This window comes from Coffea arabica, chromosome 6c (genome assembly GCF_036785885.1).
Source record: "Coffea arabica cultivar ET-39 chromosome 6c, Coffea Arabica ET-39 HiFi, whole genome shotgun sequence".
Taxonomy (NCBI): Eukaryota; Viridiplantae; Streptophyta; class Magnoliopsida; order Gentianales; family Rubiaceae; genus Coffea; species Coffea arabica.
This window is the reverse complement of record NC_092320.1, coordinates 48470684-48542772: the sequence shown is the minus strand read 5'-3', so window position 1 is coordinate 48542772 and position 72089 is coordinate 48470684. Positions and strand designations below refer to the sequence as shown.

General features: G+C 32.7%; 1 protein-coding gene and 3 long non-coding RNA genes across 4 annotated transcripts; 2 read left to right on the top strand and 2 right to left on the bottom strand.

Annotated features, from left to right (window-relative positions):
- The first annotated feature begins 11379 nt into the window (after positions 1-11379).
- LOC113692277 (mitochondrial intermembrane space import and assembly protein 40 homolog) lies at positions 11380-13764 on the top strand. Its single transcript, XM_027210665.2, has 4 exons — positions 11380-11581; positions 11715-11749; positions 11879-12004; positions 13340-13764. The coding sequence occupies exons 1-4, from the start codon at positions 11464-11466 to the stop codon at positions 13541-13543; spliced, it is 483 nt and encodes a 160-aa protein (XP_027066466.1). The 5' UTR covers positions 11380-11463; the 3' UTR covers positions 13544-13764.
- A 491-nt stretch (positions 13765-14255) lies between these two features.
- On the bottom strand, positions 14256-15877 carry LOC113691291 (uncharacterized). Its single transcript, XR_003448658.2, has 3 exons — positions 15541-15877; positions 14618-14674; positions 14256-14531 (listed from the first exon to the last, which is right to left on the bottom strand). It is a non-coding gene; the product is annotated as an uncharacterized lncRNA (long non-coding RNA).
- A 13063-nt stretch (positions 15878-28940) lies between these two features.
- On the bottom strand, positions 28941-32596 carry LOC113691290 (uncharacterized). Its single transcript, XR_003448657.2, has 3 exons — positions 32068-32596; positions 29690-29867; positions 28941-29429 (listed from the first exon to the last, which is right to left on the bottom strand). It is a non-coding gene; the product is annotated as an uncharacterized lncRNA (long non-coding RNA).
- Positions 32597-41272: 8676 nt separating this feature from the next.
- On the top strand, positions 41273-43856 carry LOC140008083 (uncharacterized). The gene is made up of 4 exons (XR_011815494.1): positions 41273-41478; positions 42166-42431; positions 42912-43001; positions 43623-43856. It is a non-coding gene; the product is annotated as an uncharacterized lncRNA (long non-coding RNA).
- Positions 43857-72089: the final 28233 nt, after the last annotated feature.

The window sequence follows — 72089 nt, the reverse complement described above, 5'->3', positions numbered from 1 at the left end:
ATTAGCGTATAATTAGGCGATCAAATCATACTTGGGATTAATTTTTGGAGTTAAGTTAGAATTAAGGACTTAAGTGGTCATTAGAAGGAAAAGTGAAAAGACTAAACTACCCTCACAACCTCACAAATCACCATGCAATCCAACACCCTCTGACAACATCATCACTCACCACCCCATTCGGCCAATACAATTTTCTCCACTCCAACACTCAACCTCTCCCTCACCGCAAATCACCTCCACCTTATCTCAGCTTCAACCACAACATTTACATCGCCTTGTTATCATCGACGAAGTGCGAGAGAGGGAGTTGCATTCTGAAATCTGCAATTCGAAAGGAAAGAAAAGGAAGGAAACCGAGAGAAACTAGCCTTATTTGTTCTTGTCTGCCACTAGCCACCGAAAAGAAACAACCTTGTCATTCCTAAGCAATAAGACCCAACCACAAACACCACAGCTGCAACCCCTGAGCCAGACCAGCTACACCAAGTGCGATAGCAGCCAAGAGGAGAGAAAAAAATTGCAGAACCTTATTGCGTGAGCTAAGCTTCAAACCAAGGTAATTTCCGGCTTTAGAGTAGCTGATTTTTGGTAGATGATGCTGTTATAAGCTTGCATGTGATGTTCAAGCTCTTGGATGATGGATTAAAGTATCGGAAATCCTGAATCTTACAAATGGGGAGCTGCCGAGAGTTGAGTGGGAAATTTGCAGCTTTGATTCGATAATCTGGGATAATCTGAGCAGGAATTTGGGATTAACTAAGTAAAAACAAGGAGATTAAAAATTGCATGTCGTGTTTATGTGCGTTGATGAGATTAAGAGCAAGAAAAAAATCTGTTTTGGTGAAAATAGAATGTGCCGTGAGATGATTCAGAATTTCAACTCTAATCTTGTTTAAATTGGAATAATATGAACTTATAGCTATGATTAACTAGTTAATAACTAGGTGTGTAAGTCTGGCATGAGGCTAATCCGTTCGGCTAAAGAAGAAAAATATATATATATATAATAAGAGGAAACAAGAAATCTGTCGCATGCTAGCTTAGCCGAGGAAGAGCTGCACAAATTTCTGGATTTTGGGATGTTTATAACTGTTGTTTGAATTTAATCTTGAACTGGAAATGTTAATTAGCTAGCTAAGTGTTTGCATGTTAAAATGGAATACTTAAAACACTGTTTTAGCCGAGGAAAAATTGGATCCAAGACTAATGAACTGCTGGAAATTTTGTTTAGCCCAGGACAGATTTACTGTGGTGGATCTATTTGCTAAAATTACATGTTATTCGTTTTATTTCACATTGGGAAAATTTTGATGGTGGGCTCTATGAACTCCCACCCTTGAATTGATGGTTGATGAAATGTTTGATGATGGATATAATGCTAGTTTAGTGTTTAAATAGCTAGATTAATGATATCTAGCTAGTCTAGACTTCAAGGGATGCATAGTTCAAAAATGTTCAGTTTTGCCCTGTTTTAATCGCACCCCTTTTTGCAGAATTTGGAGGGGTTCATGACTTGTATATCATGTTTATATGTTGAATATATGGTGTACAAAGTTTCATTGAAAAATATGGAGATTTGGTTGGTCAAATAAAATGATTTCACAAAGTTAGTAAACCTGGAACTGTTTCCGTAATGCTCTGACCAGTTTTCGTATTTCGGCCATAACTCTGTGGTCCGATGTCGAAATCGAGTGCCGTCAGTGGCATTTGAAACTAGACATCCCAACCTTTCCGACAGTATAAAATGCACATTTTGGTTCCATGTGTGTGAGCCGAACCAACCATTTTAAATCGGCTGTCCTGTTTCTCTATTTTACAAGAACAAAATGAAGAGGCTGCAGCTTGTGGCTCAAATTCGAGCTAGTTGTGTGCCGAATTTCGAAGTGATTTCTTCTGTGAAATTATAGCTCTATGAATTTGTTTTCCACCGCCATAAACCATGCCAAATTCCTAGTTAATTTGAGTGATCTATGATCAAAATAGGAAACCTGCTCTGTCCTTGAAAACCCTGATTTTTAGACAGATTTGATGCAAGGCTCGGTGTAGACTTGCAAATTAAATCTTTTGGTGTTAATCACCACAAATGTTGTTCTGGGATGACCCTTAAACCTTTTCTATGCAAATGAACCATGTTTAGAGGATTTTCCTTGGTCAAAAGCTTAGAAAAGGAAATTTTCACATACAAGGCAGCTTTGGCTTAAAAATTTTGGAAACTTGAGTGATTTTGTTAAGTGACTTCCCGTGAATATTTTTCTATGAAATTTGGTAGAGGGACAACCCTTATATGGTAGTATTATACTACTAATTTTGGTGTTATTCTGAGACCATTTCATGGGTCAAATAAATTACCAAAGTTCATGACTCGAGCTTGAAAAACCCATGTTTCATAAGGGAATGTTGGTAACTTTGAGTTGCCATATCTTAATATTCAAAACTCCGTTTCTCGTTCCGTTTGTTTTGTTATACTCTTGGATTGCGACTCTAAAAGAGTACCAAATTTCAAAAGCTAGTTCCAAACAAGTGAATTTTGCTGAACTTCCAAAGTTGGCCAAAAACCAACTTAAATCAGTTTTGGTAATTCAAGTTACCAACTTTGAGTCGAAAATTTGAGTGCCTTTCACTTACACTCGTGGAAAAATGTCTTCTAGGAACTTTTAGTACTCTGGAAGTAGTTTCCAATGGTACCAAGTTTTCCAATTTTGGACCTACTCAGTGCAAGACCTGATTTTTCTAAGTTTGACGTGCAAAGCTGAAATTTGCCTATTTCTTAGAAAATAACATTTTGAAAACCCGTTATTCCTTCTTGATGATAATTGGTCACTTTAAACTTGATTCCATGAAGGAAATTATTTTTTCCTTGTGTTAATAAAACCTCACTTTTGAACCTTTATTTTTAGTGGCTAAGGTTCTTGATTTGAGGTAGTGACAAGTCTAGATGAGTGTAACTCTTTCCTTCATTAATGCGTGATTATGAGTGAAAAATACTTGTCAATTGCTTCAGGTGCTCAAGCTATTCTTGAAGAGAATCCCGGAGAGGACAACTAACGATTCTCTTGCTCAATTACTCTTGAATTGTGAGTGTCAAGTGCATAACTTGTCGTGTTTACTTGGTTTACCTGCTTATATACGTGAATATCGCTTGATGGGACGAGTGTGTATTTTATCGCACTCGCTCTCCTTTACTTGAACTTTATTCGTATTAACTTGGTTTTCAAGTCGATTTGAGTGAATCTCGTCGGCTAAAATATACCCGTTTTCGTGTACGTGTCGTGCTGTCGTGTGTGTTGTGCTTGCTGTGCGTGTCGTGCGTGACGTGTTGGCGAATGGAGTGAAACTCCTCGGCTTATGGGGACGCCCAAATTCTCTTAGCCAATCTTGCAACTCGAGCCGGCATGGGTTTGGTCGAGAAGCTTGATAAGCCAAGGGAATAACAAAACATAACTTGATCTTTTGAGATCTTGTTCGGCATACTCGTGGAGTATCGCCCTTTTCGTGCGTGTTCAAAAATCAAAACTTGATCTCTTGAGGTCTCGTTCGGCATACTCAATGAGTAATGCCCTTTTCGTGCGTGTTTGGTTACGGATCCGAGAGGGTGGAATGTTGGCCGGAGGGAGTAATAAGTGAAGTTTCTACGGATAAATACCCACCCGGATGACGGAGGGTCATCGTGAGGGGGTATCGGATCGAGCCGTGGCGAAGCAAGTGGAAAATAGCTCCTGAGAGCTCCTATATCCTTGAATTGTTTCTGTTTACTTGCCTCGCTTGAATTGTAAATTACTTGAACCTTATTGTTCTACTTGGACAACGTGCGTGCATGTGTGTTTTCTTGGCCTCACGAGCTATTGGCTCACCGTGTATATTTGTTTTCCTTGACAGGTTTTGGAAATTGAGAGGTTTACAATTTACTTAGACTTTCTTATGGATGTAAATGATTACTATGACTTCGCTTTGCGGTTTGTAATGTTTAATGTTACTTATGTCATGTATCGGATTGGAGATACGTTAAGCTAGGTGTACTTAATGCTTTGGATTGCCACTTGAAGTTGGAAAAGTGAAATCCCTGATTCAGATATTCGGCTTGTACGTTCGTACTTGTGTTGTATGAACTTGTATGTTTGGGATGGTATGACTTTAGACTTGGGTTGTAACGCGTAAGGTTCTTAAGAGTCGACGATTGGCTATATTGAAATGCTGTTATCTCTGAAGTTAATGTGGTTTGGTTATTGACCATTTTGGAGGAAAGCGATATTGTAATAGATTAGGTTATTCTTCGAAAGGGTTTCGGCTAGATTTCTTGCGTGAGTCCTGGCGAGAGCTGGGCAGGCGTTCCGCAGATACCCCTTGGTTCGCCTTGGGGAGAAGTGGGGCCGTTACATGGTGGGTTCAATCGGTAGTGATCGATACCCGTCGGTTCGGGCCGATTTTCTTAAATCAAGTATACTAGGTTTTTTTTTTTTAACCTTCTAATCACTAACTTATTATTATCACTTCTAATCATATAATATTTCCTCATCCAAAAGTCACTCTTAGCTACCAAATTCGATCCTCACTCGGTACCGAATAGTTATACTACGGATACGCGCGAAAACCCTAACTTGCTCCAACTTGAAAATGAAAAGTGAAACCCTACTTTCTAGATTCATTTGCATTTATTGTGGAACGATTGGGTTGTAAGGCTATTATAAAATCATAAGTTCCAAATAAAAGGAAGTTTTAAGAGAAACGTAAGGGATTTTACAATTCCAGTGATTAAAATTAGGGTTTCAATTAAAATATGAGAGATTTAAGAAAACCGGTTAGTCACAAGTAAATTAGGGTTTTTGATTAAAAATCTTAGGTTTTTTTTTTTTTGAATTTAGGGTTTAAAGAAGTCGGGGTGTCACAATCTCCCCTCCTTAAAAGAATTTCGTACTCGAAATTCATTCATTTATTCGTAAATTCATATAGTTATTCATAAATAAGTATATGCAAAATAAAATAGCTATAAGGTTCAATAAAAGCATTTTCAAATCATAAAACGAAAATTAATGAAAGGGCGAATAAAAGGGCAGATAATCATATACACAAATATACCAACAAATGTCATGTCATAACGATATTAGGGCAAATCAAAAGAAAAGGCGATATCGTCCCGGTATCAGTTAAATAACACCGTCCGGTCTCTCATGTCACTTACTATCTAAACTAGATGTCCATTGACCTCTTGTGCTCATTCTAGTCAGACAAAGCCTGTTCATGTTTCCAAAATGAAATTTCCAAGTACTTAACGCCGCCTCAACTTTATAGTACTCGGGTACGAGAATCCGAAATAAGATAATTCACATCTCGAGCTGACCAGTCCCAAGAGTAAACTATCTACAATCGAAATTCCTACCTGACGTACCTATCTATGATCCTCAAATACCATGGAAAAGATTAAAGGCCCATAACATTCGCAATTCATAGCTTATGCTCGAACGAGCATTTAGTCCTTCATATTTATTCACCACTTAGTCCAGGCTCACTCCGCGCAGAAACCACGCGAAGCAGCTATGGGTTTTATCTTTTAATCGCTTAACTTTCAAATCAAATCGAATCCCACAGTCTGGCATCCTAAACTTCAAGCCTAGGATACACTACAGGAATCTGAAACCTAAGCTCTGATACCACCTGTGACGGCCCCACCTCCCCCTTAGGCGAACCAGAGGGTTCGACGGGTCGCCTGCCCAACTCTCGCCGGGATATAGTCGTTCCTTAATCAAATCCGGGATACAACCAGAGGAATAACATACAACAATCCAAAATTTAAGTGAAACTTATATATACATTGATATCTCAAAAGGAAATACAACCATCGAATGTCCAAAGGTTCTCACTTCACCATATAACCAGCCCGTGCCAAGCACTAGGGCGAGAACCATTGTTAAAAAAAAAAAACAAAAGAACTAGATTAGGCTAGTCTATGCTCTCATCCTGCTCGCCGTCCCCTGTTAAGGAAAACAAACTAAAGGGGTGAGCTAAAAACTCAGTGAGATTCCGAACACATAATCAAATAATCATTTCAATACATGAAACATGGAGTATCAATAATTCAAGAAACATTTATAATGGAAAGCGATAGTAACACATTCATTAAAAGGATACGGCTCACAAGGAGCAATTTGTTTGTTTGTTCGTTCTCCTGACTTTTTCCCTTATTCCTCCAATCATTTAAAAATGCATTTTTGTAAGTAAAATCCCTCGTTTATTCTTTCGTTCGTTCATTCACCCTTTTCCCGACCGTTGGCCAGGCTCCACCCATCCGGTCGTTGTCCGGACTACAAGGTAATACTCGAGTATACCAAATTCACCCAGGGTCACCATATCGCCCGACCGAGTCCGCTTCTGGCTCGAGTCGATCGATAACGAAGGGCAGGGCCTAATTCAACCAAAAGGCTTACATCATGCACAACTAATGTAGCAATGATTAAATCATTGAAAATTTCACGTTTCCTTTAGGTCGAGCGCGATAAAGTACACACTCGCCTAGAAAACTCATTTTAGAAATCCTTGAAAGCACTTAACACATTATCAAACAACAGCAACAAGTCATGAAGTCAAGGGGAATATAACAAACAAGAAACACTCACCTATGTACGCAAACAACGTGCAAAATATCCTTCCGGATATTATCCTTAGTCACCGAGAAAACCTAAGATTAAACGAGAAAGAATATCACAGCTCATCTAGTAAGCTCATCTAGTACAAACAATTAGGTGAAATCAAAGAAACTCGACAATTAAGTAGAACGCATAAAAGACTTTAAAGTGAAACGAGAACATTTGGACCCGTGGACAAAAATAACAAGGGTTTCATAGACCAAATGTAAAACCAAACTCAAAAGGGTTCTAAAATTTTCAAATGGAAATACTTTAACCAAAGACAAGTCGAAATCCAACTAGATAGGCTGAGAAATACTATTTTCGGGATCGTCTATGTGGTTCAAAATCATCTCATATTCAAGTAGATTTTATAAACTAAAGGTCTTAATGAAATTCATGTAAAAAGGAGAACAAAGTACCCAAGAAAACCCTAAACCACTTCTCTTTATTTGGCAAGAGTAAGCAAACATTTGGAGTTTCCAATTGAAGAAGGACCATGTTTTAAGATGGAAAAATGGTCATAGCATTTGCCAAACGAAAATATACAAGTTCAAATAGAAAATTAGTCCTCGAGCAAAAATTCAGGCAGCACGCCCTTTGTATTTACCTATTTTCCAGCCATTTATGGCTTCATTATTTTTCTCAATCAATCCCACCATTACACACAACATAAAAAGTTACTCAATATGCTCAAGACAATACAAGGACAAAAATTTAAGCTAACAACAAGTGTGGAAACGAAGTTTACAAAAGACAGTTTTGACGGGTTTTGCGGAATGGGCACATCCGAGGCTACGCTTATCAGATTGAGGTGAAATTATACCATTTCGAAGCTAATACAGGGGGATACAAGGTTGAAGAAGGCCACTCAGTCCAGCTTGCCATGTATCTAGGTCAAATTTATGAAAACCACTCCAGATTTTCTAATTCAAAGTTTACTATGGCAGGCCTGACTCATTCAATCATATCCCAGAATATACAACTCCAATTCAAGTAATTCCAAAGCCATTTGAAAGCTAAGATGTAAGGCTATAAGTCTTAAGAAGACATCGACATCCAAATCAGTAGTATTCCTGGTCAAAACAACCAATTACAGAAACTGAGTAGTATGTTCGGATAGAAACAGGGCAGCAGGGGTATTTTGGTCTTTTCATAGGCTGCATTGCTCCGATTGAGTTGAAATTTTGTAGGGTACTATAAAATATCATTCTCTACAACTTTCATGTTTTATTCTAAGCCTAATTCGGCCTCTAACATAGGACAAAGAAACCAGACAGAACCGAAATGAAATTTTCCAGAAATCTGGAATTTTGGGATTCATAGGAAACTTTCTTCATTTCCTGCTTCAATCACTACCAAAGCCCCTTATATAATCTTAGATACAACATATATCTCCATACAACAAGTATAGGCAGCAAATACCTCAAATCCTAACTCATGTAACTCAAGAAAACATACATTATATCCACCCAAAACATGATAATAGCTATCGTCCACCACAAATCTATGGTGCTATGCCAAGTTAAACAAGATTAAGAGTAAGAAATGGGGAAAATAGCATTATTACCTTGCTAAAATGAATACCAAGAGTAGTCCTAGCTTTTCCTTCCAAAATTTCACCAACACACCACTAGCTAAACATTCAAGGAAGGTTTTAATCGGTTTAGTTTTTTGTTTCCTCACTTGGATGATCCAAATTCAAGATGGATTAGGCAGCTCTCCCTTGGGTTTTTCTCTCTCTCTCTCTCTCAGCCAAGATAGCAGAAAAATGAAGAAGAAAGACAGCTCCAAGGTGATAAGAAGGCAAGGAAAAAAAATATCAACTAGGGGACCATAGGGTGGTGACGCTTGTCACCACCAAAGCCATGAATTTTTCTCTTTCTTCTCCTTGTATTTTGGCCACAATTTTCGGTTATAAGGATGAGGATGAGAGAGATATTTTGTACAAATCAAGGGTATGTGGTGGTGAGTAAGTAGTGGTCAAGTGGTGGGTTCAATCGGTAGTGATCGATATCCGTCGGTTCGGGTCGATTTTCTTAAATCGCGTATACTAGGTTTCTTTTTTTTTTTTTACCTTCTAATCACTAACTTATTATTATCACTTCTAATCATATAATATTTCCTCATCCAAAAGTCACTCTTAGCTACCAAATTCGATCCTCACTCGGTACCGAATAGTTATACTACGGATACGCGCGAAAACCCTAACTTGCTCCAACTTAAAAATGGAAAGTGAAACCCTACTTTCTAAGTTCATTTGCATTTATTGTGGAACGATTGGGTTGTAAGGCTATTATAAAATCATAAGTTCCAAATAAAAGGAAGTTTTAAGAGAAACGTGAGGGATTTTACAATTCCAGTGATTAAAATTAGGGTTGCAATTAAAATATGAGAGATTTAAGAAAACCGGTTAGTCACAAGTAAATTAGGGTTTTTGATTAAAAATCTTAGGTTTTTTTTTTTTTTTGAATTTAGGGTTTAAAGAAGTCGGGGTGTCACACCTTTGCTACAGGTATCTTGGATTTGAGGACAAATCCTTTTCTAGAGGGAGGGAATGATGCGGTCATCAAAACTTGTGCTCAATGGATTGAGGAGTATTTTCAAACTTCCATTTATTTAATTCAAATGTAAGGAGGTTCAAACAAGAAACTTGGAAGATGTTAGCTTAGTTCGAGAAAAAAGATTAAGTTATTGCCCACAAAAATATTGTGACCAAAAGATTTGTGTCAGATAAGATGCGGGTATGTTAGAGTAGCTCTTTGCTAATTTGTAGATTATCGTGATTTTTGAGAAACAGAGTTTAAAGTCAATCTTTTAAAGAAATCACTTTATAGCTAAGCGAAACTTTGCCAAGAGTGAAAATGAAAACAAAAATTTTCCTGAGCTAACTGATGTACATATTTTAGACAAGAATTTTTACATATTAAAAAATAGAAAATAATTTACAAACTCTAAAATCTAATTATAATACATTATTACAAAGAATATATTTCAATTTGATCTGAAAGGACTTCAAACAAAAATTATAAACACTAAATTTGAGATTGAAACTTTACCTAGTTTGAAAATTTTAAAAATAAAAATTTAAAACAAAACTAGTTGAACTTGGAAGGTTTCAATTATAATAATATTCTAGAATTCAGAGAATGAATTTAGATACCTTAAGAATGTTTGTTTTTGGGAGCTTTTGTTCAATTTAGTTCAAAATTAGAATTAAAGGTGAAAATGTAGCTAGAAATGAGAATAGGGATGAAATGGTTTATTTTGAATATGTGAAGGGGCAAAAAACACATTGTTAAAGTAAATGTCAAAAAGTATGATACCTTATACATAAAGGATTATAATGAATTATTTTAAAAGTAAGGGACTAAAAAATTACAAAATTCAAGTATGAGGAATCATTGCAGTTTTTCTTATTAAAAAAGAGAAAATACTATTCTAGTTTTGTTTGAAAATCATTGTAGTTAATACAAGTATGGTGAAACCCCTATAAATTAATGCTCGATAAATTAATAACTTCTATTAAATAATAATTTTTCTCGGTAACTTAAGCTAACGAGCTAAATTAATAATTTTACTAATATAATAACATAATAAAAAATCTACATAAATATAAAAATAAAAGATAATAATTTTTTTGAATACTTCACATAACCCTTTGGTCCCGTTGATATCAATACTTCACATAACCCTTTGGTCCCATTCATATTATAAATTAATAATTCACTAAAATTATATATCATATTTTTCAAAAATATTAGTCTAATATTCTTTTCTTTTTCAAACTTCCATTGCTGCAACTATTTTTGAGTGCACAGGGATGTTCTGTACTATACTCACATAATGCTTTACATATTTGATCAGTCATGGTTGATTTATGAACACCTTTTAGATCGAAAGTCATAGTTTAACAATGAGATGTAAGAACATTTTGTGTTTGTTTATTATGAGAAGACTTCCCTATCACTTATATGCATAATATTACTAATCTAATTCATTGTATGCATTTAATAAAATGGGAGTAGGCATCTATCATTTAGTATTCGTAAGATTTTTTTTTTTTATCTCTTGATAATAGAAAAATGATATCAGTTATACATATATTGAAGACATTAATAGAATTAAATTAGGATTAATCTTTTCTACACTGACAGTGTATAGACTATTAGCATTTGATGAATGACAACTATGCAAAATTTGAATTTAAAATTCAATTTTTGCACACATGTCATGAATCAAATGGTGATAGTGTATACACTGTCAGTGTACATAAGATTTACTTATTAAATTATACTTACAAATCAAGTAAATATGCATTGGTATATATTCCTTAAATTTTTAGCCACATTTTATTAATATAATAATTCACATTTTTATAAAATAAAATAAAACTTTAGTTAATTAAATGTGTATTTCTCTAAATTATAAGTACACTTCATAAATTAATAACTTTTTGAATTAATAGAATCTGTATCATCCTAAGTTATTAATGTATAGAGGCTTTACTGTACCAGCACTTTGAGATTTCTTTTAATTGATATTATGAACGTCTCTTCAAATACTTAGCATCAAAATGGCGTAATTGTAAATATAGTCATATAAAAAAAATCCAAAAATTATGCCAAGTTAGAGGTTCAATTCAATGAATTAAATACCAACTTTGATGGCACAATAACGATCAATTGCAAATCACTCCACAACTTTACATGGGTTGCAGTAACACCCCACTCCAACTCCAACTTCAAAATTCAAGTCCAAATGTGTTTGGCTGCTGCTGCTGCTGCTGCCGCTGCCTTTTCCCCTTTTTTTTCTTCATCTCTGTGGCTTCCAATTTTGATGAGATATGGGACAAGTACAGAGCCAACCAGTAGGCCCAGAGGATGAAAAGAACCCTTCTTCAGCTCATCCTACCGGCGCCGCTACCGATGATCAGAATTCATCTCTTGATTCTTTAATTGCTGGTTCAATACTCCTCCATCCTTTCTTTTTTCTGATTATTACTTCTTGTAATTTGACCTAATATTGGACTGAGTAGACGAGCCTTAAACCCGAAACCCTTCTCAAAAGTTACTAACTTTTCTTTTTTTAGTGCAGAAGCTGCAGCATTTGGCGATGAAGATGAGAATTTGGTAGGATGGATTCAGTTTCCAACTATTACTAATTAAAACTACTGATTCAATTTTCTGTTTTGAGTTTTTTTAATATATTGTGGTTCAAACTTGGGACTGACTGAAATTTATGTGGCCTCAAATGTTAAGTCAGTGGAGGAAAAAGCTCAGAGAGCACTGGAATGCCCTTGCATTGCTCATTTGAGGACAGGTCCTTGTGGCTTCCAGTTCTCTAATGCCTTCCTCTGTTTCCTCAAGAGCACTGCTCCAGAGAAGGTAATCACCAAAGCCTACAATCATTTTTTTTTTTCCTTTTTTTCATTTTCTGCCTTCTACTGATTCAGTATGCAATTTGAGTTACTGAAAAACCGCCTGAAATACATTTTTTAAAGTTGGATTAGCACTAGCAAATTGCTGCGCCAAGCATTATCATTCAAGTGTAAGAAGAAATGACTTTTTAAATCGTTTAGGACCAGAAACAAATGTTTGTGCAATGTTCATATGGTTGCGGCTCTTTTAGGTTATACCACCTTTTATATGTCTTTAAATTATCATAGCTTATGTGAAACCAAATCTGATATAGATGGAGATCAAGGGCCGGATAATCGGCCACAATTGCTCAAGAAAATACCCACATTCCCTTCGTCCTCCCCTGTTTTAGGAGGAGATAGATGGATGAAATTAGCTGCAATTGCCTAAGAAATAATCCCTGTTATGTTGTCTGTGTCTGCATAGAGCCCGTCCTTGCACTCTTGTTTTGTGTTTCTCAAGGACTTGTGATGCTTGAATACTGGTGAGAGACTGCAAGTAAACCTAAAGCCAAAATTTTGACCACATTACTTGTGCTTGGGAAATGAAGAACAAACTTGAAAATGAGATGAAATCAATCTTATCAAAACCTCTAAATCATAATATTTACTTGGGTACTCAAAGATTTAATCTTGAGAAAGGAATACCTGATGATCACTGTAAAATTATTTTTTCCAAGAAATCTCGTCTCCTTTGCTTTTCTCATGTTCTAGCTTGCATGGTGCTGATATGAACATTTAAGCTCGCACTCATACAGCACCACATGTTTATACTGGTGCAATTGTCAGTGGCTTGCCTCATCTTATGCTGCCAGCAGATAATATAACCTCTATTGCAAATCAAAATTTACTCGAGTGTTAACTACACCAGGCTAAAATTTTAGCAGGAAATTGGGCCCTGTAATGTAGTCTCTCTGTGTTCTTAACTTTTTGTCCAGTAGTCATTATAGAGCACATTTTTAGCAGTTATTACTTGAAAACCTTCCAACCAGCATTTCCAAGGTTCTAATTGTTTGGGTTGAGAAATGCACTTAGGTTAGATCAGTGTCTGGGAGATATGATCTTCATATTGCCGTCCTTTCTTTTAGTCATTCAACAAGAAGAAAGTATTGTAGTCGACTTCCACACTGTTAATTCTTAATAGGATAAGAAAACACACAATCCCTAATATAGGATATAGTAGTGTAGTCTCTCTCACTGTTTTGCCATTAATATATGTGGGTCATAGGTTTTTTTTTCCCCTTTTGTCTCTATGTCTATCTTGTCTTGAAGCCTCTTAATTTGTTTGCTACTTTCCTTGTAGGGCTCAGACTGTGTTCATCCATTTGTGGCTCTGCAGAATTGTATCAAAGCAAATCCTGATGCATTTTCTAAGGACATTTTAGAAGACGATGAGATCAAGAAAAAGGATGGCGAAATCAAGAAAGAGGAAAAGCCATCCAAAGAATACAAAATTCACCCTCCTCTCTGGTCTGTAGAATCCAAAAAATCCAAACATAAGTCTTAAGACAGGATGTACTTATTCGATTCCATGGAACCTCATTTATTGAATTATTAACTTCCATGGGGTATTTTTCCAGTCTATTATTACCCAAGAGATTCCTTAGACACCACAAGTGTTCTTTCACTAGAATGATTAGAGGCATTTTGTAAACGTTAATAACAATCTGTAGGTTGATCCCGTTATTAGTTTTAACTGAGCAAGAAGGCCCTCGAATGCTTTTTACATTTATGTTTTAGAAGTCTAGAAAAACAAAAGATGCTTTCCACAAGTAAATCAAAACTACTTTACATTTAAGGTTTTCGCCCTGGAAGAAACTAAAAGTGGTAAACATCAATGCTTTGACAGCCTAGAAAAGGAAAAGATGTTTTCAGCTACTTTTAACTTTAATGTTTTCATCTGGAAGAAACTAAAATTGGTAAAATTTATTATAATGCTCTCTCAGTGTTGCCATGAAGCTCTGAGGACAAACTAGACTCGAGAGCTAACAGGATACCAAAAGAACATTTAGACCACCAATGAACTGCCTACTTCAACGTCCTTTAACTCTTTTAGGCCAAGACCTGGAGCACTTTCATGAGTGGCTCTTTTGCTTGGTTTAATTTTGTGGCAAAAGCAGGATACTTCTCATTAGACATAGCCTATAAAAGTATTTCACCAAGGTTGCTCAAATAGCAAAGAAATATGTGATCAAACAGAATAATCTAGAAAACTTTAATTGCAGCTGTCAAACTAGGTAAATAGTAAGCTCGAACCTGTCCAACTATGACTGTACTCAAGACATTATAGTATCCGAGCATTCCTTGATCCTACTGCATTTGCATTATATCCCACCACAATTTTGCCAAAATTTTGCATATTTGGTGAGAATCACGAAGCATTGGATGATTCATCTGGAGAATTTTCAGATTCTGACCAATCAATCATTTTCTCCAGTGAATCCAGATCCCCAGCTTCTGAAACTGTGTGTAACCTGATATTTTCTGCATCCTCACTGAGAGAATTGAAAAGCAAGAAATTGTCAATTGAGTAGAAAGTTTTAAATTAAAATGACTAAGAGGTTCCACCGGAGATTCTTACTCAGCAACTCCAAATATTTCTTTGACAGTTATCGAGCTATCCCTTGAACTCAGGCAGCTGGTAGATAGGTACAAAAAGTTAAATAATGCATTAAAATGTACCGAAATGCATATCGGTGATACAAAAACTGGGTTTAGAACAAGTCCTATCCAAGATTAAGATTACAATTCAACAGGAAAATCTCTCTCCTTCTAGACAAGCTTAGATACCATTGATGAAACTAAAGTATTAGATTGGAGGACTTTTCAAACAAGATGCCAAACAGAAAAGAGATCCATGTGAACTTCAAGACGAGAAGGATGACATTAGTAACTAGGATAGACCTTGAGCAAGACCGATGTGCATAAAATTAGTACATCATAGTTCACACACAGCCACCGAGAATGACATGGACTTCTCTGAAGTTTAATTTAATCACTAGCACGCCAAATATATGGAGTTAAACTCATGTGAAGACCAAATTGTCATCCTACGTTGTGAAACTAGAGCAGGTTTCTGAACAAACCAAATGTTACAATATATTTGTTTATACTTAAGGCTCTGTACGGATTCCCAGTTTTGGGAAAACCTTGAATTTCAAATACAAGTCTACAGTAAGATTAATCCAAAAACAACCCAAGTACACCTTACCTATTATCTATAAATAAATATATAAATCAAAATAAAATATCACCCTCCTTTCTTCCTCCACTACCACCCCTCACCTCTTGCCGCCACCACACCCCACTTCTTACTATAAGAAGAAATCTAGTGGAAAGTTACCATAAAGGAGGGGGGGGGGAGAGTGGGAGGAAGTACAAAATGGTTTGCGAGTTAGTGAATAAGTATACTATGCAAAAACCGTGATTCCAGAATAACACAATAAAAAACTAGTTATGCAAGGTGCACATTGGAGCATTTCAGCAAAAAGCTATCAAAATTACCTTAGAAAGATTTAAAAACCTTCCCAAACAGAGCTTGTACTTCAAGTTTTCTCTTGAAACCCTTCTCCGAATATCCTGACAAATCCATCACAGCAGCACCTGAAAATGCAATCAACCATTGTCAGTCAATAGCAATGCTGCATGAGCATGAAGGCAGATAACATCTATTAACATCCATCCAGCAGAAAGCATATTTGCTTTTTGGAGTTAATTTCTATGCCGGTCATAACTTCATAAGTAAGAGAAGGCAGAAAAAGAAGATCAAATAACAGCTCATTTTTGGCTCCTTTGCCACCAAAAATAGTTACAATGAGCTATATCAGTAAGTGCAATGATTGTCCAGAACATGTGCACACAGACATCTGAACCACAAGACTTTGTCATAAAGGAACATGCTTATGACTTAATATTTCTTGTTAAGCTTTACAAAGCACCAGGTGCAAGAGAGAGGAGCTGAGTTAGTCCTCTTAACAGCTAATTTTAGGTGATGTGGTAGCACAACTCATTAGAGAGGATGACAATCTTAAGTCTGGAATCCTAGATTGCCTGGTTAGTATGAAGAGAACTGAGTGAACTGATTTGGATCCATAGCGAATAGCGATAAATGAGGATGCAGCTTTGACATGGTAATACTGTGAAACCTCAAGCCTTTATCCAACGTCCCCATCGGGTAATTTTTGGAACATTCCAGATAGCACACAATTTAGTATAGCAACTTGGGCTTAAACACTTTTTGTTACTGATTTTGGCTTCAACAAGTCATTAAACTAGTACATAATTAAACTACTTAGCAAATGTCACCATTTTGGAGTTTAATTCATTTCAGGATCTAAGAATTGAGAAAATGTGGAGCGTGTTAGTTTACCTGTACATAAAGGTGACCATGATCTCTAACAACTTGTGCTTTCAGGTGGTAGGCAATGGGGTAATCACACAAGTCATCATAACATAGACTTTCTACACAAAAACTGATTAGGAAGCCACTCAACTAAATGTTTATTCTTCAAAGGACTTGCATTTGAAGAGCAACTAACATAGTTCCATAGAAATCTTAGTCACTCAATTCTAATTTATTGCATGATTGATGAATAGAATGATAATTGTTTTTACTTCAACTGTTTTTGCAAGAAGCTGCTAGAATGCCAGCACACAGTCCCATGATTGACCTCTTATTCTTTTTCAGTCCTGACAAGTGCAAGCTGCTTAAAAATCAAACTTAATTCTGCTTAGTTAAATGTTCATACTGAAACAACACCACAAGTACTATTTTCCTCTCAAGATGAAAAACAAAAAAGCCAAAAAAGTTTCTCCTTTTTTTTTTTTGTTTTTGGGGAAGCGAAAAGAGAGTTTAGTTGACCTTTATTCTGTCAGATGCTATAAGTTGTAACCTCATCTACAATGACAGAGCCAAAGGAGGTTGAGGGGAGCCATGACCCCGCTAAGTTTAGAAAATTTTAATTCATAGTGCGTGAATATATGTATAAAACAAAGTTGACTCCTCCTAATTTTTTATAATTTTAATTTATATTATGAGAGTTTATATATATGTATATATATATATTTATATTTATATACACACCTTTAAATCTTGACTTCGTCACTTCTGATCTACATTAGGGGTAAAAACATAGGTAAGCCTGGTTTGTATGTATGTATTTTTTATTTTCTTGGGTTTGCTAATTCTATCTTTGCACTTAATCGTTGACCATTGGTGTGACATAGCTTGCACTGAATATGAATTGATTTTTCATGTATAGTTTGGTCTAGTGATCTACATTACTCCACCTATACTTGGATACGGTTGCAGCTGCTCATACATAAATGTTTTGTCTTGACATTTGATTGCTCTTACTTGATAATTCATTTTCATCTTGGAAATGCTTTTACTTGGAGCATGTGTGTCCAGCTTTTGTTATTAGTGACTTTCTGAAGCCAATGAGAATTTTTCTGGCATTATGGTTGTTCGGAGTTTTCTGCCACTACTTGCTTTTGTCTTTACTAAGGTTTATTTTAGACCCCGTTTTCTGGTAGGTAAACTAACCAAAGTTAATTGTTCTTTTAAAGTTTTGATTGTCTCCTACTTATTGTACTATTTTATTGCAGATAGTTCATTCGAACTTTTTAGGAGATCAGTAGTTATCACAGGACTAAAGAACATTAGAGACAAAGCTTTGACTGAAGGACGTTGGATAAAGCTGTCTTTTGATGATGCAGTGGTTCGGCAATATTTTTTTGTTTTTTGACTCAGATTTCTTTCGTAAAGCTGCGTACTTAGATATGGAACTTGGAACATCTACTACTTATCAAAATATTTGTAGGGTGATATAAAACTTAAATATGATATTCAAGTACCTAATATGCTATATTGGTTTTTTCTAATGCAGTGACTGCCTTTCCTTGTTAGTTGCCAAGCTTTATTGTTTTTACTGATTTTTAGATAAATAATTTTAGTTATTAAATTGTGTGTTCATTAAACTATATAGTGATAACTAGATCAAATCTTTTCAAATGTTGTCACAGGTCAAGAAACTCCAATGTGACAAGAAAATGTTCACTAACCCCAGTCCAATAGTGACGAGTGATGGCAAGTGTTGTCACTAACTTGTCAACATCAGTGACAATCATTGACAAGTTTCAGTGATGACCTTGATCCAAATAGGATACCTTTATGGTAGGAACCCTCCTATCATAAGCAGCTACTCAGAACATGACACGCGTATTTATAAAATAGGAGTTCACAGACCGTTATGTTGCAATGGTAATGCGCATGGAGATAAACCAAACAAGACATGTCCGGATGCAGTCTTTTTTCCCTTCCAATTCCTCTGTTCACTGTACATTGTTTCCCCACTGTTTATTACATTTTCTGCACCTAATATAAAAAATATTTAATAAAATTAATAACAACATACCAACAATATATACCCATGACATAAATATACTAAGCAATTATAAAAATTATTAGGATTATATAGTTGCTTTAAAAGTTGCTCCCAAACACTGTGCAACTAAATTTTTCATTCAAACTAACGATAGTACAAAAAAAAAACTAATTAATGAAAATACGATCTCGAAAAATTTTTAATTTACAGTCACAATATGTGAATTCGTGATAAATACAAAAAAATATGATACTTTGATCATATAATGAAGGAAAACCATAAAGAGCAGACCATTTACAGGAAAAGTTTTCATTAATAAAAATACCAACTCTTCATGGATTTCTTTTCAGTTCTCCAACGTATGAGCAAAGTGCCAATAATTAAATTAGTAATTTTTTTATTTATACATAATTAAATTTTTTTTTGCATTTTCACAAAAACAAATGAAAATTTTTTATCAAAAAGTCAAAATGATTGGTCTAAAAGGGAAAGGAATAGCAAATATGTACAGTACTTGTATTTTACATTCGAAATGCTACAGTGCTGTTTTTAAAAAACACTCTAAAAAACATCTAATTCAAACGGAACCAATCTTCATTATTTAAAAGAAAAATCGTTCAAAACGTCCATCACATTTTACAAGATGACTTTTTTCGTCCCTCACTTTTAGAAGTATAATTTTACGTCCCTTACAAATTCACATTGATCAAATTTGGTCCCTACCTAGGTTTCCGACTAGTTTTTGCCGGAATCCACCACGTGACTTGCATGTGATTATTTTTTAAGGACAAAATTATCAAATCAAATTTTTACATAATCTGATTCATAGTCCCTCACATTTCACAAAATGAATTTTTTCGTCCCTCATATTTTTTAAAATGAATTTTTCATCCCTCATTGATCATGTATACGAATAGCTTTTTTTTTTCTATAAATCAACGTATATGTCTATTTGATTTTACCTGAACAGTATGAATAACATATAATTTATCTCTATTGGATTTCATCTAAACATACTAATCGTAGTTATACACATGCTATTCAATAGATATATATAGGGGTTTTAAACTAATAATTTTGTTTGAAACCCATGTATATATTTATATGATTTCACCATTTGAACCTATTCAATATTTGTGACATTTATCTTTTGATAATAATTTATTTATTGAATTGTATAATAAGGTCATCTAATTAATGGGTCCTAACTCGAATTCTATAATTGTGTTAACAAATTTCAGTTTAAATCTGAAATTTCTATTCGACACTTTTTAGATCAACAGTTGAATTACTTGCCTTGTGATTGTGTTAAAATTTGAAAGTGCCAATCACTTATTTCTTTTTGTCATACTTTTCTTTTGTTTACTTTTTCTATCCAAATTTAATTCGATATAAACACTCGATAATATTTAGGATTAAATGTTTTCATTATTTTCAAATTTCGAGTAAAAGAAATTGAATATAAGTGAAAAACTAATAATTTTTTTAAACTCATGTCTATATCTATTTGATTTCATTTGAGCAATATGAATAGTGTGCACTATATCTCTATTTGATTTCACATGCTATTTGTATTGTTCAGGTGAAATCAAATAAATATATACATGGATTTAAAAAAAATTATTCACATACATGATCAATAAAAGATGAAAAAATTCATTTTGAAAAATGTGAAGGACGAAAAATTTTATTTTATGAAATGTGAGGGATTATAAATTGAATTATATAAAATTTGATTTGACAAATTTGCCCTTAAAATATGATCATGTGCAAGGCACGAGGTGAATTCCGATCAAAAACTAGTCGGAAACCTAAGTAGAGACCAAATTTGACCAATGTGAATTTGTAAGGGACGTAAAATTACATTTTTAAAAGCGAGGGACGAAAAAAGTTATTTTGCAAAATGTGAGGGAGTTCTGAACAATTTTTCCTTATTTAAAATACCAAATCCGTGAATGTGTTTTAACTGTTATTCATTGGTATTCTAAAGTATCATTTTTCCATCAAATACCAGCTCTTTAACACCCATTTTTTCATAAAATAAATTTATTTATCGGATAAAATAAAAATATATCCGTTTTTCAATAAATAGCTTTTTCCAATAAATAGCTAGTGTTTTGTTGAAAAACGGTTTTATTTTTATTTTATCCGATAAATAAATTTATTTATGAAAAAATGGGTACTATATTCTTATAATAGAGAAAAACCATAAAGAGCTGGCGTTTTATGAGAAAATGGGTACTCTGTTCTTATAATAGAGGAAAGCCATAAAGAGCTGGTGTTTTATTGGAAAACGGATTTATTTTTATTTTATCCGATAAATAAATTTATTTATGGGAAAATGGGTGTTAAAGAGTTGGTATTTGATGAAAAATGATATTTTAGGACACCAATGGATAACAGTTAAAATACATTAACAGATTTGGTATCTTAAATAATGAAGACTGTGATTTAAAATATCAAATCTGTGAATGTGTTTTACCTGTTATCCAATGGTATCCTAAAGTATCATTTTCCCATCAAATACCAGCTCTTTAACACCCATTTTCCCATAAACAAATTTATTTATAGGATAAAATAAAAATATGCTTGTTTTTCAATAAAATATTAGTTCTTTATGACTTTCCTCTATTATAAGAATAGAATACCCATTTTTCCATAAACAAATTTATTTATCGGATAAAATAAAAATAAACCCATTTTTCAATAAAACACCAGCTATTTCTTGGAAATAGCTATTTATTGAAAAACGAGTATATTTTTATTTTATCCGATAAATAAACTTGTTTATGAAAAAATGGATGTTAAAGAGTTGGTATTTGATGGGAAAATGATACTTTAGGATATCAATGGATAACAGTTAAAAAACATTCATAGATTTGGTATTTAAAATAATGAAAATTGGTTCTGTTTGAATTAGATATTTTTGGGGATATTTTTCAAAAACAGCACTGTAACATTTCGAATTTGAAAGACAAGTACTGTACATATCTGCTATTCCTTTCCCTTTTAGACCAATCAATTTGACTTTTGTGCTTTCTGATAAAAAATTTTCATTTGTTTTTGTGAAAATGCAAAAAAAAAAAAATTTAATTATGTATAAATCGAAAAAAATTATTAATTTAATTATTGGCACTTTGCTCATGCGTTGGAGGACTGGTAAGAAAGCCGTGAAGAGTTGGTATTTTTATTAATGAAAACTTTTTTCATAAATGGCCTGCTCTTTATGGCTTTTCTTCATTATATGATCAAAGTACCATACTTTTTTGTATTTATCACGATTCACATATTGTGACTGTGAATTAAAAATTTTTCGAGATCGTATTTTCGTTAATTAGCCTTTTTTTTCGTACTATCGTTAGTTTGAATGAAAATTTTAGTTGCACGGTGTTTGGGAGCAACTTCTAAAGTAACTATATAATCCTAAATATTTTTATAATTGCTTAGTATATTTATGTCATGGGTATATATTGTTGGTATGTTATTATTAATTTTATTAGAAAATTATAGTTCACAATTTTTTAAATGTAATAAAGCAGAGGGAAAACAATGCACAGTGAACGGAGGAATTGGAGGGGAAAAAGGCTGCATCCATATACGTCTTGTTTGGTTTATCTCCACGGGTGTTATCATTGCAACATAACGGTCCGTGAGCTCCTCATTTTACAAATACACGTGTCATGTTCTGAGGGCTGCCTACGATAGGAATGGTCAGAGGCTTCCTACCATAAAGGTTTCCGATCCAAATATCTATGATAAGATGTCAAGTCCCCACTAAAATTGTGTTGTGCTCGTTGTCACTAAACACTACAATTCATTGACAACAAAGTCGTCGCTGTATACTTTTACTAACGGACATTCAATGAGGACTCTAAGATGATACCAAAGTCATCAATAAAAGTCATTTGTGGTAACTTTTTCATTTTCTTTAACAAGAAGTTTTGGTCACTAATGACCAATTTTCTTGTGGTACTAGCAGACATAATATGATTTATACATTAGTTTTGTATTGTTTTTAAAATCATACAGCTAATAGAAAATACACTGGCTTTTTTTTTTTATATTAACTGTACCAGATTGTACCTATCATTATATTCTTTTTTAATTTTCACCCATTTTTGTTGATTTGTTGTAAAATTGATAGTAAAATTAGATTCAACGCCAAAAACTGCATAGAGAATTGAATTTTTGTGAAATTTTGCAACCAAAAGTGGTGGCAATGAACAACACAATACCATCACGACTGCTGCCATATTCTTGACTAGAAAAATAATATGTAGAAAAAAGAAAAGGATGAGCATATTTTCTTTCGATTTTGCACATGATTTTTTTCTTTTCAATAAGAATATGAGTAGAAATGAGTTCAGTGGATTAAAAATGTGCTTTTTTCATTCATGAGAGATGAAAATTCATTATTTCATATATGAGGGACACAAAAGGTACAAAACTAACATGTGAAAGACTTAAAAAGGGGATGAAGAATAATCATTTCATATGTGAAAGACGTAAAAAGAACAAAACTAATATGTGAAGAATTATTTGCATGATTTTCCCAATTCAAAGAATTAATGTGATACAGATTAAGTGCGATTTTACTAACGTGATAAGGTTGGATCAATAAGTGGTCAAGATATACTTTTTACTCTTTTCTTATTTGGACTTATATAATGTATAACAGAGGCTCATATCTCTACTAACACTAGAGGGAAGTCCCACGCGAAGCGTGGGGATTGATACCTGTGGTGTGGTCAAATAACTTAACAGTGTTTGATAACTTGATATCAAGTGAAACACACTTATATATTCCTTAAGCTTTCTATTGTCATAATTAGCATTACATTTTCTGGTGCTTGGCTAGATTCTTTTATTGAGCAATAACGGCACGGTTCCCTATTTTCCTTTTCAATGTCTAATACAAATGGAAACTCATGGTGTTATCATATGTATCATTTTCCTCTAAGTTTAATCTTTCAAACAAAATTAGGTTGTTCAATCAAGAACACTCACCATTGTTTTATTTAGTAGTTTTAACAAAATGAACATGAATTTTTAATGCTTTATGCGTATTTTCTGTTGTTCCAATCGTACTTTATCTTTTTCTTCTACTAATAACAATACATATCTTTTTCTTGCCTTTTGATTCCCAAATTACTTTTTAGCATTAAGTTTTTCAATATTGTTTGTTTGATCCATCCTAAATTTCAACCCACAAGCCCTAAACTTAAACATAGAAAATTTATACATAGCATTTGTTTGTTTGACTACTACAACTAAGAACCATTATCTCGATCATGCATCTACAAATAATTAGAGAGGAAATTAATTTTCCTCATTACAAACACTAACTTGTATCAAACAATTATCAGGTCTATGAAATTCAATACAAAAATAACAAAGCATGTAAAAATAGCTATTTATCTATTCAAATGGCAATTTCTATCCACACACAACAACTCAGTCACTTAACTATTGAACCAATAAATTGCATCAACTACAAGATAATTTTCAAAGTGGAATAATCATTCACACACTTGTTCATTTAAGCACATGATTCAAATGGATCAAGTATAATTGTAATCATATTTAATCAATAAATGACATGCATCAAGTGGGAATGTAGAGTTACCTTGTACCTTCAATAGTAAAGTGCAATCTAAGAGCAAAATCTCTCCACACTTCGTCCGCTTGTAATAGCAAGCACAAAGGCTTATTCAGGACTTTGTAGAATGGAAGCTATGCAACTCATAGACCAGAAAGCAAGAGCAAAATTGAGCATACCTCTACAAACCCAACTTTGGTATTGTGCAAACCTTCTTAATCCACAATTTTGTACCTTAACAATAGCCATTATTGTAACCTACGTTACAAATTGATGAGCAAATGTTGAAGAAAATTGGAGGTCCTACATTACTCTTGTAACATTTATTCCAAATAATTCTTTACCTCTCACACTTTAATGGCCTCATCAATGTGCTACAATTACTAATTCAAATAAGTGCCATTTGTTGCAAGAGTTGAATTAATGGTTCTTGAGCTTGAATGATGAAGAAGACGAAACTTTCTAGCGTTACAATTCAAGCATTCATTTTTAGCCTTACTGCACCAATATTATCTTAAATGCATTTAATTTGCATAATCAATTCAGCTAAATATACTTGAGGGGAGTTAATTTCGCTTTTCTACCCACTTTGCTAAATCAATGGCAAAGTAGCCAAACCATTAGCCACCAAAGGGTACAGTAGGTAAACCATGCAAAATTAGGCAACAGAAACTTGTGCATTTTGCTTAATCAATACTGTTATATTTTTACCATTACCAAAATGCCCCTACAAATGTTAGATGAAAATCACCCAAGAGTCATACAACAACTCTTTTTTATATATATATAGGATATCTATTTATTATATTATTATATAAAAAGTATAATGAGTCTTTAATATGAGTGTAAACAAAAACTTATCTTAGTTTTTGTGATATCAATATTGTCCTTGATACTAATAAAAGGACCCATTACATTGCATTTTCTTACTAATGAATGAGAATTATGCTATCAGTTACAAAGAAATATTTCTTGAATTGTGGTGATTTTGATAAATTAAACCAAAAAAAAAAAAAGAACAACCAATTCAGTACATTTCATCAATAATTAATTTCAATTATTCCAACAATTACAAGAATGAAAAACGTTCCCTTGAGTTATAGTGAATTAAATCAAAAAAAGAAGAACAAATTTTATTTATAAAGTTAAAAAATATGGTGAATCTTAGTGGCTAATAGTGTTACAAAAAATGATAGTATTAGTTTTTATGATGCCAAAATTACACTCCTCTCTAATAAATGGATAAATTACGTTACATTTCATCATTAATAAATAATATCAAACATGCTATTAGTTACACAAATGAAAGAATTCTTACTTTTTATTTACCAAAAGAAAAAATAACAAATTTTACTTACAAAATCCAAGTTTAGAAAGTACTTCGAACATGAAACAAAACATAATGAATTGGTACTATGAGTCTCTTAAAAAGCACCATGAGTCCATTTATTTTTGAGCAAATTATCTGGTTGGCCATTAAACTTTTGTGATCATCGAGTTTTGGTCACTCAACTTTTAAAGATCTGGTTTTGGCCACTAAATTATATAAAGGTAGGAAATGAGACCATTCTGTTACATTTGACCGTTAAGTTCTTTGATCTGTCCGTTAGCGCGATTTTCAAGACAAAAGGCAGGGTCTTTTTAGGAAGTTCAAAATAGCATTCAATGCTTCTCTCAAAAATTGTTGCTCTTCTTCCTCCCCCTCCTCAAATCTTCGTCAGGCCCTTTTCATCCACCGCAGACATCACTCCTCCAACGCCACTAGTAGATTTCCGAGCGTCAAATTCTTCGTTGTACCTGCAAATGCCAAGACTGCCATCCAGGCCGTGGCTATAAGCTCCAGGAGGTCAAGTTCGATGGCTAATTTGAGTACCATAGGAAGTACGGATGCACTAGCTAGGTGCATGGCGAATAAGCAAGCTTCCTCCTCTGCCATTATTTGATTTCCCTTTTTTTTTTGGTTTGTATTCCAACTTCAGCTTCAGAAATCAGAAATGTCCTTGTGGGAGGTTTGTTTGGCTGGATAGGAATCAAAGCTGACGGAAAAGCTTCCGGGACGAATGAAAAGGTGAGATTGGAATATGAACGCACCCGGCAGAGCAGAGGGGACTAGTTTATATAACTTCAAAAATCCGCGGTCTCTGTGTGTGTTTTTGTTTGTTTTTTTTTTTTTACCGGAGAGCTTTTCTTCTCTCAGACCCTTGCTCGATCTCACCATCTGGTGGATGGTAGAAGTCACCATCGGACCCTACCACTGATCGCACACCCACTGCCTTGATCTGGTGTAATCTAATCGCTGCGATTTAGCGTTTTTTAGTGCGAAACCCTAAGCTCGGTTGGAATTAAACACATGATGTAGCCAGGAGGGAACTCTAGGAGGGTGGGGAACGACGAAAGTAGCGGCGAGATCGCTCTGCTACTCTGACTGAACCAAGGACAGCAAGTTCCCGCAGGAAGACGACAAGGAAGACAAGGAGGGGGAAGATATAGAGGGTGACAAGAGACACGGCGAAGACGAAGGAGCAGCGGCGGACGAAATCGAGATGTGAGGAATGAATTCGGGAGCACGGGCGTTGAGCTTACTCAAGGAGGCGGATTTATAGAGGCATGGATCGGAGGGAGATGAGGATAAGGAAGAAGATTTGAAGCGATAGAATGGATAGGCGTGATCGAGGAGAGAGGATGAATAGGACTTGCTTAGGGTTTCGGGAAGATAATCAGATCCAGACATCGTTCACCTTCAATGCTATTTTGAAGGCAGGGTCTTGAATCCAGCTGATGATGACGATGATGTCTTTGATCTAGAGAAGTAGTCCCTATAGCAGATGCGAACGAGTTCATGGGCCTTGAGCCCCAAATGTTATACTGCATTATGTCGATCGCCGGAGTTCCGCTCTCCAAGCTTCCATTTCCTTCTCTCTTGTGGTTTCTCGGGTGAATCTGTCTTGTTTAGGTTTATGCAAGAAGAAGAAGAAGAAGTGTTATTTTGAACTTCCTAAAAAGACCCTGCCTTTTGTTTTGAAAACCGCGCTAATGGACAGATCAAAGAACTTAACGGTTAAATGTAACAGAATGGTTTCATTTCCTACCTTTATATAATTTAGTGGCCAAAACCAGATCTTTAAAAGTTGAGTGACCAAAACTCGATGATCGCAAAAGTTTAATGGCCAACCGGATAATTTGCTCTTTATTTTTTGGATACAAGTAAAATTAAGTCTTAAGAGCACCTTTTTAATATGCTTATATTAGTATTGAGTAAAAAAACTTTAATACAAAATATAATAGGAAATAGAGTACCAAGGTAGGCAAAGAGTTTTATGTTGGGAATTTATTTATTTAAATTGCAATAAAGATTAAATTTAATGAACTTTATCAATCATATTCTTGTAACAAGTAATAGTATTAAACTACAATTAATGAATATTATATTCATCAATGCCAATTATAATAATAATTACAAAGGTGAAACATCCCTTTGAGTTATGGTGAATTAAGCCAAAAAAATATTTTTTTCATAAAATATCAATTTCAAGGAGTACTTCAAAGGTGAATAAAAATATATCCAAGTTCAATTTGACTATTACATAGTAAATAATCTTAATGTCTTATAAATTTTAATCACATAAACTCTATAATCATAAAGCATGTTATCAGTGTGAAATACAGATAAGTTTCATCAAATCAAAACAATTTTCTTGAAAGTTAAGCTATTCAAATTCGAACAATGGAATTTCAATAGATTTAGATACTCTTATAATTACAATAGTATTATAGATAATTTTACAATCCATTGTTAGCAAAAAATAATAATAATTAGAAAATCTCACTAAAACTAATAAACAATTCATAGAATGATTAAAGGGGAGCAATAAATTATTCAAAAAATAAAAAATTTAAACTCAAATGGAATAGAAAAGAACATTTAGGTCATCTAAATTTAACCAAAAAACAAAATACTGTTACAAAATAAAAGTGCTCGTGGAACAAAGAATGATTTATTAGTTTTGCATTTGTATTGATTAGGGCAAACTAAGTTCAGAAAAAATATAAAATTAATATAAATATTAAATATTACATTTTTTTTTGTCTCAATTACATTTATTCCTTCAAAATAATTGATTTTTAAAAAATTTTAAAGGAAAAAAATCTAAAAGCATCATGTTCATGTGCAAAGCATATGCTTCATTACTCGTATTTACTAAAGAGATGTAAGATATGACTTGATAATTATAATTGATTGTAACTTAGGTAATTAATTGATTGATAATCTTATTGGTAAGACTTATCGTTTATACTAGTGTTTTGGCTCACAGTACGCATTCAGATTGGTGCCTAAAATTTGCGTTCTTCAAATAAATCCTCGTGCCAGAAGCAAATAGCGCACTAAAAGAAAAATAAGAGTGAAAACAAAAGGAAAAAAAATAGTGAATTATATTGAAAGCATAATTGCATATTTTCATGTTATTAGGCTTATTCTTTGTGGGTCAAACTATCACATGATGCCATATTCGTCAATGCTCCAAAGTTATAGGAAAACCCTGAAACTCCACAAGTTTGGCCAAAAATACACGTACATATATGAGGTAGGGAAAGTTTGGGGTAAAAAATGAAACAAGAAATAGCAAAAGAGCAGGGTCCTAGCTACACCTAGTCTAGGATGCTGCATGAGCATGAATGCAGATAACATCTATTAACAGCCATCCAGCAGTAAGCATATCTGCCTTTTAGAGTTAATTTCTACGCAATTTTCAAAAAAAAAAAAAAGAGTTAATTTCTACGCAGATCATAAGTAAGAGAAAGTAGAAAAAGCAGATCAAAGAACGCTCATTTTTGGCTCATTTGCCATCAGAAATAGAAACGATGAGCTATGTCAGTAAATGCAATGATTATCCAGCACAATTGCACACAGACATCTGAACCACAAGACTTTTTCATAAAAGAACATGCTTATGACTTAATATTTCTTCTTATGCTTTAAAATGCATCAGGTGCGAGAGATAGAGCTGTGCAGTAGGCCTTTTTCCTTAGCAGACAAAGCACATATTATTGCTTAATACAAGCTCTGTTGCATCAATTTTGTCAAACTTTCTTATTTTACATTCCAACTTTATGCTTCACAAAGACTTAAAGCCCTGCAACGTCTTCCTCTACTGTTCTTTATGGCTAACTACATCAATTTGCAAGGCAAAATTGCTTGCTGATCCAAACTGTTGGCTGCTTCTTCAGCCAGCGTGCACAAAATGATTACTGGAAGAAACAATAAGGGTCCTAGAGACTGTGGAAACCGCATAGATGACACCATTAATTGGACAAAATGAAATTGGTAATCAGCTCTGCTTCCTCCTTTCACTTTCCACTGATTGAGATCCTTTACCAAAACCCAAAACTTTGTGAGAGAACACATGGATCTGCAGAGGAAGCAAAAGTAATGCGATTTCTATCATATTCAAAAAAGCCCACTATGCAATTCATGTGTGGTTGCTAAAAATTCTATTGATTTTACATGTTACAGATAGTTAAACTTTGCCATTAGCAGTTTGAATTTAGTTATCTAAAATGAAGAGATCTTATAATTCAAGACATTCTTCTCCAGTCCTAAGTTCATTTCAAAGATTACAAGCGGATAGGAAAGAATAGAAGTGCAACTACAACAATACTAGTTTCTTACCTTTCTCTTTTACGATCTGTCTTGAGATCTCATTGAGAATTCCAGCTACTTGAGCATCATCCAATCCTAATGCTTTCCTCAGTTGAATCAAATTTGCTACCAAATCTGGGTTGAATGGCATCACATTCAACACATAACGAATATATTTTCACAGAATTTCCTCCATGTCAAAACCTGTCTGGGAAAACATTATTTATGCTGTCACAGAAATATAACTCCCTGACAAGTATGCAGGAAAAAAAAAAAGAAAAAGGAAAGAAACTGAATAAACAGTAAAAAAAAAAAAAGCACATATTGTAGATCATTTTTTAGTAAGATAATCCATCTCATCAAATGCAAAATTTAAGGTTACAAGTGCAAGAAGAGTGAAAATAACAAAGCACAGCCAGAACTTAGGAACAGGATGATACTTATAGAGGTAGAGGTCAAGCACAATGTAGAAAAAGTGTTTTAACTAATCAATACCCATGAGTGCACCTCTGCATTGGAGTTTAGGGTTTAAATTCTTTTCAGACTTTCATAAGTTATTACAACATCTTGGTGTGTGTGTGTGTGTGTCTATAAGAATGATGAGGAAAAACAATGTAATTCAGAAAAACTAGTGGGACGTCCTTGTAATGGTAAAACTGAAGGATCATTAGTGCACTTCTCCAAAAGAAAGTATTAGAGGGGGCTCTTATCCATCTGAATTAGGAAAAATTGGTTGTTTTTCCTTTTCATGCTTTCGGGGGTGAGGTTTGGGTTTTGGGTTTTTTTGCAGTGGGTGCGGCTAAAAGAAAGTAGCCAACTAAGATGTGCCAGTGGTGTTGATGGTCCGCTGCATGTGCTGGTCCAAATTTGAAGGTTTAATTAAATAAAAGAAATAGAAGTAGCAACACATGCTAATATAACCCAAATAATTGGAAGAACTGAGAGAAACACGGTGAAAGGAATGAATCCAATCTGGGCAAAAGGAAGAGAGAAGCCAGTAGGGAAGAGAAGATGCTCAAAAAGGAGAATGGAACAGGCACAATAGAGCAAGAGAAGAAAGTGGAGAGGACTAGGGAATGAGTGAGACATTGAGAATTCCATAGGCATTATCTTTAAAGAAAGGCTTAAACACAAATCACTGAGCATGTAACATGAAACTTTTGTAAATGATACAAGCGTAGATACTAAACATACATGTAAACAGTTATTAGATGGCAGCTAATACTAGTATTCAAGAGGCTTCTTACTTTCCAAGCATTACATGTAAATCAGAGATATAAGAGTCTCTTGGAACATATGCAACTGAGAGAACCTTGCCTTCTGCATCAGACCCTTCAAAGCTTATTGCTCGACTTGATTTTTTCCCTTATCAAATTACTCATTTATTGACTTGCATAGTGCAGCATTTTTATTTACCTGAAAATTTAATTTTAAGGAGGTTAACTATATGAGAAAACACTAATTCAACCCCCCAAGGGTGATCAAATTAAACCACATAGAGGATGGATAACCCTTACATTAGGTTACGCTCTTCAGATAAACCCAATCGCATCAAAATGCATTGTAGTGCAAAAGGAAGGTATAGTCATAAATTTACAAAAGTAATCAAGCATGATACCACTTTTTGAAGACGTGCAAGTATATCAATCAGAAACCACCTAAATGATTGTTCCAGCTGTCGGAAATCATGAGATGACCGATGAGGAACACTGAGAAAGACAAGATAATCTTTTATGGTTGTGAAGTCGAGGACACAGTTAGTCTGCTAATGTTAGAATAACCTATCTTGTACAATAACTGAGTACATGTTTTCATGCTACAATGAGTTAAGCAGGAGATGTACTTTCATCCTCAAACTCCTGTGAGATGTGAATGAACTGGCACCGGCATATGCAAGAATTCCACAATCTCATAGAGATCACAACAGCCACAACTTAATTGTGCTAATATAATGAGCCTCACATGTGGCATGGCTATAATCATGTCGATTCCCGAATCATGACTCTTCATTTACCTACACAAGGATTCCATGCTCCAGATTCCAAACCTAGACAAATAGATATACAAATGTCTCGTGCCATAAGGAAATCAACAAGTTCATTGCTTTTTTACCATTTTAAATTCTTGATCACGTGCTTGCTCAACTACTTTTTGTGCAACAATCATCCCCTATCTAAGGCGCAATGAGGCTATTAGTCTCCTAAAAGGCTGCACAACTGCATTACTCAATCCTATACGTCATAAATACTATACTTCCTTTTCTCGAGCCACATACATATAAATGCTCCAAGAAACATGGAATTTAAATAATTAACATACAATTCCAGGATAAAGGCATCAAGCATACATTTTTAAAACTAAAAAGAACTGAACAAAAAAAAAGCTGCAATGCAGGTAGAAATACTAACCAATTGACGACGTTTTCCTCTGGTGGAATTGAACTTCCAAACAGTTCTAACGAAAGCAAAGACAAAGGTAATCCCCAAATAAGCCAAGGGAACAGCCAAAACCCAGGGCAAGGAGCTCTGCCCACCTCTAGGCCCGGGCAGGGCTTGGGTAACAGAGCCGTGAACTCGACCAAGTCCAATGCCTTCTCCTGTATCCAGGGCAACTCCTCCTCCACTTCCTCCTCCTCCTCTGCTTCCGCTTTCTTCTGCTGCTGCTGCTCTTTTTTAGTACTACTACTAGTACCACCACCGCCCATTGCCATAGCAGATACAAGGCGGCCCCCGCAGCTGCAGCCGGAAGAAGTAGTAGTAGATGAGAAGGAATTGGGAAACGACAAAGACAGGGAAAAGGGGTACCATCTGGCTTTGAGAAGAGGGCTTTGGACAGAGTTGAGGGTTTTGTGGGGATGATCATACTGGGAGCAACGGAAGTAGAAGAGTGGCAATGAGGAGCTGAAGAGGGAGCCATCACCATCACTTCCAACTTTTTAATAAACTCAACAGAGTGTAACACTCATTTTGCTTTCTATCGTTTCGGGGAAAGAAAAAAAAAAAAAAAAAAAAGTGTAACCCTCATTTTGCTATTTGTGGATTTTTTTTTGGCAACACGTTTCTTAACAATTATGCAACTTTTTAGTCAATCTATTGTTTTTCTGTTTCAGTCCCCTGTGACCTTGGGATAATTTCAGAAAGCTCCCCTAAGGTTTCATGAAATATCACCTAGGTTCTTTCAAATTTCAAAATCTCGCTTAGCATCCCTTGAATTGATATTTTGATAACATTATCAACCCTTCTAACCAAAACTAATATTAGAAAATTCAAGTTAGAGAGGAGAGACTATTTTAGTGCCCTTAATACTCTTAGGCTATCAAAAAATTGAACATTTTACAACCCAAGAAAAAAAAGTACTAAATTTGAACCATTTTAAAAGTGAGGGAATGAAAACTGATAAAGACTTATGTTGTAGCCAACAGTCACTTCTATAATAGATAGAAATAGTAAAAGCAAATATTATTATTTAAACCATTTGTACAAAAAAAAACCCTCCATAGTGTTAAAGGCAACTAGCATATAAAACTCATACACTTGAGCAAAAAAACTCAGCAATAGATGAAATTCAACTTCAATATCATATAGTGAATTTACTCGAAATAAACTAACTTTTCGATGGGGAGTAAAAAAATGAAATCTTATTGTAAAAAGAAAAAAATCAGAATTTGAAAAAACACAAGCTTCAGTTACTTCATTTCTCTCATGCTCTACATGGATAGAAATAAATAAATAGATAAATATAGTTGTGAAATACAAAAAAAAAAAGTAAATGGCCAAAAGGTCACTAAATATTTTAAAATTGCACTGATTGCTCACTAATCTTATTTTTTTTAGCCAAAATGATCACTTATCTATTTAAAATGAGCCATATGGATGATTCCGGCAAGATTATTGGCTAATCCAAGTGGAAACACACTAACATGACTTGCAAGTGTAGGGTTTTGGGGATAAAATGGTCCAAAAGATTTGGATTACGTGCTGCAACAGATCAAGCACATTCTAAGTGGAATAGCTTTATCGATTCTCCCAGAACTCGTTCCATCAAAAAACAGTCACCATTTTTTTGGACAAAAATCCTTCAATTTTGTCCTCCCCTTCTCCTTCTCCTTCATCAAGGACATCATCTTGGAACTATAGAAGACCAAAAGCAAGCTTTGAAATCCCCTAAATGGCTTTGTTAGAAGAAGAAGAGAATTAAAGCTACCTCAATTTCATCCAAGCCCTTTTTTTCCGGTGATTGTTTTAATTTTGAAGGAGATGGCGCCATTGCGTAACCATCACCAGTGGTCATAGAAGAGCAATTACTATTGACATCACCGATATTTTGTTGTCGGGAAGCTAGTAGGGGGCCAAAAAGGTGGCAACTCTATGAAGATGGTAGGAGAAGGCCTAAGAAAGGGCAGAAAGGTCTTGGTTGATGCCTGAGGTAGGGGAAGAGGTGGAATTAGGTGAGGGAGATGCAAGGGAGTGGCTGGTTGTTGAGGGTTTATGTCTTGGCCGTCACCGTCGCTATTGCCATCATTAGAGTCAGAATTTCATTTGAAAGAGTCGAGTAGAGAAAATGATGAGAGCCAAGTTGATAGTTTTTTTTCTTGTAGGTACAAATTTCTTTTTAATTATTCACTTAAAAGGAAAAGGAAAATGATGAGAGCCAGAATTTCATTTGAAAGAGTCGAGTAGAGAAAATGATGAGAGCCAAGTTGATAGTTTTTTTTCTTGTAGGTACAAATTTCTTTTTAATTATTCACTTAAAAGGAAAATGGAAAAAAAAAAAAGCAAAATTGGATTGAGGATTGGGTGTTTTGTGGAGAATGGGTAGAATTTGAGTGCAATAATGGAGTGATTTTGACTATAGTTGGTCTTTCTTCCCACTGCAAAAGCTTGGCTTCTGAAGAGTATAGGCAAGGCAGAGATCGATGGGTTTTCATACATTTTTGTAAACACAAAATAAAAGCGCAACAATATCAATTTCTCCAACTCTTTTTTTTTTCCAGTAGAATAATTTTAGGAAGAAAATGGTAAGAGGCAATTTCAATAATTATTTTGCAATGTATTGCTTGATTGGGGATTGATGAATAGCTTGATAGCTTTTCTTCTGGAGAACAATTTATCCAATCATTTATTTCTATTGGTTGGTCATTACCTCCTAGTTGACGAGAAGGGGCTTTGGATTTGACTTCAAATCTAGTTCTCAAATAGAGAACAAACTTTAGGTCAGCTTCATACGGAGAAGGGGCTTCAATTGAAGACATGGTTTGTGAGGAAATTGTATGTGGTAAAACTTTGATATTAGGGTATTATTGACAATTTTTAACCTTTGATATTAGTATATGATCCATTATCACTGCAAGGGTACTAAAGAAATTTTGAAAATTTTAGGGGAGCTAGATGATATTTCATGAAACCTCTGGAGGGGTTTCTAAAATTATCCTATATATATATGTGTGTGTGTGTGTGTGTGTGTGTGTTTCTATTTATTTCTATGTATGTATGTATGTAGTGAGATTATTAAAGTAAAGCAGGAAATTTAATGTGAAGGTGGAACAGACAACAAATTTTTCCAAAAGACTCTATATTCCACTTGAGATTATACTTATCCAGAAAGCACTAGAAAATAAAATTGAAATAACCAAGCCACAAAAAATCATGATAAACTGAAACAACCCCAATTCATGAATTCCCTTTTGGCCTGCATCTCAGTTCTCCCCTGGCTCATCTAGCTCATATTTTCTAGCTAAGGGATCTTCCCTTCTAGCTCATATTCGAAACTGACTTTTTGAGATTCATTATATATCCGTTCTAGTTCCTCTGTAGTAACGGCCTCCATAACTTCTAGTCCCTTTACCTTGAGCATTGCCACATAGCACTCATGAGCCATGCTAACATTTCCATAAACTACAGCTGTCCCAAAAGCTGTTGGAAATTTCAAACATAAATGATATATTGAAATCGCAGCACGTAACACATTGAAAGTTGATCTCCTCAAAATTATGTTATAAGCAACTGGTATATCTACCACTACAAAGGTAATCAGGATTGTTAACTTTGTGGTGCTTGGCCTATCGTCACCTATGTAATTAGTGCTCCCTTAGCTTGGACTGGCTTCCTATTAAACCCTATCAGTGGTATTTGAACTGGGATCAGTTGATTTTTCTGAAATTCGAACTCTTGAAATGCTTTCCCGAAGAGTACATCTACCGAGCTCCCACAGTCTATCAATACCTTATTTACCCTATAGTTATTTGTTAACACATGGATAACCAGGGTTTCATGGCGAGTTGAAAGCACTGGGATCTAATCTTCTGGCCCAAAAATAATTTCTTCATGCATTTTGAGTCTTATCCCTTTGTTAGATTGTTGGGCCATTGTACTACATAATGAGGCTTTCCTAACTAATGCATTATTTCTTCCAGTAGGTCCTCCTGGGATCGTATTTATAACTCCAGCCAAATTAACTTCATTTTTGACCTAGTTAATTTGATTTATTGGTGCCCTTTAAGGTCCTAGGCTGAATCTCTGACCTCCCTGATCTAGTCTTTTCCACCACAATCTGGATCATAATCTCTTTGATTTCATGCATCTCGAGCTTGTTGTACAAATTGTTTGAGGTTTCCTTGTTTGATTTGGTATTCAATCTCCCTATTTAGATCATTATAATCATCGGTAAGGTAGCCTACATCTTTATGAAAAATGCAATACAAACTTTTGTTATACTTTTCCATAAGCCTAGTTAGTTGCTTTGGCCTTCGAAGTAGACCATTGTTTCAACATGAGCTAGTATTTGAGATCGAGTGGTGTTCAAGGGAGTCAAATCGTTGTCCCGCAAAAACTTTTTCCCTTTTCATAACAATTGAACACACTCTTCCTTTTTCCACTCGTTTCTCCTTTTCTTTTTTGTTGGTCCTTTCTTCATTTATCGTCATTTGGCCTCTCTAATTCTTTCTTCAACTTGCTTCCTTCATCTCCTTTAGCAAACTCATGCACCTAGTCCAACATTTCCTTCATGATATTTGGAGGTCTCTTGGCCAACTCTTTATATATTTCTCCTAGCTATAAACCATTGGTAAAGGCAGCAATTATTATCTTTTCATCTCTATCCACAACCTGAATGCTCTTGATGGTGAAGCACTTGAGATAAGCTAGTAGAGTCTCTCCAAGTTTCTACTTCACATTCATAAGTTGAGTAGAGTTCTTGACAAATGACTTTCATGAAATGAAAGTTGTGACAAACTTTTGCACAAGCTCTCTAAAGTTCCTTATGCATCGGACAGCAAGGCCTTGGAACTACAACTTGGCATTTCTCATTAAGGTTATTGGCAAAGCTTTGCACATAATGGCGTCCGAGGAGTTCTGAAGGCTCATTCAAGCTACAAAACTACTCATGCGATCTTCTAGATCCGTAGTTGCATTTTATGTCTCTAAATATGGCAACTTAAAACCAAAAGGGAGGGGGCAATCTTCAATTTTTCTAGTGAATAGATTTTTGTTCAAGCATGATGGACTTCCAGCACTTGCAAGCCCTTCCTCTTCCTGTGGAGCTTGAAGTAGGATGATATCCAACTTTGGTGATTGATTTCGTGCGGTTGAGATGCTTCGCGAAGATCTGCATTTCAGAGCATCAATTTTGGCTTTATATCTTTTCCACAACCTATCCTCAGGAATAGATTCTTCATCTGAGTTTCTTGGGGGTGATTCAACCTATGGCATTTCTTGCACCATAAATCTCTTACCATTCTTCTTATTTCATGGCACCTTTGGTAATTGTTGATGTGATTGTTGTTGTGGTTGTTGTTGTTGTTGCCATACAAACTACTGAATTATTGGAAAATATTGAGTGATGAATTGAGCCATATCTTCTTGTTGAGCAGGCTATTGATTTCTGCCAAATATGTGAGATGGGTCTGCCATCCTCAGCTCTTCTTCTTGGTGAATTTATAGTGCACTTGCAACGCCATATTCCATGTCAATATTTCATGGAATATTTGGCAAGGTTGGTCTTCCTCCACTATGTTGTGGCTTGCTTATGATTATTTTTCAATTCGAAAGAAATACTTTGTCTTTATTTCCCACAGACAATGCCAATAAGAAAAGCAAAATCTTGTACTTGCTTGTATACGCTGATACCTTTACTCTATTACAGATGGAATATTTGTAAAAGGCGAGGCTATCTCCCCTAGAATAGGCTCGATGGTTAAATTAGAAGAGTCAATCAAAGAAAGTAGATGAAAATAGCTATTTCCGAATGTATTACCTCTTTCCTCTGAGAGTCCCTTGTTTTTATTTATCTTCATACAATTTTCTATATAATTACCATTCCACATCATATTGAGACCTTGAGGTCAAGGCCGATTATGTTTTAAGTTATGATCTACTCATTCTTACTTATAATGGGTTGATGACTCATCAACCTCTTATGTGATCTGTCCTCTTATTATTATGAATGTCTTGATGCTTGTCAAGACGTGTCTTCTTTGCATGATCTCCACATGTCTCACTTTCTATTTACCCTTTTTATTTATTAAAACAATAGATTCCTAAGGAATAAGAAATAAATATTTTTTTTCATATCAATTCCTGGCTTCAAACAATATTGTTTCTTTAGATTTGAATATCCTCTTTAATATTTAGTCTGGTGATGATTTATTCTCTCTCAATACTTAATGATCCAGTTGAACTTGTTACTTTCCTTATAGGTTAGCAATAGTAATTGTAAAAATTGACAAAAAATGGTTGAATCTCAACTCAAATTCGAGTTTATTTTACCTTACTTAATCTCGAGCTTGAGTTTGACCAAATCGAGGTCAATTGAATTCAATCGAGTTTTTAAACTTGATTTTTAATAAATAATTAAGAATTATATTATCAATACATTAGTTGATAACACTCTTGATAAGACTCGTGGAATACTTGAGTATTGGTTTTTTCTATTCGAACTTGACTCGATTGTCTTATCAAATAGTTCAAACTCAACTTGAACTTGATCAACATCAAGTTTGAGTCGAACCTCTCTCCTAGTTACTCGTGAGCTTAAGTTGAATAGTGTGGTTAATTTACACCCCTGGTCTATTCCAACTTAATGATTTTTGGGTCCTTTTTTGGCAAGGAGCTTGGCTCCTCAAACAAGGTTTAGGATTTGAGTCTTATGAATGGAGAGACAAGTGTTGAAAATGTCTGGTAGCATGGATCCGAACACTAGTGACATGTACCAAGAATTTTGCCAACTAAGTTAGGATTTGGTAAATTAGCTGCGAATGAGAGGCAGGACTCTTTCCTCCTAACATAGTTTATGATACCTAAGTTAGTGCCTACTCACATAGTTGTAACACTAAAGTTGAAAGAGCGTGTTTTGTTTGTCCAATTATCCAAAGCTTTACAACGGTCTCATTTTGTCCAATTATTCAAAACTTTTCTACGGTCCCTTAAATCCAATTTTCAACATGTTTGTAATGGTAAAATAATGACAACATTGTTTTAATTTCACCAGTTTGCAGGGTAATTGTTTTCACTTTCAATCCTCAAAAGTTTGTCTGTAAGTATTGTTAACCAATTTTCAATTTCGCATTCTCTTACTCCTTCATTTCTCTTACTCTATCATTCATTTTCTTCAATCTCTTCTCCAATTTTCAAAAGTTCCAATATTTTCTCATTATGGATGAGAATTTTAATAGTTTTAGAAATATATTTAATGCTCCAAATATGAAAAATTCTTCCTCTTCACAAAATCAAGATTATCAAAATTTTTAAAATTACCCAAAATTTCCATTTTCTATAATTCCTGCAAATATGCAAAATTATGCATATCCCCCAAATTTACTCAATTCCAAGCATCCATCAAATTGTTCCCAAATTTACCCAAGAATAATGAAAATATTTTTTAGAAAATAAATATATTTATTTATGCAATATGTATTGTAAATTATCAAAATAAATATGTGATTTGATTGTGGGTCTAAATTATTAAATTGTGTAGAATGTAATCTGTAGTGAGTGATAATGTAATATAAAAGGGGATAATAAAATAATGATGTGACATATAAATTACATTTTTTAGAGTGTAATCCATTGCAGATGCCCTTTGAGAAGGGTGACGTAGGTTCAACATCGGCAAGCCTCGGCTTCGGGCTTATCTTATATTTCATATTCGGTAACCCTCGTTTCCCACCCTCACTTGCTACCATAACTTACACGAATAGGCTTTCAACATATCACCAAACAAATGCACCATTATGTATGCAAATAGAGAATATCAAAAGTGCATTACCTTTGCATGCATTGAGGTATTTATATTACTTGTTCTTTAATTCTTAATAGCGTACACATGTAAAGTGAATAGTGTCTCATACACTTTGCTTAACTATAGCTTGAATGCAGGCAGGGAGAAGTCTCATGCATGCACCTCCAACAGTTAAAATTGTATTATACACTTGGTGTTGATGTGTCAATATATGGACTTGACACTTTTCTTGATTGATAGCTATCATAGCACGTGTAATATCCTCTTTAGAGAGCTTGTGCATCTTATAAGGTCTAACTCGGCTTAACTCTAGGCTAGTCACCTTGACCAGTCAGACACAAAAGTGGCTATTAAGTTCTTAATTTAATGTTGAAGCAAAAGGATATGAGATGCTTTAAGCCTTGATTCTTCCCATTACTATGTTTCTTTCCTACCAATAAGTTAGATTTCTAATCTTCTCATTTAACTTACAAGTTTTATCACACTCCAAATTCGTGATTGTAATAGGCTAGATGTTGGGTTTTATATCAATATGCAAGGCTCGGTCATACACAGCTATAAATTATCAAAAAATTATACTATAAATTGGAAGAGAAATGGGGCAAGTGGCAATCATGTAAGAATGATTTATGTCTTGACAAGTGGCATGGCATTCATCATGCCAAGAGGATAGGTCATGTGAGATCCCGATTCATCCTTAATTTTGAATAAGGAATATTAGTGCTAAATTTTGTTATAAAAATTTGATTTTAAGGATGATGGTAATTCTTTACATGTGATTTTGTTTTTTAGAATCGAAAAACCTTAATTTGGAATTTTATTAAAACCCTAATGGATTTACACCTTTGATATTTTTACACAAAACCCTAGTTTACGTATTAATCATAAGTTTATGTGGTAGTAAATATTACGCATGCTAATGTATGTTTTCGTATGAGTAGATACCAGATTTGATTTCTTTTATAAAGGTTAAGTAGGATTAGAAAGCTAAAAGTCTTACACTAGTAAATTCCCTAGTGTTTTGCTAATTGAACAACCTTAAGTTGGGTTTAAAACCCTTAATCTAGCTAATGTAAAAAGATTTTGGTTTAGTTGCTTTTATGTGGAATAAGGAATAATTAAGGATGGGTGATTAAGATGATAAGGTGATTAGTGAAATGATTAAGTGTGACAAAGTATTTTGGATTAGGATAAGTTGTATCCTATGGAGTTAAGTGCAAGAGTTCTAAACATTTGTGGGCAAGAGTGTGAGAAAACAAAAAGGAAGTTGCAAGGACTAGGAAGTGAATAATCATCTTTTATGTGATTGGTTAGTGGAAAATATCTACTAATGGTCTTGACTAAGTATTAATTCTAGAACATCCAAGAGAACACAAGACATAAACCAAATCAAAAACTAAAGAGAGAGAGAGAGGGAAGGCCGAGAGAGTGAAAGAGCAAGAGAGGGGGAAGATTTGTTCCACAATTTTTCAAGTTTCACCATTAATCTTGAGCTTGGAGCCTAGAACAACAACTTTGGAACTTGATTGGGGTGGTTTGATCATCCACAAAGCTTATTTGAAATGTAAATCATCTCTCTTTGAAAGGTAAAGTTGGGTGCTTGAGTTGTGAAGCCATGAAAGTGATGTTTCTTGTTAAGGATATGAACTTGTATGGTTTGTATGGTGTTTATGGTGTGGTTTAATAGTTTATGTTGTTGGTTTCTGGTTGCTTAAATTTCGGTTGAGCTATGTAGAATTAGGGCTTTTGGTCTCATGAGCGATTAAGTTGATTTGGTTGGTTTTGAGCTGGTAAATGGAATCCTTGATATCTTAAATGCACTTGTATGTTGGTTTTTAGCAAAAAATCAGATTTGGTTATGAAACCCTAATGAAAAAGGAAATTAGTTTGGTTTAGTAAGAACTTGGAAAGTTAAGGTTTGATTGATTAGAGTTTTGAAGTTAGTAAAGAACTAGTGGAATTGGAATCTAAATGGTGGTTAGTATTTGGTAATTTTATGATAATTTGCGGAGAAAATTTTGGACCATTGTTAGGTCTTTTAGAATCTGATATATGTAATATTATTTGGTATGAAATTGGTTAGAAGACTTGTATAAGAATTAGAGAAACGGATCACACGGTTGCAATACACAAAACCAGCAAAACTGGAAACAGGGCAGTCCACAAATCCGAATTGGGCTCTATTTTTATTTATGGTGCGTGCTGATTTGGAAGCTGCTCAATACATTAAAGTTGTAGCTTATTAAGTCCTTGTTATTCCTGCAAAATTTCAGGTCAAACAGAGGTGTGTAGGCTGAGTTATAGCCAAAACCCTCACTCAGCTTTCAAATTCTGGTTTGATCACATTTTGTAAATTAGCTTCTGACCATGCTCAGTTCGCATGGATAACGATGGAACTGGGTGTTGGTGTCTTCATAAGAAATGTAGAGCTTTGTTTCAGATTCAAAACGGTATAAAGTACGTCCAAATTCGAGCTTCGTAGCTCCCGTTATAGCCAAAACAAGATCGTGAGTCAGAACTGCCTGGAATACTGAAACAGGTAATTTGGCACTCATTTTTCGTTCTGTTCTGAGTTGATCCAGGTCTTGGCCAAAACATAAAAGTTTTAGCCTTATGTCTTAGCTTTCCAATGCCTTTGGAATTTATTGATTTGGGTTTGTAAGCTGTGAGTTATGGTCCGGCAAACATACCCTATCCGTCACCCTAAAGTGCGAACTTCTGGCACTGTTTTCCATACTTTCGACCTATTTCTGTTCAGATCCGGATTTAGGTGTCTTCATAAAAGTTGTAGCCTTTTCTTTTATTTTAAAACGGTATCTCATACACTTTAATTCGATATTCCTAACCCAACTTATGGTCAAAACAGTTTCGGGCAGTAACTATGCCCATTTCCGTTTGCCGGCCGTTTCCATTTCCGGTTGCCGATTCCGCACATGCATGTGCCAATTTTGCCGTTTTGCTTAATTTACGCACTTTAGTAGTTGTTTGTGTGATAATATGGCTCAACCTTCTGCTACAGGCGGTGACGGGCTAGACAGAGCCGGTAGGGCCCATTAGCTGATGACTTGAATTCATTTCCGTACTTTCTCTCGTTATACTTGCTCTTTAGGTGAGTAATCAGGGTTTCTGTGTAACTCAATACTAATATGAGTTTACTAGGAAAATGGGCATTTAGACGAGAGTGTACTTTATCGCACTCGATCTAAACCCCATTAGTTGCTATTAATACTTGTGAAATATGATTTTTTGTGATTTGTTATGGAGCATTTATTGTTTGTGAAACATTTGCGGAGCATTTATTGCTTGTGACGCAATTTGGGAGCATTTATTGCTTGAACTAGAGCATTTATTGCTTGAACTACGATTTTAGAGCATTTATTGCTTGAACTAGAGCATTTATTGCTTGAACTATGATTTTAGAGCATTTATTGCTTGATAATATTTTAGAGCATTTATTGCTCGTGACTTGAGATGAGACTTATGGTCTCTCTATGTGGGATTCTTTAAGAGAAGCGAGCTGTGTGGCTCAGGATCTCAAGGGTCAACCAGTGATCAAACTCGACAAATGAGTTGGCTTGGGAGCCACTCGTATCCTTATCATGTGGTGTTACTTTTCTGTTTTTGCTTTGCTCTCACTATGCAAATGTTGGCATGTAAAAATTACATTTTTTTCCCTGGTTAGTCACTAAACTTATAACTTACCCCCTTTACTTTTGTTTTTCCTTAGCAGGGGCCGACGCGGGAAATTTTGGCACCATCACTAGTATAGTTGGGTTTTGTTTGTAATAACCGAATAGTTAATATGTTTTCCCTATTATAGTAATCCGTGTAAGGACCCTTCTTAGGGTCTACTCTTTGGTTTTGGTTATAATCATAAGGATGTAATGGTATGGGTAGTTACTTTTGGGGATGTAAATAGAACTCTTTTGCCGATGTATATAATGTGAATAGTACTCTTTTAGAACTTTTAGCTTTTATTTGTTTTTGACTTCGAGTTCTGGCGTGAGCTGGGCAAGCGATCCGCTAAACCCTCTGGTTCGCCTTAGGGGAGGTGGGGTCGTCACAGGTCACTTCTAAGGTTGATGAGTCATTAACCCACTATCAAAAGGTTGGGCAAATCTCAACTTGACACGTCATAATACGACCTTGACCTTGAGGTCTTAGTCTGAGGTGTAATGGTGAGTGCATGAAAAGGTATGCCAAAGATAAATAAAATTAGGGAACCGCTAAAGGAAGAACGTAATGGACTATCCCAAGAAACTTCTCTAAAAAAAATTACTTCCTTTCTTACTAATAAATTGCTCTAACTTAAGCATCGGACCATATTTTAAGGGAGATAGCCCCGCATTTACATGTCTTTTGCTTTGGATAAGTTCATCAATGCTCAATTACACAAGCAGGAGCAAGATTTTGCTTTTTCAATTGGAACCATCTATGGGAATCGAAGGCAAAACATCATTTCTGAATTGAAATACAACATATGCCTGACTGAACATAATGAGAAAAGACCAAACTTGCCAAATATTCCACATAATGTCGATGGGGAGCATGATGTTATAGTTGTACCTGAATACAACAACAAAAAGATGTGGGAATAGGAGACCTTCTCATGTAGCAGATAGGAATCAACAATCTACGAAGAGATTATCTTTGGGCCAAAAGACCCAATCTCAATCCTTTCAACTCATCATGAATCCCTAGTTATCAACATGTTAACAATAACTATATGGTAAATAAGGTGTTAATAAATTAACAGTTCAATAGATGTGCTTTTTGAGAGCTTGGATTTCAAGAAGATCAGTTAGTTCCAATTTGAACACTATTAATAGGATTTAATAGAGAGCTAGTTCAAGCTCAAAGAGCTATCATTACACAGGTGACAATAGGTCAAGCACCACAAAAGTCAACAGTTTCAGCTATTGTTGTGGTGATGGACACACCTATCGCTTACAATGCAATCCTAGGTAGACCAATTCTGAATGCATTACGTGCGGTGATTTCAAATTATCACTTATGCTTGAAATTTCCAACAGCCTTTAGAACAACTGTAGTTCATGAAAATGTCAGTACAACATAAGAGTATTATGCAGCAATATTGAAAAGAAAGGGGTTAGAAATTGAAGAAGTTCTTAATATTGAAGAGCTGGAGCCAACACATGATGAACCTCCCAAAGTCAACTTTGATGATGAGTTAGAAGAAAAAATCCTTTCACCCGAAGACAGCACATGTGTTCTTGTGATTGGCAAAAATTTGCCAAACAAGGTAAAATGCTCTCTTTATAGATTATTTGTGACGCCCCCATTTCTCCCTAAGGTGAACCAAAGGGTATCCGTGGGACGCTTGCCCAACTCTCGCCAGGACTCACGACAAATCCCGTTCAAGCTTAATGAAATACCAGCCATCACGATGATATAAGTAAGAAAGGAAGGTCACTCCCATAAATAACATTCAAACTTATATCACGAGTTCCAAAATACATCAAGTATCCAATCTTTACATCAAGTTCACAAAGGTTACATCAAATCCCAAAATATGCAATAATCCAAACTCTAGTCAAGTACATTGAAAACCCTAATACAAAAGTACATTCAAAAGGGGTTTCTCCGAGATTCACTTCCGATCCTTTCCTATTAAGGAAAACAAAACTACAAGGTGCGTAAAACGCTCGTGAGACCAAGAACACACATGCAGGCACGTTGTTCAAGTAACAATCCCAATTTAACAAGTAGAGCAATAATATTTTAATAAATAACAATTCGAGCGAGAAAAGTAAACAAAAACAATTCAAGGATATAGGAACTCTCAGGAGCTATTTTTCACTTGTGCGATCACGAACCTCCACGAGTTGACACTCCGTCAATCGGGTAGATTTAGTCCGTAGAACCTCACTTATCATGTCCCCTTTCACCTTACATACCCCTGTATCGGGCCCGCCTGTCGTTTGTTTGAGGTGATACTGCTCGAATATGCCAAGCAAGATCTCTTAATAGATCAAGTTTTTGTTTTCTCATGGTTCGCCAAGGAGCCCAACCAAACCCATGCTAGCTCGAGTCCAAAGTTAGCCAGTGAGATTTGGACATCTCCCACTTACCACTTGAGTCGAGGAGATTCACTTCGATCGACTTATGCAGTCATAGCATAAACAAACACTTAAACACTTCACTTAAATTCATTTAACAAGTCATTTCAAGCAATCCAAGTATTTCATGTCACGAAATTCAAATACACTTCACTTAAATGAGAACGAGTGCGATAAGGTACACACTAGACTCAACATTTTCAAAATGTTCTATTATTGATAACAATTAACACATAACACGTATATCACATAGTTCACACACTCTGATACCACTTCTACCCAGGACTTTGCAATTAATCATATACGTTAACTAAAAGCAAATATTGTAGGGACTTAGAATGTAATAAACATAAATAGTTGGACTTACTTTTGATTGTTGAGTGCCTAACGGAAGCTTGTGATGAATTCCAACCTTGAAGACTTTATTGTAATGATGAAATCCACTTCTACAAAGACTTTGGAGTACAATGGTTATTTAGAGTGAGTGGGAATAGTAGGAGAACTTAGGAGTGAGTGGTAATCGTAGGAAAACTAAGACAAGTCTATTACAACTTCTGATATTTCTTCGCCGATGCCTGTCTTCTGAATCTTGAATCTATTTATAGAGGCTCGATTCTGCATTTCATTTGAATTTTGCTTTCATTTGTGGTGGCCGACATTCTTTTTCAAAAGTCGTTTGGATTTTGTCCACCGATGGGATCATCAAAAGGATCAAAAGTAGATTCGGATGATCCTGCTGGCTCCTCTATTTTGTCTTCTTCTTTTGGCTTTTGTAAATAATTCAAATATTCTTTCAGCATCTCGGGATTCTGCATAATTTGCTTTATCAAAAAGTTACTGGCTGTTTTTTCGGATGCCATTTCCGTCACTTTTTCTTTGTCTCTTTTTGGAGTGACTGGTGTAGTGGGTGGAATGATTGTTGACTGTCTTGTCTCCTTTTGAGTAGTGGTAGTAGCTGTCCACTTTAATTTGTCTCCAGTGGTCAGGAATCTGATTACATTAGTTTGATCGCCAAATTCTTGATTGAATCCAGTCCACCATTTTATTTTGAATTCTCTTACCAATGACATTGGCATAGGTTTTTCCAGTTCTTGATGAATTTTGAAACTCCAGCAAAATATCCATGGCACTTTGAATTCTATGTGGAATAAAATTGGTCTTGTATATTCTTCCCCCTTTGCTCTTTTTAGATATGTTTGAAATCCCATAAGAACATTCGGAGGTAGAATTTCGGGTTGAGGTCCGAACCATTTCCACCAGTGGTTGAACCAAATTGGAAATTCTTTGTTACAACTTTCTTTGAATGTAAAAAACCAGGAATGATTGAATGGTCTAAAAAGGAAAGCACGATACCATGCCATTTTGTAATCTTGGTATGTGAATCCATCTGGAATGAAATTCACTGAAAATGATTTTTTCGAATAAAGAGAAGTCCATTCTCCAGGAGAACAAACTTTCTTTATAATACACTTGGAATGACTAATAATGTTTGGATTCTTTTTATCTGGAATGGGGTAAATCTCTACAGATTGAGTATCTGTAAGGATTAATTCATAATAGTCTAGATTTTTTGAAGGGTCATCTGGTTGCCAATAGCATTTTGAAGGAAAGATCCTTTGAGTAACTTGATGAAGAGAAGAGTATATGGGTATTTCTTGGAATCTGGTTAAAGTAATATGTTGAGTAAATGGCTTTGTGAAATAAGTATTTTCTTGAGATTTTTCTGGGGATTTTGCTAATTGTTGAATGGGTCTAATTTGAGAGGCAATTGGAGTAGCAGCTTGACTATAAGTCAATGCTGGAAAATCTGATAATAGTTGAAATCTATTTTGAGTAACAGGGGTTAGACTCATCTCATAATCTTGAGGAGTCTTTGGCCTGGAACTTCCTGCTTTTGAATCCATTTTCCTGCACAATTAATAAACAACATCTTTAAGTTGGTCAGATAATTGTCTATTCTGTTCTTGGTAATATTGAATAAATTCGTTGTGAAGAAAATCTTCACTTCTGCTTGCTCTTTGATGAGTAATGAGTCGAATGGTGTTTTTCTGAATTTGTCTTTGAATAAGAAAGGCTCTTTCTTTTGGAGTAATGGTTGCATAAGGGCTTTTTTGAACATAAATTTCATCGTATTTAGGAATTTGATAGGCTGGAATAACTTGTCTTCCATTCTGGGTCTGAATGGAATATACATATCCTCTGGATTGAATCATTTTTTCTTTGTTATGAAGCTTTGGAGAATCTCGTTGTGATCTCAAATAATTTGAATATTCACGAGCATTTCTTTGAGCTATCATTGCTGGATCCATGTCCTTGTAGAAATTCTCTAGTAAGAAAATCTGGTAAAGAATTATTTTCTCCTTTGATAAATTCAATCTCGAAATCAAATACAGATAAAATAGCTTGCCATCTAGCAAATATTTGTTTTGAAACTATATTTTGAACATCTTTTTGTAGAATTTCTTTTGCAGATTTACAATCTATTCTAATCAAAAATTTCTTATTATATAAATCATCTTGAAATTTAGATATACACAGAACTATGGATAAAATTTCTTTTTTAATAGTTGAATAATTCTTTTGAGGGTCAGACCATGTTCCTGAATGAAATCTCACTAATTCTTCTTTTGAATTATCTATTCTTTGTTTTAATATTCCTCCATATCCTAATTCTGATGCATCTGTTTCGACTATCATGAATGCGTTAGGATGAGGTAAACATAAACATGGTAATGACTCTATTTTTTCTTTTAAATATTTTATTTTTTGTGTATGTTCATCTGTCCAAGGTTTTGGATTTTTCTTTAATCTATTAAATAATATAGAGCATTCTTGTCTTAATTTAGGAAAGAAGTCTGCTATATAATTTAAACATCCTAGAAATCTTTGCAATTGATTTTTATCCTTTATTTCATTTGGAAATTTAGTAGCAAATTCTAAAGCTCTATTAATTGGTTTTATTGTTCCTTGATATATATTGTGTCCTAAAAACCTTACTTTAGTTTGAAATAATTTCATTTTTGGAGCAGAAATAACTAATCCATTTTTCTTAATTATTTTTAAAAATATATTTAAATGTTTAAAATGTTGTTCTATTGATTCTGAAAATATTAATACATCATCTATATAGACTATACTGAATGAACTATAAGGATTAAAAATATCATTCATTATATTTTGAAATTCTGATGGTGCATTTTTTAATCCAAATGGCATAACTTTTCATTCATAATGTCCAAAAGGTGTTGTAAATGCTGTTTTATATCTATCTTTTGGATTTATTATTATTTGCCAATATCCAGATTTCATATCAAACTTTGAAAATATCTTGGCATTAAATAATCTATTGAGTAAATCTCTTTTATTAGGAATAGGATATCTAATCCATTGTAATACTTTATTTAAAGGTTTATAATTTATTACTAATCTTGGAACTCCTCTTTCTTTTTCAGCTTGATTCATTACATAAAATGCAGCACAACTCCAAGGTGATTTTGAAGGTGTTATTAATCCTTTATCTATTAATATTTTTATTTCCTTCTTACAAAATTCTAATAACTCAGAGTTCATTTGTATTGGTCTGGCTTTTGTTGGAATGTTTTTTTCTTCAAAGTCTTTTTCATAGGGCAATTCTATCATGTGTTGTTTTCTATCCCAAAAAGCATTAGGAATATCTGCACAAATTTGTTTTTGAAATAATTCTTCTAGTTCTGATATTCTTTTTTGTATTTTAATATCATTTATTTGTTCTTCAATTTTTAAATAAGCTTTTTCTTCTTTAATATAGTTTATTTGTTGTTGTACTTTAGTGATGGTATTTATTGTTTTATATATTGAAGATGTTTGTAATGTTTGTAATTCTTTCTGTCTTATTGGAGTTAGAAATTTGAAGGTAATAATTTTTCCCATTATATTTACTGAAATTCCTTCATGACTTACTAGAAATGGATATATTTGAATTAAAAAAGGTGTACCTAATATTACATCATGATTTATATTGTTTACAATTATAAAATTATGTCTAATACAATATTCATTATTACATATTGATCCTTTGGTAAATTTATATTTTACTTCTAAATCTTCTCCATTTGCTGCCATTAGTTTTTCTTTTGTTCTTTCACAATATTTTGTGGGAATTATTCCTTCTTTAATACAACTTGTATCAGCTCCACTATCTATTAGAGCTACAAAGGTTTCTTTGAAATCTTCTACTGTAATGGTAACTAGTGCAAACCATTTTTGAAAAGTCATTTTTTCTATAGTATTTATATACTGGTCTTCTTTTATTGGGTTTTCTGCTATTGATATTTCGTTTGTTTTAGTATTAGAGGTTGAAGGTTGATTATTATCTATTAATGTTAATTTTGATTCTATTTCTAAATCTTTTAATTTTAATTCTATTATTTCTTGTTGTAATTGTTTTGCTTGTATTTTTAAACTATTAATTTCTGTTTGAAGATCTTTAGTAGTTTCCTTTTTCATTACATTTATATTTGGATATTTATCTATTAATTTTGATATGCTAAAGGGTTCTATTATTTTTGGCATTTTATCTTCTTGAATGATTAAAACTTTTAATCTTTCCAAATATTCTTTTTTAGCTATTGGATCATCAATTTTTTCTATTATGTCTAATAAAAATTCTTTATCTTCTTTTTTAGTTATAACATTTATATATTTTGGAGTACAATTACAATCTTCTTCACTTTCGGAACTAGTAATATCATCATAAAAGTCTTCTTCAGAACTTTTCTCTTTTTCATTTATTAATAAATTTATTAATTTATTTTTAATTTCTTCTTCATTTACACAGATTTCTGTAATTTTTTCTTTTAATCTACATTTGTTTGCTTTATGTCCTATTTTTCCACATTTATAACAAACTATTTTCTTTTTAATAAATTTTTTCTTTTTAGTTGGTTCATTTTCCTTAGAGTTTTTATACCTTGTTTTCTTAGAGTATTTTTTAATTTTCTTTTTGTATGCTGATGGTGATTTAATTCTTTTAATTCCAAATGCATCACAGAATGATCCTACTTCTTTTTGTTTTGATCCATATTTTATTTGTAATCTTAATTCTGAACATAACATTAATCCTTCTTTTTTCACAAAAGCAAATAATTGTCCAAAAGTAATATTTTCGAATGAAATGACATCTGTTCCTATTTCCTTTTGTAAATTATCCATTATCCTTTGAGAAAATAAACTTGGTAATCCTGTTATGAATCTTTCTTTCCAGAATGAAGCATTACAATCTGGTCTTCTTAATACATTTGTTAAAAACATATCTTTATACCATCTAAAATCGGATAATGTTGGGCATCTTAAATTTGTTAAGAATGTTTTATTTGAATTTAATTCTTCTTTAGGATTTCCTATAAAATACATTACTATTGTTACTATTAAAAATTCTGCAGCATCTGACTGTATTTGAATATTGCCTTGATCATCTTCTATTTCCTGAGTATGATCTAATATTGATAATTTATCTTGTAAGGTTAAAGCATTATCCCACCAATTCTTTAATTGTCCAGTAAATCCTGAAACTAGTAAAGTTGCAATATTTCTTTCTTGAATATTTTTAATTTTATAAGCTAATCTAGCCATTCCCATTTCTTGTAAATTATTTAATACTTCATATTCAGCTTTACCATCGATATTCCATTCATATATTGAATCTCCGTCATATTTAGTCGTTCTAAATTTTGATCTTTCTTCATATTGAATATCTGGAGGACTTGGTCTAGGATAATAATTTTTTGAACTTACCATTTTCCAATTATCTTTGTTATTATAATTTTTTCTTTTTATTCTATTTATTTGATTATCTTCTTCTTCAAATTGGTTTTCTATTGGTGAAAGTATATTTTCTTCTATATCTGAATTTATTGATTCTTCTGATAAGTCTTCTAATTCTTCAGTAGAATTTTCTTCTATTATTTGGTCTAATGTGTTTATTTTTGGAGTTGAAGGTTTAGAATCTGTAGTTAGATTTTGTAATGCATTAGATATTTTATTTAATAAATTATCTGTAGTATTTATTTTTTGATTATTAATACTTTGTACTAAATCTTGCTCTTTTTCTCTTGTCAAACTTCTAGGTTGGAAATGAGGTGCTGATATATCATTTGGGAATTTTGAATCTGGTTTCTTTAGAGTGTCAATTTTTGTATTTAATATTTCCATATGTTGAGATATCGTATGTAGAATTTGATTTGTATAATTATTTTGTTGATAAACCTTTTTAATATCTTCTAGGTTTATTGAATTATTTGTACTTGATTCAACTTCTCTTCCTTTTTTAAAAGGTGAGGCTATAATTTCTCCTTGTGCTATATTAATTTTTACTTCTTGTAATGGGGGGTGAATTGAAGTTAATATTTGATCGTCTTTTAATTTCCATTTTTTATATAAATTAGTTTGAACATTTATTTGAGAAGTATTATAAACATCATTAATTCCTATTTTTGAAATGTAAAATGATAACCAGGTAAAGAAAGGAAAATCAAATTTTCTTTTTTCTAATTCCTCTTTCCATTCTAGTATTAATTTTTCTTTATATTTTGATCCTAATTGAAAAAACCAAATTCTTTTTTCAGTATTTTCTTCATTATCAAAATCTTCTTGTAAATATTTGTGATTTACTTTATATGGTTTAATTATAACATTTATTTCTCCTTTCATTTGAGAATGAGTCGGGGAATAATCTGATTGATTTTGATTTATAACTTCTGGAACAGGAGTTTTATACTTGAAAGTTGAAGTATTTTCTACAGGAAAATTTAGCTCAGTAGATTCATAGTTAGAATGTCTAGCTGGTATCCATGAATAACTTGAACTGGGTCTTTCTCTTAATGAAGCAAATCTTATTAAAGTGTTTCCATCAGGTTTTTCTATAATATCTTCAGCAGTAGTTTGTTCTATATTTCTTGCTATTTGTGGATTTTTAATTTCAAATTCACCCCCATTCAAATATCAGAAGTTGTAATAGACTTGTCTTAGTTTTCCTACGATTACCACTCACTCCTAAGTTCTCCTACTATTCCCACTCACTCTAAATAACCATTGTACTCCAAAGTCTTTGTAGAAGTGGATTTCATCATTACAATAAAGTCTTCAAGGTTGGAATTCATCACAAGCTTCCGTTAGGCACTCAACAATCAAAAGTAAGTCCAACTATTTATGTTTATTACATTCTAAGTCCCTACAATATTTGCTTTTAGTTAACGTATATGATTAATTGCAAAGTCCTGGGTAGAAGTGGTATCAGAGCCACACCCTTATTTGCATAAGCATATTTAGACTTCGTCTTTACATTTTCTAACTTTGAATTTAGTTTCTATTTAAATTATCTATTTCATGCATTTATGATCATTTATTTTATTAAACTTTTACTGAAAACGTTGGTAAGACTTGAGGCCTTGTTAGTCCGTTGGTAAGTCCAGAAAAGGATGTTCCAGGCATAGTGCTCGGTTGTTCCCGTCTAGGTAAAAATTTAATTAAAATAATAAACATGGCTGCATTTTTTAGACAATTAAAAATAGGATCAAATTCAAAACGAGATAATGTAGTACAAAGTCATGAATATCATATGCCTATAAATAATTCAGATTGGACTATTCCAGAAGAAAAAATAGAACATATTTATAGAATAGGCCCTTTAGATTTCAAAACTGCTTTATCAGTAAAAACTCATGAAGAAACCATATCACTTCAAGAAGAATATCAATAGATTTCAACTATTATCAGATTTTCCAGCATTGACTTATAGTCAAGCTGCTACTCCAATTGCCTCTCAAATTAGACCCATTCAACAATTAGCAAAATCCCCAGAAAAATCTCAAGGAAATACTTATTTCACAAAGCCATTTACTCAACATATTACTTTAACCAGATTCCAAGAAATACCCATATACTCTTCTCTTCATCAAGTTACTCAAAGGATCTTTCCTTCAAAATGCTATTGGCAACCAGATGACCCTTCAAAAAATCTAGACTATTATGAATTAATCCTTACAGATACTCAATCTGTAGAGATTTACCCCATTCCAGATAAAAAGAATCCAAACATTATTAGTCATTCCAAGTGTATTATAAAGAAAGTTTGTTCTCCTGGAGAATGGACTTCTCTTTATTCGAAAAAATCATTTTCAGTGAATTTCATTCCAGATGGATTCACATACCAAGATTACAAAATGGCATGGTATCGTGCTTTCCTTTTTAGACCATTCAATCATTCCTGGTTTTTTACATTCAAAGAAAGTTGTAACAAAGAATTTCCAATTTGGTTCAACCACTGGTGGAAATGGTTCGGACCTCAACCCGAAATTCTACCTCCGAATGTTCTTATGGGATTTCAAACATATCTAAAAAGAGCAAAGGGGGAAGAATATACAAGACCAATTTTATATCACATGGAATTCAAAGTGCCATGGATATTTTGCTGTTTGCAATTAATCATATACGTTAACTAAAAGCAAATATTGTAGGGACTTAGAATGTAATAAACATAAATAGTTGGACTTACTTTTGATTGTTGAGTGCCTAACGGAAGCTTGTGATGAATTCCAACCTTGAAGACTTTATTGTAATGATGAAATCCACTTCTACAAAGACTTTGGAGTACAATGGTTATTTAGAGTGAGTGGGAATAGTAGGAGAACTTAGGAGTGAGTGGTAATCGTAGGAAAACTAAGACAAGTCTATTACAACTTCTGATATTTCTTCGCCGATGCCTGTCTTCTGAATCTTGAATCTATTTATAGAGGCTCGATTCTGCATTTCATTTGAATTTTGCTTTCATTTGTGGTGGCCGACATTCTTTTTCAAAAGTCGTTTGGATTTTGTCCACCGATGGGATCATCAAAAGGATCAAAAGTAGATTCGGATGATCCTGCTGGCTCCTCTATTTTGTCTTCTTCTTTTGGCTTTTGTAAATAATTCAAATATTCTTTCAGCATCTCGGGATTCTGCATAATTTGCTTTATCAAAAAGTTACTGGCTGTTTCTTCGGATGCCATTTCCGTCACTTTTTCTTTGTCTCTTTTTGGAGTGACTGGTGTAGTGGGTGGAATGATTGTTGACTGTCTTGTCTCCTTTTGAGTAGTGGTAGTAGCTGTCCACTTTAATTTGTCTCCAGTGGTCAGGAATCTGATTACATTAGTTTGATCGCCAAATTCTTGATTGAATCCAGTCCACCATTTTATTTTGAATTCTCTTACCAATGACATTGGCATAGGTTTTTCCAGTTCTTGATGAATTTTGAAACTCCAGCAAAATATCCATGGCACTTTGAATTCCATGTGGAATAAAATTGGTCTTGTATATTCTTCCCCCTTTGCTCTTTTTAGATATGTTTGAAATCCCATAAGAACATTCGGAGGTAGAATTTCGGGTTGAGGTCCGAACCATTTCCACCAGTGGTTGAACCAAATTGGAAATTCTTTGTTACAACTTTCTTTGAATGTAAAAAACCAGGAATGATTGAATGGTCTAAAAAGGAAAGCACGATACCATGCCATTTTGTAATCTTGGTATGTGAATCCATCTGGAATGAAATTCACTGAAAATGATTTTTTCGAATAAAGAGAAGTCCATTCTCCAGGAGAACAAACTTTCTTTATAATACACTTGGAATGACTAATAATGTTTGGATTCTTTTTATCTGGAATGGGGTAAATCTCTACAGATTGAGTATCTGTAAGGATTAATTCATAATAGTCTAGATTTTTTGAAGGGTCATCTGGTTGCCAATAGCATTTTGAAGGAAAGATCCTTTGAGTAACTTGATGAAGAGAAGAGTATATGGGTATTTCTTGGAATCTGGTTAAAGTAATATGTTGAGTAAATGGCTTTGTGAAATAAGTATTTCCTTGAGATTTTTCTGGGGATTTTGCTAATTGTTGAATGGGTCTAATTTGAGAGGCAATTGGAGTAGCAGCTTGACTATAAGTCAATGCTGGAAAATCTGATAATAGTTGAAATCTATTTTGAGTAACAGGGGTTAGACTCATCTCATAATCTTGAGGAGTCTTTGGCCTGGAACTTCCTGCTTTTGAATCCATTTTCCTGCACAATTAATAAACAACATCTTTAAGTTGGTCAGATAATTGTCTATTCTGTTCTTGGTAATATTGAATAAATTCGTTGTGAAGAAAATCTTCACTTCTGCTTGCTCTTTGATGAGTAATGAGTCGAATGGTGTTTTTCTGAATTTGTCTTTGAATAAGAAAGGCTCTTTCTTTTGGAGTAATGGTTGCATAAGGGCTTTTTTGAACATAAATTTCATCGTATTTAGGAATTTGATAGGCTGGAATAACTTGTCTTCCATTCTGGGTCTGAATGGAATATACATATCCTCTGGATTGAATCATTTTTTCTTTGTTCTGAAGCTTTGGAGAATCTCGTTGTGATCTCAAATAATTTGAATATTCACGAGCATTTCTTTGAGCTATCATTGCTGGATCCATGTCCTTGTAGAAATTCTCTAGTAAGAAAATCTGGTAAAGAATTATTTTCTCCTTTGATAAATTCAATCTCGAAATCAAATACAGATAAAATAGCTTGCCATCTAGCAAATATTTGTTTTGAAACTATATTTTGAACATCTTTTTGTAGAATTTCTTTTGCAGATTTACAATCTATTCTAATCAAAAATTTCTTATTATATAAATCATCTTGAAATTTAGATATACACAGAACTATGGATAAAATTTCTTTTTTAATAGTTGAATAATTCTTTTGAGGGTCAGACCATGTTCCTGAATGAAATCTCACTAATTCTTCTTTTGAATTATCTATTCTTTGTTTTAATATTCCTCCATATCCTAATTCTGATGCATCTGTTTCGACTATCATGAATGCGTTAGGATGAGGTAAACATAAACATGGTAATGACTCTATTTTTTCTTTTAAATATTTTATTTTTTGTGTATGTTCATCTGTCCAAGGTTTTGGATTTTTCTTTAATCTATTAAATAATATAGAGCATTCTTGTCTTAATTTAGGAAAGAAGTCTGCTATATAATTTAAACATCCTAGAAATCTTTGCAATTGATTTTTATCCTTTATTTCATTTGGAAATTTAGTAGCAAATTCTAAAGCTCTATTAATTGGTTTTATTGTTCCTTGATATATATTGTGTCCTAAAAACCTTACTTTAGTTTGAAATAATTTCATTTTTGGAGCAGAAATAACTAATCCATTTTTCTTAATTATTTTTAAAAATATATTTAAATGTTTAAAATGTTGTTCTATTGATTCTGAAAATATTAATACATCATCTATATAGACTATACTGAATGAACTATAATGATTAAAAATATCATTCATTATATTTTGAAATTCTGATGGTGCATTTTTTAATCCAAATGGCATAACTTTCCATTCATAATGTCCAAAAGGTGTTGTAAATGCTGTTTTATATCTATCTTTTGGATTTATTATTATTTGCCAATATCCAGATTTCATATCAAACTTTGAAAATATCTTGGCATTAAATAATCTATTGAGTAAATCTCTTTTATTAGGAATAGGATATCTAATCCATTGTAATACTTTATTTAAAGGTTTATAATTTATTACTAATCTTGGAACTCCTCTTTCTTTTTCAGCTTGATTCATTACATAAAATGCAGCACAACTCCAAGGTGATTTTGAAGGTGTTATTAATCCTTTATCTATTAATATTTTTATTTCCTTCTTACAAAATTCTAATAACTCAGAGTTCATTTGTATTGGTCTGGCTTTTGTTGGAATGTTTTTTTCTTCAAAGTCTTTTTCATAGGGCAATTCTATCATGTGTTGTTTTCTATCCCAAAAAGCATTAGGAATATCTGCACAAATTTGTTTTTGAAATAATTCTTCTAGTTCTGATATTCTTTTTTGTATTTTAATATCATTTATTTGTTCTTCAATTTTTAAATAAGCTTTTTCTTCTTTAATATAGTTTATTTGTTGTTGTACTTTAGTGATGGTATTTATTGTTTTATATATTGAAGATGTTTGTAATGTTTGTAATTCTTTCTGTCTTATTGGAGTTAGAAATTTGAAGGTAATAATTTTTCCCATTATATTTACTGAAATTCCTTCATGACTTACTAGAAATGGATATATTTGAATTAAAAAAGGTGTACCTAATATTACATCATGATTTATATTGTTTACAATTATAAAATTATGTCTAATACAATATTCATTATTACATATTGATCCTTTGGTAAATTTATATTTTACTTCTAAATCTTCTCCATTTGCTGCCATTAGTTTTTCTTTTGTTCTTTCACAATATTTTGTGGGAATTATTCCTTCTTTAATACAACTTGTATCAGCTCCACTATCTATTAGAGCTACAAAGGTTTCTTTGAAATCTTCTACTGTAATGGTAACTAGTGCAAACCATTTTTGAAAAGTCATTTTTTCTATAGTATTTATATACTGGTCTTCTTTTATTGGGTTTTCTGCTATTGATATTTCGTTTGTTTTAGTATTAGAGGTTGAAGGTTGATTATTATCTATTAATGTTAATTTTGATTCTATTTCTAAATCTTTTAATTTTAATTCTATTATTTCTTGTTGTAATTGTTTTGCTTGTATTTTTAAACTATTAATTTCTGTTTGAAGATCTTTAGTAGTTTCCTTTTTCATTACATTTATATTTGGATATTTATCTATTAATTTTGATATGCTAAAGGGTTCTATTATTTTTGGCATTTTATCTTCTTGAATGATTAAAACTTTTAATCTTTCCAAATATTCTTTTTTAGCTATTGGATCATCAATTTTTTCTATTATGTCTAATAAAAATTCTTTATCTTCTTTTTTAGTTATAACATTTATATATTTTGGAGTACAATTACAATCTTCTTCACTTTCGGAACTAGTAATATCATCATAAAAGTCTTCTTCAGAACTTTTCTCTTTTTCATTTATTAATAAATTTATTAATTTATTTTTAATTTCTTCTTCATTTACACAGATTTCTGTAATTTTTTCTTTTAATCTACATTTGTTTGCTTTATGTCCTATTTTTCCACATTTATAACAAACTATTTTCTTTTTAATAAATTTTTTCTTTTTAGTTGGTTCATTTTCCTTAGAGTTTTTATACCTTGTTTTCTTAGAGTATTTTTTAATTTTCTTTTTGTATGCTGATGGTGATTTAATTCTTTTAATTCCAAATGCATCACAGAATGATCCTACTTCTTTTTGTTTTGATCCATATTTTATTTGTAATCTTAATTCTGAACATAACATTAATCCTTCTTTTTTCACAAAAGCAAATAATTGTCCAAAAGTAATATTTTCGAATGAAATGACATCTGTTCCTATTTCCTTTTGTAAATTATCCATTATCCTTTGAGAAAATAAACTTGGTAATCCTGTTATGAATCTTTCTTTCCAGAATGAAGCATTACAATCTGGTCTTCTTAATACATTTGTTAAAAACATATCTTTATACCATCTAAAATCGGATAATGTTGGGCATCTTAAATTTGTTAAGAATGTTTTATTTGAATTTAATTCTTCTTTAGGATTTCCTATAAAATACATTACTATTGTTACTATTAAAAATTCTGCAGCATCTGACTGTATTTGAATATTGCCTTGATCATCTTCTATTTCCTGAGTATGATCTAATATTGATAATTTATCTTGTAAGGTTAAAGCATTATCCCACCAATTCTTTAATTGTCCAGTAAATCCTGAAACTAGTAAAGTTGCAATATTTCTTTCTTGAATATTTTTAATTTTATAAGCTAATCTAGCCATTCCCATTTCTTGTAAATTATTTAATACTTCATATTCAGCTTTACCATCGATATTCCATTCATATATTGAATCTCCGTCATATTTAGTCGTTCTAAATTTTGATCTTTCTTCATATTGAATATCTGGAGGACTTGGTCTAGGATAATAATTTTTTGAACTTACCATTTTCCAATTATCTTTGTTATTATAATTTTTTCTTTTTATTCTATTTATTTGATTATCTTCTTCTTCAAATTGGTTTTCTATTGGTGAAAGTATATTTTCTTCTATATCTGAATTTATTGATTCTTCTGATAAGTCTTCTAATTCTTCAGTAGAATTTTCTTCTATTATTTGGTCTAATGTGTTTATTTTTGGAGTTGAAGGTTTAGAATCTGTAGTTAGATTTTGTAATGCATTAGATATTTTATTTAATAAATTATCTGTAGTATTTATTTTTTGATTATTAATACTTTGTACTAAATCTTGCTCTTTTTCTCTTGTCAAACTTCTAGGTTGGAAATGAGGTGCTGATATATCATTTGGGAATTTTGAATCTGGTTTCTTTAGAGTGTCAATTTTTGTATTTAATATTTCCATATGTTGAGATATCGTATGTAGAATTTGATTTGTATAATTATTTTGTTGATAAACCTTTTTAATATCTTCTAGGTTTATTGAATTATTTGTACTTGATTCAACTTCTCTTCCTTTTTTAAAAGGTGAGGCTATAATTTCTCCTTGTGCTATATTAATTTTTACTTCTTGTAATGGGGGGTGAATTGAAGTTAATATTTGATCGTCTTTTAATTTCCATTTTTTATATAAATTAGTTTGAACATTTATTTGAGAAGTATTATAAACATCATTAATTCCTATTTTTGAAATGTAAAATGATAACCAGGTAAAGAAAGGAAAATCAAATTTTCTTTTTTCTAATTCCTCTTTCCATTCTAGTATTAATTTTTCTTTATATTTTGATCCTAATTGAAAAAACCAAATTCTTTTTTCAGTATTTTCTTCATTATCAAAATCTTCTTGTAAATATTTGTGATTTACTTTATATGGTTTAATTATAACATTTATTTCTCCTTTCATTTGAGAATGAGTCGGGGAATAATCTGATTGATTTTGATTTATAACTTTTGGAACAGGAGTTTTATACTTGAAAGTTGAAGTATTTTCTACAGGAAAATTTAGCTCAGTAGATTCATAGTTAGAATGTCTAGCTGGTATCCATGAATAACTTGAACTGGGTCTTTCTCTTAATGAAGCAAATCTTATTAAAGTGTTTCCATCAGGTTTTTCTATAATATCTTCAGCAGTAGTTTGTTCTATATTTCTTGCTATTTGTGGATTTTTAATTTCAAATTCACCCCCATTCAAATATCAGAAGTTGTAATAGACTTGTCTTAGTTTTCCTACGATTACCACTCACTCCTAAGTTCTCCTACTATTCCCACTCACTCTAAATAACCATTGTACTCCAAAGTCTTTGTAGAAGTGGATTTCATCATTACAATAAAGTCTTCAAGGTTGGAATTCATCACAAGCTTCCGTTAGGCACTCAACAATCAAAAGTAAGTCCAACTATTTATGTTTATTACATTCTAAGTCCCTACAATATTTGCTTTTAGTTAACGTATATGATTAATTGCAAAGTCCTGGGTAGAAGTGGTATCAGAGCCACACCCTTATTTGCATAAGCATATTTAGACTTCGTCTTTACATTTTCTAACTTTGAATTTAGTTTCTATTTAAATTATCTATTTCATGCATTTATGATCATTTATTTTATTAAACTTTTACTGAAAACGTTGGTAAGACTTGAGGCCTTGTTAGTCCGTTGGTAAGTCCAGAAAAGGATGTTCCAGGCATAGTGCTCGGTTGTTCCCGTCTAGGTAAAAATTTAATTAAAATAATAAACATGGCTGCATTTTTTAGACAATTAAAAATAGGATCAAATTCAAAACGAGATAATGTAGTACAAAGTCATGAATATCATATGCCTATAAATAATTCAGATTGGACTATTCCAGAAGAAAAAATAGAACATATTTATAGAATAGGCCCTTTAGATTTCAAAACTGCTTTATCAGTAAAAACTCATGAAGAAACCATATCACTTCAAGAAGAATATCAATAGATTTCAACTATTATCAGATTTTCCAGCATTGACTTATAGTCAAGCTGCTACTCCAATTGCCTCTCAAATTAGACCCATTCAACAATTAGCAAAATCCCCAGAAAAATCTCAAGGAAATACTTATTTCACAAAGCCATTTACTCAACATATTACTTTAACCAGATTCCAAGAAATACCCATATACTCTTCTCTTCATCAAGTTACTCAAAGGATCTTTCCTTCAAAATGCTATTGGCAACCAGATGACCCTTCAAAAAATCTAGACTATTATGAATTAATCCTTACAGATACTCAATCTGTAGAGATTTACCCCATTCCAGATAAAAAGAATCCAAACATTATTAGTCATTCCAAGTGTATTATAAAGAAAGTTTGTTCTCCTGGAGAATGGACTTCTCTTTATTCGAAAAAATCATTTTCAGTGAATTTCATTCCAGATGGATTCACATACCAAGATTACAAAATGGCATGGTATCGTGCTTTCCTTTTTAGACCATTCAATCATTCCTGGTTTTTTACATTCAAAGAAAGTTGTAACAAAGAATTTCCAATTTGGTTCAACCACTGGTGGAAATGGTTCGGACCTCAACCCGAAATTCTACCTCCGAATGTTCTTATGGGATTTCAAACATATCTAAAAAGAGCAAAGGGGGAAGAATATACAAGACCAATTTTATATCACATGGAATTCAAAGTGCCATGGATATTTTGCTGTTTGCAATTAATCATATACGTTAACTAAAAGCAAATATTGTAGGGACTTAGAATGTAATAAACATAAATAGTTGGACTTACTTTTGATTGTTGAGTGCCTAACGGAAGCTTGTGATGAATTCCAACCTTGAAGACTTTATTGTAATGATGAAATCCACTTCTACAAAGACTTTGGAGTACAATGGTTATTTAGAGTGAGTGGGAATAGTAGGAGAACTTAGGAGTGAGTGGTAATCGTAGGAAAACTAAGACAAGTCTATTACAACTTCTGATATTTCTTCGCCGATGCCTGTCTTCTGAATCTTGAATCTATTTATAGAGGCTCGATTCTGCATTTCATTTGAATTTTGCTTTCATTTGTGGTGGCCGACATTCTTTTTCAAAAGTCGTTTGGATTTTGTCCACCGATGGGATCATCAAAAGGATCAAAAGTAGATTCGGATGATCCTGCTGGCTCCTCTATTTTGTCTTCTTCTTTTGGCTTTTGTAAATAATTCAAATATTCTTTCAGCATCTCGGGATTCTGCATAATTTGCTTTATCAAAAAGTTACTGGCTGTTTCTTCGGATGCCATTTCCGTCACTTTTTCTTTGTCTCTTTTTGGAGTGACTGGTGTAGTGGGTGGAATGATTGTTGACTGTCTTGTCTCCTTTTGAGTAGTGGTAGTAGCTGTCCACTTTAATTTGTCTCCAGTGGTCAGGAATCTGATTACATTAGTTTGATCGCCAAATTCTTGTTTGAATCCAGTCCACCATTTTATTTTGAATTCTCTTACCAATGACATTGGCATAGGTTTTTCCAGTTCTTGATGAATTTTGAAACTCCAGCAAAATATCCATGGCACTTTGAATTCCATGTGGAATAAAATTGGTCTTGTATATTCTTCCCCCTTTGCTCTTTTTAGATATGTTTGAAATCCCATAAGAACATTCGGAGGTAGAATTTCGGGTTGAGGTCCGAACCATTTCCACCAGTGGTTGAACCAAATTGGAAATTCTTTGTTACAACTTTCTTTGAATGTAAAAAACCAGGAATGATTGAATGGTCTAAAAAGGAAAGCACGATACCATGCCATTTTGTAATCTTGGTATGTGAATCCATCTGGAATGAAATTCACTGAAAATGATTTTTTCGAATAAAGAGAAGTCCATTCTCCAGGAGAACAAACTTTCTTTATAATACACTTGGAATGACTAATAATGTTTGGATTCTTTTTATCTGGAATGGGGTAAATCTCTACAGATTGAGTATCTGTAAGGATTAATTCATAATAGTCTAGATTTTTTGAAGGGTCATCTGGTTGCCAATAGCATTTTGAAGGAAAGATCCTTTGAGTAACTTGATGAAGAGAAGAGTATATGGGTATTTCTTGGAATCTGGTTAAAGTAATATGTTGAGTAAATGGCTTTGTGAAATAAGTATTTCCTTGAGATTTTTCTGGGGATTTTGCTAATTGTTGAATGGGTCTAATTTGAGAGGCAATTGGAGTAGCAGCTTGACTATAAGTCAATGCTGGAAAATCTGATAATAGTTGAAATCTATTTTGAGTAACAGGGGTTAGACTCATCTCATAATCTTGAGGAGTCTTTGGCCTGGAACTTCCTGCTTTTGAATCCATTTTCCTGCACAATTAATAAACAACATCTTTAAGTTGGTCAGATAATTGTCTATTCTGTTCTTGGTAATATTGAATAAATTCGTTGTGAAGAAAATCTTCACTTCTGCTTGCTCTTTGATGAGTAATGAGTCGAATGGTGTTTTTCTGAATTTGTCTTTGAATAAGAAAGGCTCTTTCTTTTGGAGTAATGGTTGCATAAGGGCTTTTTTGAACATAAATTTCATCGTATTTAGGAATTTGATAGGCTGGAATAACTTGTCTTCCATTCTGGGTCTGAATGGAATATACATATCCTCTGGATTGAATCATTTTTTCTTTGTTCTGAAGCTTTGGAGAATCTCGTTGTGATCTCAAATAATTTGAATATTCACGAGCATTTCTTTGAGCTATCATTGCTGGATCCATGTCCTTGTAGAAATTCTCTAGTAAGAAAATCTGGTAAAGAATTATTTTCTCCTTTGATAAATTCAATCTCGAAATCAAATACAGATAAAATAGCTTGCCATCTAGCAAATATTTGTTTTGAAACTATATTTTGAACATCTTTTTGTAGAATTTCTTTTGCAGATTTACAATCTATTCTAATCAAAAATTTCTTATTATATAAATCATCTTGAAATTTAGATATACACAGAACTATGGATAAAATTTCTTTTTTAATAGTTGAATAATTCTTTTGAGGGTCAGACCATGTTCCTGAATGAAATCTCACTAATTCTTCTTTTGAATTATCTATTCTTTGTTTTAATATTCCTCCATATCCTAATTCTGATGCATCTGTTTCGACTATCATGAATGCGTTAGGATGAGGTAAACATAAACATGGTAATGACTCTATTTTTTCTTTTAAATATTTTATTTTTTGTGTATGTTCATCTGTCCAAGGTTTTGGATTTTTCTTTAATCTATTAAATAATATAGAGCATTCTTGTCTTAATTTAGGAAAGAAGTCTGCTATATAATTTAAACATTCTAGAAATCTTTGCAATTGATTTTTATCCTTTATTTCATTTGGAAATTTAGTAGCAAATTCTAAAGCTCTATTAATTGGTTTTATTGTTCCTTGATATATATTGTGTCCTAAAAACCTTACTTTAGTTTGAAATAATTTCATTTTTGGAGCAGAAATAACTAATCCATTTTTCTTAATTATTTTTAAAAATATATTTAAATGTTTAAAATGTTGTTCTATTGATTCTGAAAATATTAATACATCATCTATATAGACTATACTGAATGAACTATAATGATTAAAAATATCATTCATTATATTTTGAAATTCTGATGGTGCATTTTTTAATCCAAATGGCATAACTTTCCATTCATAATGTCCAAAAGGTGTTGTAAATGCTGTTTTATATCTATCTTTTGGATTTATTATTATTTGCCAATATCCAGATTTCATATCAAACTTTGAAAATATCTTGGCATTAAATAATCTATTGAGTAAATCTCTTTTATTAGGAATAGGATATCTAATCCATTGTAATACTTTATTTAAAGGTTTATAATTTATTACTAATCTTGGAACTCCTCTTTCTTTTTCAGCTTGATTCATTACATAAAATGCAGCACAACTCCAAGGTGATTTTGAAGGTGTTATTAATCCTTTATCTATTAATATTTTTATTTCCTTCTTACAAAATTCTAATAACTCAGAGTTCATTTGTATTGGTCTGGCTTTTGTTGGAATGTTTTTTTCTTCAAAGTCTTTTTCATAGGGCAATTCTATCATGTGTTGTTTTCTATCCCAAAAAGCATTAGGAATATCTGCACAAATTTGTTTTTGAAATAATTCTTCTAGTTCTGATATTCTTTTTTGTATTTTAATATCATTTATTTGTTCTTCAATTTTTAAATAAGCTTTTTCTTCTTTAATATAGTTTATTTGTTGTTGTACTTTAGTGATGGTATTTATTGTTTTATATATTGAAGATGTTTGTAATGTTTGTAATTCTTTCTGTCTTATTGGAGTTAGAAATTTGAAGGTAATAATTTTTCCCATTATATTTACTGAAATTCCTTCATGACTTACTAGAAATGGATATATTTGAATTAAAAAAGGTGTACCTAATATTACATCATGATTTATATTGTTTACAATTATAAAATTATGTCTAATACAATATTCATTATTACATATTGATCCTTTGGTAAATTTATATTTTACTTCTAAATCTTCTCCATTTGCTGCCATTAGTTTTTCTTTTGTTCTTTCACAATATTTTGTGGGAATTATTCCTTCTTTAATACAACTTGTATCAGCTCCACTATCTATTAGAGCTACAAAGGTTTCTTTGAAATCTTCTACTGTAATGGTAACTAGTGCAAACCATTTTTGAAAAGTCATTTTTTCTATAGTATTTATATACTGGTCTTCTTTTATTGGGTTTTCTGCTATTGATATTTCGTTTGTTTTAGTATTAGAGGTTGAAGGTTGATTATTATCTATTAATGTTAATTTTGATTCTATTTCTAAATCTTTTAATTTTAATTCTATTATTTCTTGTTGTAATTGTTTTGCTTGTATTTTTAAACTATTAATTTCTGTTTGAAGATCTTTAGTAGTTTCCTTTTTCATTACATTTATATTTGGATATTTATCTATTAATTTTGATATGCTAAAGGGTTCTATTATTTTTGGCATTTTATCTTCTTGAATGATTAAAACTTTTAATCTTTCCAAATATTCTTTTTTAGCTATTGGATCATCAATTTTTTCTATTATGTCTAATAAAAATTCTTTATCTTCTTTTTTAGTTATAACATTTATATATTTTGGAGTACAATTACAATCTTCTTCACTTTCGGAACTAGTAATATCATCATAAAAGTCTTCTTCAGAACTTTTCTCTTTTTCATTTATTAATAAATTTATTAATTTATTTTTAATTTCTTCTTCATTTACACAGATTTCTGTAATTTTTTCTTTTAATCTACATTTGTTTGCTTTATGTCCTATTTTTCCACATTTATAACAAACTATTTTCTTTTTAATAAATTTTTTCTTTTTAGTTGGTTCATTTTCCTTAGAGTTTTTATACCTTGTTTTCTTAGAGTATTTTTTAATTTTCTTTTTGTATGCTGATGGTGATTTAATTCTTTTAATTCCAAATGCATCACAGAATGATCCTACTTCTTTTTGTTTTGATCCATATTTTATTTGTAATCTTAATTCTGAACATAACATTAATCCTTCTTTTTTCACAAAAGCAAATAATTGTCCAAAAGTAATATTTTCGAATGAAATGACATCTGTTCCTATTTCCTTTTGTAAATTATCCATTATCCTTTGAGAAAATAAACTTGGTAATCCTGTTATGAATCTTTCTTTCCAGAATGAAGCATTACAATCTGGTCTTCTTAATACATTTGTTAAAAACATATCTTTATACCATCTAAAATCGGATAATGTTGGGCATCTTAAATTTGTTAAGAATGTTTTATTTGAATTTAATTCTTCTTTAGGATTTCCTATAAAATACATTACTATTGTTACTATTAAAAATTCTGCAGCATCTGACTGTATTTGAATATTGCCTTGATCATCTTCTATTTCCTGAGTATGATCTAATATTGATAATTTATCTTGTAAGGTTAAAGCATTATCCCACCAATTCTTTAATTGTCCAGTAAATCCTGAAACTAGTAAAGTTGCAATATTTCTTTCTTGAATATTTTTAATTTTATAAGCTAATCTAGCCATTCCCATTTCTTGTAAATTATTTAATACTTCATATTCAGCTTTACCATCGATATTCCATTCATATATTGAATCTCCGTCATATTTAGTCGTTCTAAATTTTGATCTTTCTTCATATTGAATATCTGGAGGACTTGGTCTAGGATAATAATTTTTTGAACTTACCATTTTCCAATTATCTTTGTTATTATAATTTTTTCTTTTTATTCTATTTATTTGATTATCTTCTTCTTCAAATTGGTTTTCTATTGGTGAAAGTATATTTTCTTCTATATCTGAATTTATTGATTCTTCTGATAAGTCTTCTAATTCTTCAGTAGAATTTTCTTCTATTATTTGGTCTAATGTGTTTATTTTTGGAGTTGAAGGTTTAGAATCTGTAGTTAGATTTTGTAATGCATTAGATATTTTATTTAATAAATTATCTGTAGTATTTATTTTTTGATTATTAATACTTTGTACTAAATCTTGCTCTTTTTCTCTTGTCAAACTTCTAGGTTGGAAATGAGGTGCTGATATATCATTTGGGAATTTTGAATCTGGTTTCTTTAGAGTGTCAATTTTTGTATTTAATATTTCCATATGTTGAGATATCGTATGTAGAATTTGATTTGTATAATTATTTTGTTGATAAACCTTTTTAATATCTTCTAGGTTTATTGAATTATTTGTACTTGATTCAACTTCTCTTCCTTTTTTAAAAGGTGAGGCTATAATTTCTCCTTGTCCTATATTAATTTTTACTTCTTGTAATGGCGGGTGAATTGAAGTTAATATTTGATCGTCTTTTAATTTCCATTTTTTATATAAATTAGTTTGAACATTTATTTGAGAAGTATTATAAACATCATTAATTCCTATTTTTGAAATGTAAAATGATAACCAGGTAAAGAAAGGAAAATCAAATTTTCTTTTTTCTAATTCCTCTTTCCATTCTAGTATTAATTTTTCTTTATATTTTGATCCTAATTGAAAAAACCAAATTCTTTTTTCAGTATTTTCTTCATTATCAAAATCTTCTTGTAAATATTTGTGATTTACTTTATATGGTTTAATTATAACATTTATTTCTCCTTTCATTTGAGAATGAGTCGGGGAATAATCTGATTGATTTTGATTTATAACTTCTGGAACAGGAGTTTTATACTTGAAAGTTGAAGTATTTTCTACAGGAAAATTTAGCTCAGTAGATTCATAGTTAGAATGTCTAGCTGGTATCCATGAATAACTTGAACTGGGTCTTTCTCTTAATGAAGCAAATCTTATTAAAGTGTTTCCATCAGGTTTTTCTATAATATCTTCAGCAGTAGTTTGTTCTATATTTCTTGCTATTTGTGGATTTTTAATTTCAAATTCACTTGGTATGGTTATTTCATTCCATTTTAATCTTTTCGGAGTATAAGTTGTAGGTCTATCTGCATCAACTTGTAATAGAGTTGTTTCTTCTTTAAGAGTTGGAGTCATTATAAATTTGGGATTTAAATGAGATGATAAGGGTCTATAATATAGTCTGTATATTATTGCAAAATTCTTTGTATGTTTTTCAAATTCATTTCCTTGTAGATGAATATCTAATATGACTGAATTCAAAATGTGTGGATCCGTTAAGTCTATTGAAAAATTTGGAGCACAGTTAAAATATATTGGTCCATTACAAACATTTGTTTGAATCATTGATAATAAAGAAGGTTTATATCTTTTTATTCTGGTATCTCTTAATGCTAAATATATTGGAGCATCAACTCCTAGATGGAATAAAGGTTTTACAGCAATCTGTATTAAACCTATATGAATATATCGATATTCTTTTCTTAAATATTTTTGAATTGTGCTATGATTTAATAGTTGAATTGATTGATATTCTTCTTGAAGTGATATGGTTTCTTCATGAGTTTTTACTGATAAAGCAGTTTTGAAATCTAAAGGGCCTATTCTATAAATATGTTCTATTTTTTCTTCTGGAATAGTCCAATCTGAATTATTTATAGGCATATGATATTCATGACTTTGTACTACATTATCTCGTTTTGAATTTGATCCTATTTTTAATTGTCTAAAAAATGCAGCCATGTTTATTATTTTAATTAAATTTTTACCTAGACGGGAACAACCGAGCACTATGCCTGGAACATCCTTTTCTGGACTTAGCAACGGACTAACAAGGCCTCAAGTCTTACCAACGTTTTCAGTAAAAGTTTAATAAAATAAATGATCATAAATGCATGAAATAGATAATTTAAATAGAGACTAAATTCAAAGTTAGAAAATGTAAAGACGAAGTCTAAATATGCTTATGCAAATAAGGGTGTGGCTCTGATACCACTTCTAGAAGAATATCAATCAATTCAACTATTAAATCATAGCACAATTCAAAAATATTTAAGAAAAGAATATCGATATATTCATATAGGTTTAATACAGATTGCTGTAAAACCTTTATTCCACTGGAGACAAATTAAAGTGGACAGCTACTACCACTACTCAAAAGGAGACAAGACAGTCAACAATCATTCCACCCACTACACCAGTCACTCCAAAAAGAGACAAAGAAAAAGTGACGGAAATGGCATCCGAAGAAACAGCCAGTAACTTTTTGATAAAGCAAATTATGCAGAATCCCGAGATGCTGAAAGAATATTTGAATTATTTACAAAAGCCAAAAGAAGAAGACAAAATAGAGGAGCCAGCAGGATCATCCGAATCTACTTTTGATCCTTTTGATGATCCCATCGGTGGACAAAATCCAAACGACTTTTGAAAAAGAATGTCGGCCACCACAAATGAAAGCAAAATTCAAATGAAATGCAGAATCGAGCCTCTATAAATAGATTCAAGATTCAGAAGACAGGCATCGGCGAAGAAATATCAGAAGTTGTAATAGACTTGTCTTAGTTTTCCTACGATTACCACTCACTGCTAAGTTCTCCTACTATTCCCACTCACTCTAAATAACCATTGTACTCCAAAGTCTTTGTAGAAGTGGATTTCATCATTACAATAAAGTCTTCAAGGTTGGAATTCATCACAAGCTTCCGTTAGGCACTCAACAATCAAAAGTAAGTCCAACTATTTATGTTTATTACATTCTAAGTCCCTACAATATTTGCTTTTAGTTAACGTATATGATTAATTGCAAAGTCCTGGTAAATGGAATCCTTGATATCTTAAATGCACTTGTATGTTGGTTTTTAGCAAAAAATCAGATTTGGTTATGAAACCCTAATGAAAAAGGAAATTAGTTTGGTTTAGTAAGAACTTGGAAAGTTAAGGTTTGATTGATTAGAGTTTTGAAGTTAGTAAAGAACTAGTGGAATTGGAATCTAAATGGTGGTTAGTATTTGGTAATTTTATGATAATTTGCGGAGAAAATTTTGGACCATTGTTAGGTCTTTTAGAATCTGATATATGTAATATTATTTGGTATGAAATTGGTTAGAAGACTTGTATAAGAATTAGAGAAACGGATCACACGGTTGCAATACACAAAACCAGCAAAACTAGAAACAGGGCAGTCCACAAATCCGAATTGGGCTCTATTTTTATTTATGGTGCGTGCTGATTTGGAAGCTGCTCAATACATGAAAGTTGTAGCTTATTAAGTCCTTGTTATTCCTGCAAAATTTCAGGTCAAACAGAGGTGTGTAGGCTGAGTTATAGCCAAAACCCTCACTCAGCTTTCAAATTCTGGTTTGATCACATTTTGTAAATTAGCTTCTGACCATGCTCAGTTCGCATGGATAACGATGGAACTGGGTGTTGGTGTCTTCATAAGAAATGTAGAGCTTTGTTTCAGATTCAAAACGGTATAAAGTACGTCCAAATTCGAGCTTCGTAGCTCCCGTTATAGCCAAAACAAGATCGTGAGTCAGAACTGCCTGGAATACTGAAACAGGTAATTTGGCACTCATTTTTCGTTCTGTTCTGAGTTGATCCAGGTCTTGGCCAAAACATAAAAGTTTTAGCCTTATGTCTTAGCTTTCCAATGCCTTTGGAATTTATTGATTTGGGTTTGTAAGCTGTGAGTTATGGTCCGGCAAACATACCCTATCCGTCACCCTAAAGTGCGAACTTCTGGCACTGTTTTCCATACTTTCGACCTATTTCTGTTCAGATCCGGATTTAGGTGTCTTCATAAAAGTTGTAGCCTTTTCTTTTATTTTAAAACGGTATCTCATACACTTTAA

Coding starts and splice junctions, on each gene's coding strand:
- LOC113692277 (XM_027210665.2), top strand. CDS start 11,464: ATGGGACAAGTACAGAGCCAACCAGTAGGCCCAGAGGATGAAAAGAAC. Junction 11,750..11,878: donor GCGATGAAGATGAGAATTTG/GTAGGATGGATT, acceptor TCAAATGTTAAG/TCAGTGGAGGAAAAAGCTCA. Junction 12,005..13,339: donor AGAGCACTGCTCCAGAGAAG/GTAATCACCAAA, acceptor CTTTCCTTGTAG/GGCTCAGACTGTGTTCATCC.